General features: G+C 39.7%; 6 protein-coding genes and 2 pseudogenes across 9 annotated transcripts; 5 read left to right on the plus strand and 3 right to left on the minus strand.

The window, feature by feature from the left end:
- Positions 1-419: 419 nt before the first annotated feature.
- LOC144664506 (ankyrin repeat and MYND domain-containing protein 1-like) lies at positions 420-11,245 on the minus strand. 2 transcript variants are annotated; one of them, XM_078525670.1, is made up of 12 exons: positions 10,813-11,245; positions 8,924-9,070; positions 7,958-8,452; positions 6,737-7,491; positions 6,051-6,222; positions 5,339-5,518; positions 4,880-4,987; positions 4,319-4,450; positions 4,109-4,216; positions 3,336-3,510; positions 1,905-2,149; positions 420-1,818 (listed from the first exon to the last, which is right to left on the minus strand). In XM_078525670.1, the coding sequence occupies exons 1-12, from the start codon at positions 11,104-11,106 to the stop codon at positions 1,225-1,227; spliced, it is 3,405 nt and encodes a 1,134-aa protein (XP_078381796.1). In that variant the 5' UTR covers positions 11,107-11,245; the 3' UTR covers positions 420-1,224. The 2 variants fall into 2 exon arrangements, with proteins under 2 accessions (XP_078381796.1, XP_078381795.1); XM_078525669.1 differs by having other exon boundaries at positions 1,905-2,152.
- A 2,140-nt stretch (positions 11,246-13,385) lies between these two features.
- LOC144662694 (uncharacterized) lies at positions 13,386-14,885 on the minus strand. Its single transcript, XM_078523552.1, has one exon. It carries the CDS (start codon positions 14,844-14,846, stop codon positions 13,917-13,919), a length of 930 nt encoding a protein of 309 aa, XP_078379678.1. The 5' UTR covers positions 14,847-14,885; the 3' UTR covers positions 13,386-13,916.
- A 1,658-nt stretch (positions 14,886-16,543) lies between these two features.
- Positions 16,544-27,126, minus strand: LOC144662396 (uncharacterized). Of its 3 annotated transcripts, none has more exons than XM_078523190.1 (3): positions 26,757-27,126; positions 17,621-18,454; positions 16,544-17,270 (listed from the first exon to the last, which is right to left on the minus strand). In XM_078523190.1, the coding sequence occupies exons 1-3, from the start codon at positions 26,776-26,778 to the stop codon at positions 16,918-16,920; spliced, it is 1,209 nt and encodes a 402-aa protein (XP_078379316.1). In that variant the 5' UTR covers positions 26,779-27,126; the 3' UTR covers positions 16,544-16,917. The 3 variants fall into 3 exon arrangements, with proteins under 3 accessions (XP_078379316.1, XP_078379315.1, XP_078379317.1); XM_078523189.1 differs by lacking the exon at positions 26,757-27,126 and adding an exon at positions 22,521-23,330; XM_078523191.1 differs by lacking the exon at positions 26,757-27,126 and adding an exon at positions 18,545-18,586.
- A 5,083-nt stretch (positions 27,127-32,209) lies between these two features.
- On the plus strand, positions 32,210-35,979 carry LOC144662217 (trans-1,2-dihydrobenzene-1,2-diol dehydrogenase-like). The gene is made up of 4 exons (XM_078522980.1): positions 32,210-32,595; positions 33,199-33,523; positions 34,655-34,820; positions 35,692-35,979. The coding sequence occupies exons 1-4, from the start codon at positions 32,221-32,223 to the stop codon at positions 35,837-35,839; spliced, it is 1,014 nt and encodes a 337-aa protein (XP_078379106.1). The 5' UTR covers positions 32,210-32,220; the 3' UTR covers positions 35,840-35,979.
- A 2,066-nt stretch (positions 35,980-38,045) lies between these two features.
- Positions 38,046-39,258, plus strand: LOC144664099 (neuropeptide FF receptor 2-like; annotated as a pseudogene).
- A 1,419-nt stretch (positions 39,259-40,677) lies between these two features.
- LOC144663663 (RYamide receptor-like) lies at positions 40,678-43,264 on the plus strand. Its single transcript, XM_078524673.1, has 2 exons — positions 40,678-40,699; positions 41,828-43,264. The coding sequence occupies exons 1-2, from the start codon at positions 40,678-40,680 to the stop codon at positions 42,937-42,939; spliced, it is 1,134 nt and encodes a 377-aa protein (XP_078380799.1). The 3' UTR covers positions 42,940-43,264.
- Positions 43,265-46,030: 2,766 nt separating this feature from the next.
- Positions 46,031-46,986, plus strand: LOC144664100 (neuropeptide FF receptor 2-like; annotated as a pseudogene).
- A 2,962-nt stretch (positions 46,987-49,948) lies between these two features.
- Positions 49,949-53,522, plus strand: LOC144663162 (RYamide receptor-like). Its single transcript, XM_078524093.1, has 2 exons — positions 49,949-50,045; positions 51,944-53,522. The coding sequence occupies exons 1-2, from the start codon at positions 50,024-50,026 to the stop codon at positions 53,122-53,124; spliced, it is 1,203 nt and encodes a 400-aa protein (XP_078380219.1). The 5' UTR covers positions 49,949-50,023; the 3' UTR covers positions 53,125-53,522.
- The last annotated feature ends 7,780 nt before the right edge of the window (positions 53,523-61,302 follow it).

A 61,302-nucleotide genomic window follows, 5' to 3' on the forward strand; every position in this document is an offset into this window, starting at 1 on the left:
ATCCGACAGTCATCAGCTCAAATCTGATTGGCTGACAATCAAAAATGAGCATTCCGTATATAATGAGAAATTCGTCGGTCAGAGTACGCGTTCTTGGTGCTGACGAAACTGGTGATAAGATTGAACACGGAGAAAATAGAGGTGGAAGGCAAAACGCCAAGTTGTTCTGCAAGATGATTTTATAATTGTATTTTGTTTGCTGCTCTGTTCGTTTGTTGTTTTAGTTGTTTGTGTTTACTGTCTTAAATTCGGCAGGAACGCATATCCAATAACATAGGCACGCAACACGTGCATGAGTTTGTTGTCCGTAAAATCACACATTGCCTTCTTAAAAGTACGTTGTTGGAGAAATAAAAGAAGCTCAAATTATCCAACCAACTAATCTTGTTATCAGATGAATCAAATAGCGGAAACATATATGTCGAAAAATAACTTTATTCGTCATAAATAATCATTTATTACAATTAAATATACAAAGATAAGCATTTTAAATAAAAACAACCCCAAACGCACTCATATCATCACCCAGTCCATGAATACAAATAATCAAGAAAATGCGAGTGAAACCGCGAAGTAAATCAAGGACAAACAGAACTTAACAGATCGCCACATTTTTTGCGCAAACCAATGAACATCTCCTCTCGGCTTGTTTTGCTCAACGACCGTGCCCAGCCTATTTTTTTTTATGTAGGAATGGCAAGAGACGGAGATAGTATGGTCACGCGCGTTGCGTGATGTCACTGGGGTGACCGGTACTACATGGCTAGTCACCAAAGAAGTGTAAAATTTTTCTCCAACAAGAAAGGAAGATTTAAGAAACTACACATACCTGCGATCATTTACAAATCGCCATCACGCGAAGATGTACAAATGTTTGTTTTCGCAATGCTTGGCCCGCCAACACACATAAAAGCTGTAAACTGCTAGCCTGTGAACAACAGACGGATTTCTGCCTGTTGTTTAATTACACGCCGCCGAAAGGCAGGCGCTGCTTGGCGTTCATAAGCTGTAAAACTGCGCGTGGTCGTAGAAATTGTCTATTCTATGTTTCCTATTGGGAAAATCAAGGGACTCTTTAAATAGAAATATTAAATCCTGAGTCCGCAGGACGACAGGGTACAGTACTTGGCGCCTTCTTAGTGTTACTCAACAAATCAAAGCCAAAGGTCGGTTCTTTCTTTCTTCTATGTTCCACCGTCAAGTCCACATTTTAACATTCCCATGTTATTTCTTGACCTTTGTTGATGACGAGGAAGCGACCCGCTTAGATACTCGCGACGCCGAGGGAGTCTGCGGTTTACGCCCCTTCTCACCCCTCCCTCGAGAAGGCGTCTTTCTTTGAGAGCTTGTGGGGGTGGTAGAAGGGGGAGGGGCGTCAGGGTCCGTGGTCGGGGTGGGGCTGTCTGCTCGGCGACTAGAAGCTGTCTTCACCCCACCCCCTGTCAAACGGACACATTCCTCCCTGTGCCTCGCATTCCACGCTTTGAGTTTGCACGACTTGCTACAATAGAAAACCTCTTTACATCGCGTACAGGCCGACAAGCGAATTCCTATCGAGCGGCCGCACTCGTAACAGTATCTAAAGCGGTTCTTCATCACTTGTTTGCGCTGCTTCAAAGCTTGAGTCGCCAGTGCAGAAATACTCATGTGGTCAGCGGCCTTGGTCACAGCAATACGTAGGCCGCAATTGTCGTCTCGACCTGGGGACGAGGGTTTGATGTGGGGCTCAGGAGCACTGGAACCTAGTGAACATGGAGTGCTTTCTTTACTGGCATCAGGAGCTGGTGACAATTCTGAGATCACGCCATCTTTTCCTCGCTGAAAAAGAAGGAATTATTGATAAAATATTTACGATTCAGTATATGCGCAAGACGTTTTTTAATTTTTTTCTTTTTTGAGCGTACCTCGTCATCGACCCCGCCAGTTCCAGTTATAGCCTCGACTTCACGATCCGCTTGAGCCTCGATCTCACCCTCTTCTCCGTCGTCTCCGCCAAAAACCTCGTTTTCAAGTCGAAAGCTAACCCGGCTGCATCTCAAGATGTCATTTTTCCCGGCAGGGCAGAGGTCATGCTCCTTCAGCTTGCTCACTTTGTCAGGTGATTTAAGGATGCCCCAAGCTGAGTGATGAGTTCCTTCGGCATTCAGTGCTGCTGAAAAGACAAACACAAGCTCATTATTAACTCTTTCAAGCTGAAGTAGTATTAACATCTTATTTCTCCTTACTAGCAATAAAAGCATTACTAAACAAACAGCAAGAAGAATTTGTATGTCCACACTAGTGCTGAAATGGTGTTAGAAATACACTTGTTTGTCGTGTTATTAAAAAGCAATTCAAACACGTTGCGCTTAAAAAAACTGGCATGCGATGTTTCACTTCTTAAACCTCCGGACTAATCAACCCATGCGTACATTTCAAGACAGCCTAACTGCCTTCTGCCAGTTGGGGTTCTTACGTACATTGTATTTGTTTGATTTGTTTTTTGCATAGGACCCCACAAGCTTTCTTTACTTTAACCGTTTCACAAGAACTGTTTAAGGTAATTCCCTAGAAATAGAACTGCTTATAGATTTCCAACCAAACTTTGCCAGTTGGTTGTTTACCTTAAGGGAAGTTAAATTTTGAAATAAAAAGGGGGGTCACCATATTCGTTTAGGAGCAGGAAGACCTTGTATTTACCATATAATTCCTTATATTTCCTTTGCGAGTACTGCTGAAAGTGCACGTTTTCGGTGATAACGTATTATTCTGCCATAGAAATTGATCTGTATTCATTTTATAGAAAGAATTTGATCGCTACTTTCGAACTAAGAGAAAAAAATGATAGGTCACCGAACTCGTTTACGAGAAAACGATGATTTCTCTCTCTCGCGAGCCTGGCCGCATAGAAAAAAGCTGCCATTTTATGTGCGCGCGCTAATTACGCGTAAAATTCTGCGCAGTAAGGATGCGCAATGCAATACTAGGGAATCACCTGAACTTATGGGCTAGATATAGCAGAACTGACAAAACGAACAAACGAATAAAAAATAAAGAAAGAAACTAGATGAAATCCTCCTCACGATGAACAAAGTTCAAACCAAAACTGTACATTGTGAATTTGCCCAGCCATTAAAACCAACGCTGAAGTTTGTTTTTAGAATGCATGCCCTTGTTGTTTTGATTAGACATCTAAAATGGTCCTGACTTGTGGTGAAATAAATTTAACTGCAAATACATGATCATACATGGCAAATGTTTGTTACATACAGCCATCCCGCTCTGCTCAAAAGCGGAGTGAACTGTTCTATCGGTGTTTCACAAGACATTATTTTCTCAATATTAAAACAGGTTACCTTCAGCTTGCCTCTCCGCCTCCTCCAGTTGTTTCTCAATCAGTTCTTTTTCTTTTTTCAACACCTGTGTTCGTAACAGATCTCCCAGATGGTCCAACATTTCCCTGCGAGCATTGTAGCACTCGCGCTCTGTCACCGTGAGGGCATGGTAAGGAGTGTGAGCGATCTTGCGATCCTGAGGAGATCAAAAATAACAGAAAAATAAGCTTGATGTTGAGGCTGAAGAAAAAAAAAAACACATTCCGGGCATGTATTGTGTATTTCAACGTACACATAAGTATATACGGCGGTAAAAAGAATTAATTGTTTTGATCATTTTGCTTAAAAACGAGTTCTAAAGTTTTCCTCTACTGTGAAAATAGGGGAACTAAGATTGACACTGAAATAACATAGGGTTTTTAGTGTTAGGGCTCAGGGGCACCCAACGAGAAAATTTTACTATATGCAAATGATATGTGTCTGAACATCTTTTTTACGTTATAAGTATCCTTTTTGAGCGATTTAAAGCCTTATTTTTAAAAGCTAAGAAATGTGTATCTTTTTGGATACGCTAGCTGAACTTTCAAACTTCAGACAATTTGCAGCTGTTGCCTTCTCGAAAATCGTTGCGGGCCTTTTTTCGTTCCAAAACGACAATTTCTCTCTTCAAAAATAACAGGCATTACTTTCCCCATGTCTCGAATGTTTGAGCTAATTGGCCTTAAAAAAGTAACAATATAGTCAGAGCTGCATGCATTTTATGTACTACGTGAATGTACACATGAGATCTTTACCTGATAAAACACATTGTAAGCATAATCAACAACAGTTCCAGGAGGATACTTCAGGCTCACAGTTATCGGAGACAAAATGTTGGCGCCAGCTCTCATTAGCTTGTTTATCTGTAACAAGACAGGATGTGTAGTGAGGTTGAAAAAAATCCTTTAGAAGCCATGTAATCTTTAATGCTTTCTTAATATCTTCGCATATGAAAATAAACTTACAAGTTTTATTCTTCCAGCCGGAGTCCTTCTTCTTTCAGCCATGAATGACGTTGCAGCACAAAGTGCTGACCCCACCCCCCTGGAAAGACGAAGGCTGGAGTTAGCTCCATGTTCCAGAAGTGTGTCTACAGCCTGCCGGAGAAAAGAACAGAAAAATATTTTCATTTAACACTATGGGAAAGAACAATAGAAGCTAAGGCTATGAGCAAGAACATCGAATAATAAAGGTCCCCTATCAAAGGTAAAATAAATGATAACAGGTTGAAGAAAATGCCGCATTTTGACAGTTTTTTCCAACTGTTTTCAAGTTTGTCATTGTGCGATCTATCTCAATTTTTCCCATTCTAAACAATCGTGTACCCTTATGTTGTATTTTTACCTTTTAGAGCTTTTTTTACCTTAATAAACATTTATTTTCAGGTTTCCCTCAATTTGAAGGTAGCATTAAGCTCATTTGACTATTCCTAGCTGTCAATTCTGAATAAGTTTGTTTCAATTAAAACAAACAACACACAAACAGATAAGAACGTAATCATGTCAAGGAGGGGATTAATGTCTTACCAAATCATTTCCACTACAGATCGCCAAGGAAAGAGCTGAGTGTCCTTCACACAACAGATCAGGATTAGCTCCATACTCTAACAGGAGTCGCACAACAGCACATGACACCTACAAGTAATTTCATATTTATTAAAACTAGACTTGCAAAGGTACAATGTATGTAATGTTGATCAAAGGGACCTACCGGTATAACTTTGTTGGGAGGGATGTGGTTTGGGCAACTACCGTGAAAAAGAAATTCGTGCACAAGAAAAGTAGGAGATAAAAAAATTGTGCACAAGTGAGCGCGGGAAAAAAAAATCAAGCAGGCCCCACCTGGTAAACATGGATGGTGGAGGGTTATGTTCAACTTGGTAAAAAAAATCTTGCAAATACCAAAGCTGAAAAATTTCTTACTCCAAAGAAATTGTCCACCCCCTCAAAATTAAATGGCCTATCCCTAAAATTAAGCTGTAATACCTGGTCATTATCCTCTCTTGAGCACGCTATGTGTGATGGAGTTCTTCCATTCTCCTCAGCACCAAATGCATAGTCTCTGATGTTAGGGTCGGCACCTGACTTGAGAAGCAGCTCAGTAATCTCTACTCCTGTTTCATCAGGTAGTGCTACAGCAATGTGCAGAGGTGCAATACCTGATTGCTAATAAAGAAAAAAAACAAAGAAATGCATGTACTTAATTGACTCAATTCATAGTTCAGTTCAATAACCCTTATGCATGTTTACGTCAGACTGGCTAATTTTACCACCAAGCCTCGCTTTTGAAGTGCAAACTTGTAAATTTTATCATGAACGAATTCCCAAAGCAGCAAAAATGAAAAGAATATCCACGTGAAAACTGCATGAAGGTGGCAGAGGACTGAGAATAATTTGCTTAAACAAGGCTTGGTGGTGAATTTTGAGTTAATGATGTTATCATGCATAAGGTCTATTCAATTCAATTTTGCTGCCACAGCACAGTTCTTCACTGGAAAGAGGTTTTTTTTGCGTTCAATTTTTCTTATAGCGGTCTTGCATTGTTAAAAAGATATGAACTATAAAATTGCTACTTGTATGCTGGAGTATAAGCTGAAGGTAATAGCTGTTTAAAAAGAAGTGTAAACAAAAATAACATTTATATACATGTAGTGCAATATTATTCTTTTTCCTATTATACATAAGAATTATTTCTTACCTCCTTTGATAGCTTGGCAGAAGTGTCAGCTCCTTTCTGAAGTAAAATCTCTACAGCAGCTGTGTCTGCAGCTTTCACAGCAAAGAAAAGAACAGGCATTGGAAGAGACGATGCATTCGGGTCTGCACCGCGCCACAGTAAAAGGCGGACTGTGGCTTCCAGGTGGGGACGCCTGAAATAAAATGGAAAATACAATGACTGTAGAACTGGAATGGTACTACACGTACATTTATGAAAACATGTTATTGTACATGCAAGATTGTGGCTTGAATACCCTGGCCGATGTCATGCTGTGCCTGTGGACAAGACACTGTTACATTACCTGATACAGTCAACTCTCTCTTAACGGACACCTCTATAAGACGGACACCTCTTTAAGACGGACACCTGGTGTCAGTCCTGTCCCAGCTGTTTTTCAGTCATTTTACTGTAACTAAAATCCCTATAAGACAGACACCTCTTGAACCTGACAGTGTCTGTTTTAGATAGAGTTGACTGTAAACTTAACAGATGAAAGCTACAGCTACATGTACATGTACATGTGAACATGGACATAAAGAACATTGCCAGGCTGTAGATTTACTTGGATGGTGATCATCAATGATGAACTTTCTACAAAATCGTGTCTGTTCAAAGTTAAAAACAGCAAGTACATGTATAAGTTGTTGATATGCATCATTACTTACCTTTGCACAGCCAGTAAAACCTGTTTGTTCTGCTCCAAGCTGTTCTCACTTCGTAAATCATCACCTGATTCTGACGGCTGCCTTGTGCTGCTCACTGCACTCATGATACTAAACAGTGAAGGATCCATCACACTAAGCTTGTCAGATTTTCCAACACTCCTTTCACGCGCTGATGAAACATCGCTGATTGGTGTCAACATCCCAGAGTCCAGCTGATTATCATCACCGCGATCCATGTTTATTTTTGTTCTTTGGTCATTGATACTTCTCTTAAAACCATTTCTGTTTAAATCTAATTTAATTTTCATATTATTGTTTAAATTGTTTTCTAATTCAGCACTATTTTCATCCTTATCTCTGCATGTTCTGTCTGTGAATTCAATAATTCTGTATGATGTCCTTGGATCATTCATTTCATCTTGGTTTATTTCGTTTTGAATATTTTCCACACATTCATCTTCAGAATTTTCCTCAGTATCTCCAGAATCAAGAACATTTGTTTCCACCCTGGCATCTTCAACCACGACACTTTGACGATAATTGCGATGAATGTAAGTTCCTTTCTGTCGATCTTCTTGTATGCAATTGAATAAATTTTCATAAGGAATGTTTTCGGCAATGTTATCTTTCCAAGTGTGTTTGGTGTAGAAGAGGACATGACATGCAGCGAGAACTGACAGACCCTCGTCATTTAACTTGTTTACATTGGCACCATTGTCTAGCAGGCAGTTGATGACATCTCTGTGACAGTTGACCTAACGAGCAAAGTGTAAGCTTTTTAATAAGTATAAACAAAAAATCGACAACTGTGGTACAACAAAACTGATATGTCACAGTGGCCTGGTCTGGAGCTACATGGGTTTACACAGCAGCGGTTAATGCTTCGTGACAGACACTAGTATAGCCCTTTAGACAAAATGGTCTGTGGCCTTAGTACTTGTTTCATGCATAGTGAATGTCACATCTTGCAGCAAATTTTTAATGAACAATCTTTCATTTGTACCCTGATTAAAGTACATGTACAATAGTTACTGTAGTTCAGTTACTTGAAATGCGACATTGTGTTGTACCATAATGATTGTCTTTCCCTGTAATTCCCAGAATGAAATTAATTTAAGGCACAGGCAGCAAAAAATGTGATGGTACATGTACAGATGTACATGTACATACAGTAAAAACCCTTTAACAGGCATCAACACATTTAAATGACTGTATACTTACTGATGCAGCAAGAAGGGCAGTGTATCCAGTTTTATCAGCAACGTCCACATGGACTTTTCCACTTTCAATTAAACTTCTTACTTTAATACAGTCCCCTGCAGCCGAAGCTCTTAAAAGTTCCTCTGATGCCTGTTCGATGGGTCCTTTAGATCCCTTATTACCACGAACACCTTCTAAAATGTCTGCATATGAAAAAGAGTTAGGAATCTGAGACAAAAGTTTGCTTGATTCCTTGTCATCGACTCCTTCAAAGTCCTGTAATGAAGGAGTAGTGTTTCTTACGCTCTCCTTAGCAGAGTTCGCTCTTCTCACCCTGCCCGACAAGTTGTTACCAGCGTTCACATTGTAGTTAGAGTAGTGTTGGAACAGGAATGCACTTTCCATGACAGAGCACAGTTTAATGAGACGTTCACCAGACCACAGACCAACATCTTGTTCATTGTTAGAGTAAGTCATGATACCGGGGCCATCTCTCTCGTCCCTCCAATATATTCCCTAGAAAGTAAAATAGACCAATTATACAACGGTTACCGTAAATAAAGATACATTTACCGGCATGCAATGCACCTGTACTGTACTGTACTGTACACTTGACAAAATAATTATCTAGCATTAAGGGCAAGCAAAATGTGCAAACTGCTTTCCTAGGTGTGTATACTCCCTCTCTCCAGTTCATGTCATATACGTGTAACTGTCATTCTTTTTTAAGTAACACAGTTTTTGTTTGGATGCATTTAAATCCCCTACTAACAATGTCAAATAACTTTTATAAAATTAAATTTTGGCATTATTTATGAATCATAAACTTGAGATGTCAGGTAAATCATTTCACTAATGAAATCTGAGGGACATGGCCTGGGTGAGAAACCTGTACTTGCCGTTTCAGTTTCCATACATTTGTTTGCAAAACAGTGCTGTTGTCTACCGCAAAGTTTATTTAAATTGAACACAACTCCATGTACAAACCTCAAACTTGTTACCACTAGGGAAGATAAATGTTCCAAATCCTTCCTTCTTGTCATTTTCAAAGTGACCTTCAAATTTTGTACCATCTGGCCAGGTATATACTCCTTTGCCTTGTCTTTTATCTCTGTAGAAATCTCCACTGTAACTCTACAGAAAAAGAGAACAGACCTCTCAAGTCTCACGATTTTGCTGTGAGACTCACGACTTTTAGTTCAATCTCACGGTCTCACGACAAGACACAAAAATCTCACGATAAACAGAGTCACAAGCTATAAGGATACAATTTCTTGTATAATGTCATTTTTGGCTTACTAAGGCGATTGTCTTGCGCCAATTCTGTGTAAATCCGTAGCCAGCAAAGGTATTTCATTAGTTTGTTCGCTAGACACACAATCGAAACCCATATATAGAAGACACAAGCCGTGAAAAGAACGTTAATTTTTGTGTTGCTAAAACAGGAAAAAAACTCCTTCTCTTGATTAGCACCTGGTTTTAGTTATTTTTGTCCATCAGTTGATTAATCTCCCGGTTTTTACTCGAATCTCCCGGTTTTTTGACCTCGATCTCCAGATTTCCGGTTCTTTGAGGTTGAGAGGTCTGAGAGAAGTATAGAACTTTATCTAGAGCAAAATGATTTTATTTACATATAAGTCAACATAATGTTATTGTGCAGTTCCAGAAAATAGCCATTTCCTTCACATGGAAGATCATTGGAAATCCCTAAGAGGTCGAGGTGTCAAATTAAGCCACTTTTTAGGAAAGTACAGCTTATCTGGAATTTCTGATCGGGCAAAATTCAAACTGTATCAGAAACAACAAAAGCTGCGAATTAATTTATAATACATTAAAATAATTTATAAATTAATTTCGGCATGACAAGAGCACGCTGTTTGAAATCAAGTCCCTATACTGCTGTGCGGCATGGCAAGGCCTGCCGTGCTAAATAGTCATGCAGAACTTAATTCAGTCTGCCAAACTGAATAGTTCCAAACACCGTGCTACCGCCATGCTTAAGTCAAACTTGATTAGAACTCCAATTTAGTTTGGCACAGCAGTATCACAACGTTTGGAACAGGCCTAATTAAGCAGCATACGTGTTTTGTTGTCATAACTGACAAATCCCAAAAGCCAAATTGTACTGTTTTAGACTGTCAAAAAACGGTGAAGGCAAATCTATACAGTATCATTCTCTTTTTATCAGGATTCAACACATAACCTGTCATACATAGTTTAAATTTCAACTCAGAAATCAACGGGTTATTAACGCCATCATTAGAATCATAGAATGCAATCAATATGCAACGTGATAATTTAATTTTAATAATTTATATCCACATGCCGGCTTTTAAAGCTACAGTAGTGTTGTATGTTCCATATTTTTTACGTTCGCACCTCTGTTTAGCTTGCTTCGCAGTGTAAAATTTAAGTCGATGCATAACAAATAACTTGAACAAAAGGTAAACAGCGCCAGCTTCACTGTCGAAAGTGTACACAAACCGCGCAGGCATATGTCTTCTGACCGACGGTCTAGAAAATATTTTTTGCTGTGAAATTTTAGCATTTACTTCAACAAATAAGAATCAAATGTAAAATGACACATAAATCGCGTATTGCACAGAAAATAATGCCAAGGCTCGCCTAAAAAATGAACAACTGCAGAAAAGTCGACAAGTACACTTTAGTAAATTGACTCGAGAACATTACAATACCCAATTATATTTAAACGTTCTTACTTCCACAATGAAACTTCTGTCTTTAGTTTTTCCTTTAAGGAGCCAATTTAAAAATTGCCAAAATACTTAAGTTAATTTTAAACCAAGTCGATGCTAATTCTTAAAATCGTAGACGGTTTAACTTTGTTATTTGTAAAGCTTAGCGCAGCTAATTACCTCTCCATCTGCCCAAGTCAGCGTTCCAAAACCATGCCGCAGATCTCTCACTAAAGCACCGTCGTAAACAGACCCATCTGGCCAATACTGCTTGCCATAACCGTGCCTTGTATTGTCAACATACTCTCCATCATAACAAGCTCCATTAGGCCACTTAAAGATCCCACGGCCACTCTTTTTGCTGCCCTCTAGCTCGCCATGATAAACAGCCCCGCTCTTGTATTCGCGGCGATATTGGCTCGTGTTTAGACGAAGCACACGGCTCGATGTAGAAATTTTTGTACCTCTTTTCATACCTCATAACAAACATGCGATGAGTCTTTCAACTTCACAATGATAACATTTGCTGCTGTATAAACTGGATATTTTCACATCGATATCTCAATGTCGACTGCTCATCTGCTCAGCTAAAGTTGAATGAACAACTCGCAGATGTCACGTCTTTGTTTCCCGTGTTGCTAGGTCACCAAATATGGGCAACTATTGTCTGGGATGAAATTGAAAACAAAAGAAAGAAAAAAAGGGAAATAATAGGAGAAAATCTGCGAATTATTTGTTTTGTTTAAAAGCTGGGAAATGTATATATCAACTAAGTTCTTTCAGTTTATGGAAGTCAATAAAATAAATAAAATAACATCAACACCATAAAGTTACAATCAGCAACCTACTTCCAAAATCCCTTATATCACTTTCTTCAGCCTTTCCCAAAAAAGTCTAAGGAAAAAATCCTTTAATGGTTAGCCCCCTTACCACCCTAGTTACAGGGTTTTTTTTCTTTCTTTTTTTTTAATCAAACTTGAGCCTCAGAGCGGTTTTCCTCTGTTGCTCATTTTAACCACCACAATGGCTTTTTTAATAAAAATAAAAAACACACCGCGGGGACAAACATGACAACAACAACAACAACAAAACCTTTATTTAGACACAATGGGGTAAAAAGCTACATAGCTTGTGGGGTCGTGTGTAAATAAAACATTAATACTAGTAGATAAAAACATTAAAACTATATTGAGGTAAAAAACGCTAAACTAATTGCTAAAAATAGATAAATTGCTAAAATTGTTACAATGCAGTTAAAAAAACTTTGATTTAAAAACTTAAACCTCTTGGAAAAAGTTTAGGTATATGAAAGGGTAGGGAAATCTGCCATAATGATATTTGAAAAGGCTTTTACATTTAATTTAAATATTTCCAGCAGACGCGACTTTTGGCTGTATCGTCTTAATTTATTTAGTGCTTCATAAAAATGACAAGAAAACTTCCCATTTTAGGTAAATGTGATTTCGTGTAGGGTATATGAAAGAGGTGCCTTTTAGCAATAAAAGGTATACAAAAGGGGTACCTTTTCTATCAAAATGGTATATAAAAGGGTAAGGGGTTAGATCTCTGGGCAGAGCCTCCCCATACAAAACGTTTTCGAGTACCCCCCCCCCCCCACCCCCCCCCGGGACCATTTCACGATACATTAAATAAGAGAGCTACTGCCTGACATCACAGTCAGCCACTGCAAATTTAGAACTACAATTAACTTCTTCCTTCTCCTCCAACAACACCCCAGCCTGAGGAAACCGATGCTGCTTTTCAGACTCTTCGCCTCCTTATAACTCCATGTTCACTTCTTATCATATCAGAGTATGTAAATTCAGTAATTTTATATTTCATGATATTCCTTTTTCTGCCTTTGGCTATCACCATCAGACCAGTAATTAAGTTCATCATCAGCAAAGTTCAAGGTAGATTTGAGAAATTATGCATTTCCATGCTGTTCAAGTTGAAGTTATCCCTCTACAAACATTTATGTTGTGCCTAGATAATTTTATATAGGCAGTAGGGCAGGGGGAGCAGGGGGGATGTAGCTCCCCCCCCCCAAACAAGCATTTTAGGGGGGGTCTGCCCTCACATTTCAGTGCTGAAAGTATGGTTAGCACAGCATAAAATTGGTGTATCAAGATATTCAGTCTTGTGATCTTTTGATAAAATTAATCATTTCATCAGGATCGTGTTTGGCAAAATAATATGGTGTAGGACTTTCAACAAAACTACTCTTCCAATAATGCAACTAGGAGAGGTCCTTAAACAGTAAGGATTGTATTTGAGATTACCTGTGGCATCGGCAACTTCAGAGCATAAATTTTTGCCCTCTGATGACTAAAAAACTACCCAAAAAGCACCATGAAGCATGATCGTCTGAATTGCCTTAATTATCACAAATTGATAACAGACACCGTACGCTGTTAAGTCAAGATTGCAAAGAGGTCAACTATGCAAAAGACATTTTGGAAAATATAAGTAGGGGTATTTGCCCCCTCTGGGGGCGGGGAGGTGGCACTTGGCTTGGTGTGCGAGGACCCTCCTCCACGTTTCAAAACACTCCATAGCCTCTGATATATACTGCTAAATAGTAAAAACCAATCAGAAACACAGCACAGTCAATGATTTCTCTAGGATTACCGTAACATTCCGGTTATAAGGCCCCCCACGTATAAGCCCCCCCCCCCCCGGTTATAGGCCCATCTACCTGGAAACAAAAAAATACATCCGATTATAAGCCCCCCCCCCCCGGATATAAGCCCCCCTCTACCTGATGACAGTACTGAAGAGGGCTTATTGTTGCTTTATTATGCGTTTTTAACTTAAAAAGGTATTTCGATCAACACTTCCCTGGCTTGTTTTGAAACGCTTTTTTATTCCGCTTATAACCCCTCCGGGATATAAGCCCCTCCCTTTATAAGCCCACCCAAAACCCCTTACGAAGTTGTATAAGCCCAGGGCTTATAACCGGAATTTTACAGTATGTTATCACATGAAATTTTTCAGTTTGAATCTCAAATGCCGGGGTTGGAGGTTAGAGCACTTCCATATGAAAGGTACAGGGATGCTTGTCCTAAAATTGGAATTACCGGTAAACCTCTAGATGACACCATTCTTTTTTACTGCTAGATAAATTAATTTAATTACCCTCAGTAATAAATAAATTTAGGAAGTTGGTACTCAAACCTCCATTTTCTCCAGAAAGCAGAGGTTTGAGGGAGTGAAAGACTTTCTCCCATTTCTATTTCTGTGGGAGAAGGCCTCATGTCTTCATCATCATGTCTTGTTTTTTTTCATGTTGGCAGATAGTCAATGTCAATAACACTCAACACATTGTCCATTGCATTAGAACCATCCTTAATTTCCTGGCTTATATTCAAGTTGGCAAAATGACCTCTCAAGTGCTCAAGAGCCTTCTTATTTAAATCGTTATCTTGTTTTTCTTTTTCAAACTCTTCTGTCAATCTCACAACTTCTTTCTGTAATTTCGCAATCTCAAGCAGATGTCGCTGCTCCAAGAAATGCTCATGACTTTTAAGACTTTCCTCGTATTCCTTTTCCTTTTTATTCAACCTAAGCTGAAGGTGCTCATTATTGAGTTTTTCCTTATTTAGGTCTGCTTGTGTCTGACTGAGTGCCTTCTGTGTGTCATCTCTCTCAAGTTTTAGCTGTCTACAATCTTCTCTTGAAACTTTCAAGTTGGAATGATACCTTCTCACATCTTCTTTCAATGCTTTATAGTTCATTTTTAACCGCTCGTATTTCTTTCTCAAAATGCAAAAGCTGTTATTTACGAGTTCGTCCGCTTCGGCGACATCTTTGAACTTTTCTTTCCAAGTTTCAATCTCGTCTTGTGCAGATTGCAACATGGCGGCGAGTTTTAGGTTTTGCATTTTAGCCTTCTGTAGGAACTTTCGCAACATTTTCAGTTCACTTTGGCTCCATATGCACTCATCTTGATCCTTATCTTTAGGTTTACTCGGTTGTTTTCTCTCTTTGGCAACGGCTTGCCTTTTCTCGAGGCGTTCCAAACCTACTTGCAACTCTTCGTCAGTTGATTTTTTGGCCTTTTCCTCCCCAATATAAACCCTTCGATACACTTCGTCAAGATATTTTGCCTTTTCTTTACTTCCATCATCTTCTTTTGGACAATTAAGCAACTCATCTACACTACCAAACTGAAATTTAGGAGGAAAAATCTCTGCGACCCAGTGATCCGTCATCTTGAATGCAATAAGTGTCAGGCACTTTCCACACAAGTGGAGGAGGGCTTGGACCCGAGCGAAGGTAATGGCGGGAAATGGAAAATGCGTGTTTCGCTCTTCGTTGCGGGACGCGAATGAGAGGCGGCTGTATTCGCAGGCTAGAGTAAACAATGCGTAACAAATATGGCGGCCGACGAACCATCATCGCAGCATTTTTTCTTCTTAACATCCATGTTCTTAATAAAGAGGAGGAAGAAAGTATGGAGAATGTAATGGATTTTTCTGGTGTTCTGGAAGTGCTATTCATAAAGGAGAGGAGCCAACCTGACTTTTTCAAAGGTAGGGAGGGACGTATTTGAATCCGCAGCGCTCAACTCGCCGTCCGCCATTTTGGATTTTTATTCGCAAAGTTCTGTTCATGTAGTGTCCCTGGGAGGATCCATGGTTCTGTACATAATTTATGCCACTATGGAATGGACGCATTCTGTCTATTCCGGAATAGGAATGCAGAATAGAGAAAACATGCGCATTTCACATTCTTGCCATTCTCATTCTCAGAATTGTGAATAAAAAACACGCGCTTTTAGAGGCGTATTAATCTCGTACCCATATCTCAACCCCGGAGAGAACATCGGAAAGTCGGATTTGCCGCGTCAAATGTGTCAGAAACGACACACGACACCGTGGAAGTAGACATCTGGGACGAGATAAGAGCGTATATTAAAATTTAAAATTTAAAATCCGAACGAAAATCCGAGACCCGGTTTGTTTCAAATCCGAGACCTGAGCCCGAGACGCCACGATTCAAAAATCCGAGCGCGAGACTTTAACAGCGCTCTGTAGCTCGCTGTCTGCTCTATCGTACCCGTACTCAATCTATCACCCTTACTGCAATCTAAAGGGCGCTTAAATCAAAAAGAGACTCTCGCATGAAAAAGAAATGGCACCCAGTGCGCTAACAGAATGGTGTAGTATACCGCACAAATATAAATGGAAGACAAGTGGGACACCCAACTCCGCTAATGCATGCAGTCTCTCTCTCCTTTGCAGAAACTCCTCCACCGTGGCGCGTGGCGCACTTATGGGTCTGACGCGAATACACGCAGGAGCCTCTGTCGAGGACAGAGCGATTTAGTCATATCAGTGAGTATAAACCCAAGATATTTCCCAGTCCCAAACAAAAATAAATCACGTAGGCAGTAACCCAAGTTGTTTATTGATTAGAATTTTTAAAAAAGATAAATAAATTTACATTCTTTGCCGATATGCACACATCATCAAATTTGTCACTGGATATAAAGACGTTTGCACTCAGCTACAGCGGGAAATAAAGTTGACCCATTGCTATAAATTTCTTCTACACGTTTTAACAATATCAAATAAATTCAACCCTTAAATCGTAATTTTGTTTGTTTTATTTTGTGAATAGAGTCACCATGCTTTATTAGTAGACAAGAACACAAATCTTCACTAGGTATTGGGGGTGTTAAATTAAGCAGAATGTCTCCACGTTTAAGAGCTTTGTATTCATTGGCCCTTAACTGCTCTGGCGTGCCTCCTATTTTCGTGGTCTAGTAGAATCAGTCCATGCACTCTCACTATTTCCTGACCCAATGATTTCCGAAAACTATATAGGACCTGGTCTAAATTTTGTTTCTTCCATTCTGAAATTAAACTATAGTCGGCCAGTAAGAATTCAGGGAAAGGAGTTGTACTACAATAAGGATATAATAAGTGCTTTAAATCTTGCTAAAGAATTTGTGACACTGGTAAATTAAACAAAGGTAAGGTGGGTTTAAAATATGCGTGAGAAAGTCAGGGATTACTTGAAAGAGACTCAAAGTACTCTTTGCAAGTTTCCAACCGAACCTTAAAACGAATCCCTCTATTTACTAAATTAAATTATTTAATTAAAAACCTGATTATAACCCGACAACAAAATATAATATGAGACCTACCTAACACAACTAACGATTGACCATTTACTATCATTTGCGCTTTTACTAAACATGTCTTAGTGAATTTTTGCCACCAAAAACGCTTTCTAATTACAGGCATTTGTCGCACAAAATCCTGTTCATTTAATCGTCTAATCTTTCTTAGCAGTATGTTGAGTTTTGATGTGCCATCTAAGATGCGATGACGTAATAAACGCCTTGTCGCAGAACTGGCATTGGAAGGGCTTTTCTCCTGTATGCGTTCTCTCGTGCGCCTGTAGAGTCCCGTATTGGGTGAATCCTTTGGGGCAGTATCTGCATCTATAGGGCCTCTCTCCTGTGTGTTTGTACATGTGAGTCTGGAGATTTCGGTACTGTGTGAAGGACTTGGGACACACCTTACACTTGTACGGCTTGTCATCGCTATGAATTAGAAGATGGCGCTGCAGATGACCGTAGCGAATGAACGAGGCTGAGCAGATGTCACATTTGAATGGTTTCTCTCCTGTTTCAACAAAATAAAAATGTAATCTTAATATTGTGTATTGCATTTTAGAATAGAAAATAGAAGTTGTTTGAAGGTTTACAAGAGCGCTAACACTGACTGGTGTGTTTGCTTACAGCTATCTTTCCTTGATTTACGAAATTAAACTTGATCAAGGATTTTTTTTGAGCCTCTCCTGTATCCCTTTATAGGTAGTAGTGGCTAAGGTGATACATCGGGTTAGCCAACATTTAGAGTCAAACCACACTTTTTTTATTATTTAAGTGTTCATTTGCCTGGTTTTCTTCAATTTCGCTGTCAAACAAGCTTCTTTTTTCTGATAAATTCAAGAAATAACAAGGCTTGCTTACCTTTGTGGATATACATGTGAGTATGCATCTCGTCTCTCCTTGTGAAGGCGCGCCCGCATTCCTCGCACTTGTAAGGTTTTTCACCAGTATGCAGGCGCACGTGCATCTTGAGAGCACGTGATGTGGTGAAAGCAAATGAGCAGACCTCGCAGACGTATGGCCTCTCCCCTGTATGCATGCGAATATGGGTCTTCAAGCCACTGAGACGTGTGAAATCCTTGGCACACAAACGACACTTGTACTTTTCACCATCCTTGATGAAAAGATCTTTTACTTGTTCACGTGCCAGGAACGTGAACATCGCTGAGAAGGGCAAAGTCCCTGGTGCTCTGGTACTGCCACCCATGTGTGAAAGCACGTGCTTTTGAAAGTTGCCAAACCACGTGAACTCGCGGTCACACTCCTCGCACTTATATGGCTTGTTGTTGTTGTGGATGAGGAGATGGCGCTGAAGGTCACTGGGGCGAGTGAATGACATCACGCAGTAATTGCACTGGAATGGTTTCACCTTGTCCGACTTTTCAGACTCGTCAATGGAGGAAGTGGAATCGTGTGTGGGAGACTTGAACGGTTCTTCCAGGAATGAAGGATGTAGAGAATGTAGAGGCTTAGAGTCGCCCTCGGTGGGTGGGAATAACATAGGAGTCCGCGGATAGCGCGTCATCTGATGCTGAAATTCTTTCACAGCGTTATGAACTGATTCGACGCTTGTCTCGTACTCGGACATATCAAGGGGTTCCCATCCGTCCCATCTTGACTGTTCCATTGGTGATGGTTGGACTGGTTTTTCATCTTCATAGATGGGTATTTTCTCTTCTCTTTTCAATGTTTTGACTGAAAGAAACGAAATGAAAAACGCTCGGTCAGCCTTAGAAATCAAACAGCATTACAACAAAAGGAAATATTACATAGTAAAATCTTGACTTGTTATCCAATGAAAATGCGAGGGTCAATATAATTTTTCACATGACCTGTTCGCTGATAAGCCGTCATTAACATATTAGTACCACTCCAAGGTTAATTTGGCGGTACGCAAGCTACCACTCTTGTTTGGACGCTCAGAATATAATGTACAATCCGGCAAACAGTGCCAGAGGATCCGAATTTATCGAACTCCACAGATACAACGAGAAAAACTTGTAGAAGCGATCATTTAAAAAAAGCGTTAACTGGTGTTTCCCTTATTAAGCGAACCTTGATAAATCATAATGAATTTCCACTGATTAAGAACGAATTAATTGGTCCATCCAATCGTGAATTTTGCTTAAAATTCAGCCGCTTTTAATAACTACTAAACATGGACACACATAGCACCTCTTCCATATTCTAGCAAAACACTTTGTTCCTTTAAGTTAGAGCGAAGACGAAATACATTAATTTTGTGAAGACGGTGTTATAGCTTGACAAGTTAATATTTCAAAAGATGAACTTGGAAATAATAAAATAATCTAGTTGCCATTTCGCATCTCACTGGCTTTCAAAAAAAAGATCTTATTTTCACTTATAAGAACATGTTGCAAATGTTCTTCATTTCCTTTTTTTTTTGACAGTCATACACTCAGAAAATGCAAAACTATAACCATTTACGAAATTATTTGCAAAGACATTTAAACCAGCTCTTTTCGTTCACAAAAGTGATAGTTTGGCTGGGAAATTTTAAGTAGATTTTATTTTTAGCGAATTTTACATAGAAGTTATTTTTAGCGAATAAAGGCAGCCCGAATCGGCACAATCGTTATAAGTGCGTTCGGCGGCAGTATTCAGAGGCCTAAGCACGTTTCTTTTGTTGCGTTCCGAAAAAAAAAAACTTTATTATCACAGCAAGGGTTTCTGTTCTTTACCCAGGAGTATAAATGGGTTACCGGTGAGATGTGAGGGCGACCTGACAGAATGCTTGGGGGGTAACCCGTAATGGACTGACGCGTGAGAACACTACCTTTTTTCGGCGGGAGAAAATTATGGCGAAATGGACACTCGCCTTTTTATAAATATTCTTATTTTTAAAACAATAAAGAAGTTATCAATTTATGGCCAATCAAAGTCTTGACAGAACAGGCAAAGGTGCTTCGTGATTATAATGGAAATGCGTTGCTGCTTGAGAGTTATATTGGACACCTGAACGAAACGTCGCCGGGCCTTTGTTCCTGTTTCTAAAAGATATTGCCCCTCGCAGCGAATTTGTTTTTCAGTAAGATAATGTTTTTGGCGTCAATAAGATGATCATGACTTCGTTGTTCACTTTTCTATTACAGCTCGCACACGCCTTTCTCAAATTTAGCCAACAGTGGAAGCTCCTTGTTGTTAATTTACAGTGTAATTTTGTTCGTAGGCTCTGAGCACTCGTCGATTGTTACGGCCTTGAAATTCCAAGCCGAAAAATTATTCGTTAACTTAAAGAATTGGTTTAAGACTAGTTCTCGATATTTTGTGTTCCTGTTTTTGCAAGAATATACTGTAAACAAATACCTACTGATTAGCTCCAGTTTCGGATGATGTAATCAGTAAACTACCAATGCAAAAAATAAATAAATACGAATAGCAAGTTGAAAGATTCAAATAACAACCACACTTTTTCGAACGAAAATGTTTCGAGAGGCGAAATCATGTGACGACTTTCTAAAGCCTTGGAAATTTGATTTGGTGGTAGATTTTCAGATTTTCTTTAAAAAGAACTATTGTACAACCATTTTGTGTTGTTTTAAAATAACTCAGTGACAGTGGCTTTTATTTTATTATTGCCTTGAGATTCCTTTATAATTGTAGTGTTTTAGTTGTCAGGAACTGTCTTTAAATAGAACTGAACAGGATGAGTGAATTTTTTGCTTTCGTGCACGAAACCGTCAAAATAGCCTAATTTTCGGAAGAAGCTAAGTTTGCGGAGGAAAACTCAGTCAAAACAATTCAATCCATGCACAAAAAGGTATTATTGTTTGTGATTGTTGACTGAATGAATGAACTATAGCTAAAAGTGTCAATCGTGCATTTCTATAATAAAGGTTTTTCGTATAGAATGAGTACTGTTTTGTTTTAAAACGAGAAATTTTTGTACTTAATCAAACCGTTGCCACCTAACGACGAAAGTCTGAAACAAAAAAGTCCAAATTCGTTTAAAATTACACGAGTTTTCTTTCGATTGAATGATACCTAAAATGAAATCAATTGTCCTTAAGGGAAGCCAATTGTACTTTCAGGAAGAAATTAAATCGACTAATTCTTGTGAGACCGTCGCGGTTGCTTTGCCTACGATTTCAGGTGTCGCGTTGAAAGAATAGTCAAATACAGCCTTGACAAGTTTAGCTGGGCGTAATCTTCATAGAACAAATCTGCGCTTAAACCTATGACGAAAGCAAAATCCGAGAGTCCCAAAAGAAGTTTTTTCACTCTATCATTTGAAACGTACTTTACCAAATAAACATGGTGCTACTTTTTTTTCTTTAATTTTCTTGGGGTATATCCGTCATCAGACGTTCTTTAAATCCGTTCAAAATTTTATTATCAAATATAAGACAATCCCTCAAGCTGGGAAATAGTTAATTTTTCACACAAAGATTAAAAGGACTGTACGACACTGCGGTTTAATGAAAGGGATATTTCAAATTTAAGGCGTTTTAAAATCAAGTTAAGGGCGATACATTTATGTCCTTGAATAATTTGTCCTATGTCACTTTTACACTGCGACTTTATGCTTCACTGCCCTTCCATAAAGAAAGTCCTACCCCCGAAAATTTTTCATCACCTTATTTATTTAGCGGTTTAGCCTTAAGAAAAGCTTTCACTTGCCGTTGTCATTTCGTTAAATTTCCGATGAGTTGTTCGTTGCATCTTCTGCTGTCTAAAAGCACATGTTTTTAACGGGTGGGAAAACCATTTCGCTGGGTTAATTTAACTTTCCCTTTATCATCAGAAGATTTAACCTGCGATATGGCAAACAGCTAAATAGAAGTAACATGAATATTTAAAAAGGTTCCTTTCTTGGACTTCCACTTTTAAACACCTGTGTTAAAGAGAGAAGCAATTGTCGAAGCCGATTGACTGCAGGAGCTCTTGTATCTTACGCGGGACGGAAGTTGTGCTTTTCCAATCGTTGGCATTTCGCTCGAATCTCTCCTGTTACCGTTTTCATTTTGATGCACCCTAGAATCTCGTTTATTTACCGCAAATTTAGAACCAATAAAAACATGATATAGATTTATAAACTACTCTTTGTGTACATAGTAGATTTTAATTTCTGTTTCGCGGTTTCTCCTCGTTACGGATATCTCCTAATCTCACGGATTTATAATTTTTAATCATTAGAAATTTTATCGCAATTTCCTATTTTGTAAACTTCGACTCTCGCAGATTTGTCGCTCCGGCCAGTGTTTTGAATGTCGAGAGGATTCAGTGATTCGAAATCAATTTCTCTCCGGCGTAAAGTGCAAAGTGTTTAATTCTGTAAGAGCACTTAGCAAAGCAATTCTTTGAAGGGCCTTGATTGTTGGATTTTAAACTATAAACGATGACAATGTTATCCGTCTTGGAATAAGTTTTTTTTCTTTAAGTGAATTGATTATTTACTTTTCTAGATATAGTGGTTTGTTGATTTTGAATTGCGGGTTGAATGAGCTTTCTTCAGGGTACACTCAGCGGGGAATCTCATTCATTTGACCGATTTTACTACGCTAGGATATGTTAAAACTTGTAGTTAATTTTATCACCTGTGTGGTTTGCCTCTGTGATTCTAAACCATAGTGCAAACGCGTTTTAAATCTTTTAAACAGAGGAAATTCGCTTACGGAAAATTAGCCAGATTGGAGGCGGGCATATTTGACATCTACTTGTTACATCCACAAGCCACAATATTTTGTAAAAGTCGTGATTTTAGCTACTTTCAACAAAGATATCAAAAAAATCGTTTTACCTTCCGCTCCCCTGCTGTGTAGAGACGTAACTCCGGTTGATTTCTTGACCAAGAACGACTTTGGCATAATGAATCGTAACTAAACAACTGTCTTGAGTCTTAAGTAAATATTGGCGTTAGAGAACCTAACAGAGCATCAAGACCTAGATTGACACTGAAATGGTTTTCTCGGGGAGCAATGTAATGTGCAACGCACCTGCCATAAACTGACCAATCACAGGGCTTTACGTACTACAGCGCGCATGCTCGAACCGTGCGCCAAACAATAGAAGAAGCGCACTTGTAAAGAGCGATATTGTTTAACACAGCAATCCGTTAATTATTCCACATTGTTCGTCAGTTTTGTGGCCTAATTGGAGAGTTGTTCGTGTTTGTGGCAAGAAATAATTGTACGGTTTGTACTAGGAGAGTGAACTTCACAGAACAGCTGCTGTTCGACTTATTTATACGGATATGTTACTTTACGTTAATAAAAAGCTCTTTGCAGGAAGGAAGTTTATGCTCAAGAAAACGTACTTTATTTATTTTTTTTCCATTGTGGCACTTCAATACTTTACATTTGCTCAATCACAACATAGGCAAACCTTAAATGTAAACTTTTTTACTCCATTTGAAAATAAAGTAAAATTCACTATCTTCTTTACCCACAAACAATTCATTATGGATGAGTGCGACATTATCGAGGGATTACATTAAGGCTTCGCAATTAAGAGTAGTTCTAATGAATAATTCCGTTTGCTTCAAAGTGCTGCTCGCCGTAATTACCCAACTAAACGCTACCCACATCAGAAGGAAAATTGTAATTGCTATTCATGTTTTGAATCGCAAAAACGCCCAGTAAATAAGATTTTCACGCTTGCACTTAGAAAACTTCCTCTCTTGTGGGAGTATCATTGCATATTCACTTCGCGCGCAAAGAAATCTTCTTTAAACAACCGGTGGTTTGTTTTTAATAGTGAAATAAAATCGGTTATGTTGGGATAGCGTTTGACTGTGATTATTCAATCACCAAACAAACCACAAATTAAAATTTTCGCAAACACACTTTATCTATCTCCACCTGAAGTTAAAAAACAGCTACGGCATATATTATCAAGAACGATGTAATAAATTAGGGGCATCAAAAAAAGTACATGCGGACTCGCTGGTTAATAACAAGTTAAGTTTGCGCGCCGTATTGCGTCTGATTCAACTCTTTCCATGGGAAACCTGAGCCGTTTGTAATAAACGGCGTGATTAATTTAATTTCTGTTGCTAAGCCTCCAGGATTTAACAGTTAACACTAAAACCTTGAGAAAGATTTGAATTACTTTAAAAGGTGATATTTGGCGGTGAATTCACGACTGACATCTGAGAGGACTTAGCTAAAATTTCACCGAAACGCCCATAACAAATTTACGCGTTTAAGTTGCAACCCAGATCTTTGTTTTCCTTCTCTCGTGAAACGATTTTTTTCCTACTTTTTTTCTTTTCTTTTAACACTCATAAATCAAAGATAATTGTACTATGCATATGCTAAAAGCGATCTTTTGTCAAAGAACGCCGAATTGCGTTTGATTCTCGAGTGTAATATTTTCTTTATCTTTGTTTTAGATCTCCGTGTAGGGCCTTCAAAACATCTTGTAAAGAGAAAAGCTACTTTTACATTGGTTTGGAATAAGTACAATAATAACAGTGCGTATGAGAATGATTGAACAAGAAAAACAACTCCAAATTATATCTCTTTGTAGCTCCATGGAGATTTTATTCAAAGGTTCTTTTGTTTGGACCTGATTTATTCCTTCGTATTGTAACCTACATTTTGTGTAACGCTTTCTGTCAAGAATAGATTACCCTTTTTCACTAATTTGGAAATGAATTTCCTGGTTTGGTTGATATTTAACAAAAGAACAAAACAGACTCGCCATGGAAACTAAAGCCGCCTGAGAACACTTCTTTTCACATATATTTTAGCGGCAAAAAAAGTACAGAAATCGTGATTCCTGGAAAATACATTTATATTTACACACCAGGAAGCGCGACAACTCGCTAAGTTTACGCGCAGACAGACTGAACTCTCTTGAAAAAGAAACAAAAAGAATGCTTACAAATCTGTTTAAAACGTGTTTTAAAGAAAAGTTTTTGTGTTCTCAGTTTCTTTAGGCCTACAGCCAAACTGCGTTTTTTCATGAAATAAAAGAAAAACACACAATCATGAATGCAATCAAATTATTAATATTGGTCTTCACTCGGAGCTAGAATCGTGTAAGTTAATTAATGAACTGTTTTGACAGTGAAAAAAAAAACATTAGCATCGAAGGAAGGCCTAGGGATTGAACGAAGCCAAAATAAAACCGACCCTATTTTACGCGATCTATCGATGCTTCAATTTTTGCGCGAGAAACCGCAGCTTCACAATAATCAGCTGACTTACATGTATTGTCACTAAAGAAGAAGACAATTCCATAAACAGGTCCGAGTTGGTATTACTATTGTCCGAGACCCCAAAGTGACGCCAGTTAAATAAAAAAGGAAGAATTGCATTGTTACGCGTTGGGAATAAAATAAATGGAACGGCTCGGGCAAATGTAATCTAATCCTATAGATACTAAACGTTCAATAGTACGCTTCTGCGAAATCACTTTTTATTCATGTACTGTTTTTAACTGCTCGAACAAATACTGTGTTGACACCATGTGGTAGCTCTCTTTGTTTGCAATCTCTTTTAATGAAAAATGTCTACGGAACTAAAATGGTCGTTCTGGAAACTGAGTGGAACTATACATTCAAATTATAGAAGTACTTTAGCCCTGTCGACAAAGAATTTAAAAGTTGTACTATAAAATATATTTACAGACTCAAACAATTTTTTGTCTCCTTGTACGGTTTACAGTAGTTTGTTATTGCAGAAAAAAGACTAATGGTAAAACCCGAAAACTCCCACTTAGCAAATTAAACCAAGATTTAAAAGGTGTCTGGCAAATTATCACAGAAATTAAATAAAGGATAAAAATAAATCCGTTTTCATGATGACAAACTTCTTGGGTAATTAGGAGCAGAGTCGACTTGTTTTATCTCGAAGTAATTCAAAGAAATTTTCGGCCACAGGAAGGTATATATTCTTTAAAAAATGTTTCCATCCAAAATCAATAAAATTGTAAAATTTACGTAATTCTGGGTTTTGAATTCATTGGTGTTAAGATGGGCGAAACTGCAATTAGTACGACACGCATGCGCAATTAGTCGGCGCTTCATCAATCATTCAGACAAAAGTTTCAAAGGAAACGGAATGTCAATTAAGTGTCAACACCTGTGAAAGATACGGGTGTTCTTCAAAGTTCAGCCGAGTCCAACATTTTCACACCTTAAATTAAAGGGTTTGCAATTGTGTTTTAGCCATACAAGTAACATCTGCTAATTGCATTGCCCCTCGGCTGTGTTTTCACGTCTTACAAACACCTTTTTGTAATTCTATTGAAATCTCTTTCTCAGTGTTGGCTTCGTCCATTTATTTAGGGGGTCTCTTGCCGTCATAAAAGGGAGGTAAATGTTTCCCTACGCTCTTCATTACATAACATAAAACCGATTACCTAATTCGTTAGGCGGAACGATACTTAAATTAACTTATTGCTACATATAAGGTTTCCCAGTAGAATAAATGTCTGGAATTATTGTCTAACCGGACACGAACTTTTTTTGTTTCGAAGATTCAGTCATTAGGCGAACTGAGTTAGCCGTCATTCTTGAAGAAAAACTGAACCTAGTGAAACTTTACAAAGCTCTTTACAATCTTCTTCCCTTTTTCTTTCTGTTTGACAACATTATACTTCGTCAGGAAAAAGAGCCCATTCAGAAAAGACACTTGTAAGGCTTTAATTAATTTAATTGGATTCAAAGTTTGCGTTGTTCTCTTTCCTTTTAAATGAAACGTTTTTAGAACACTATAATATTAAATATTCGGTCGAGTGTTTACCTAAATGAAAACGTATCTATTGATAGTTCCGTAGGCCATTTTCCGTTAATGGTCTAAGTACAGAACTCGTCTCAATTAAAAATGTAATTATTAAATTAACCCACAAAAAAGTTTACATGAATGGCTATCTATAAAACCAAATATTTTGCTCATTTGGTTTTGTCTTCTTTGCTACGAGCGACACAGTACCTGTAGCTATAACTCTGATCTTGGAATTGCTCGACTTATTTAATTTTCGCACTTCAAATGAATTTGAATAAAGATAGATTTCCAACTCACGTTACCTTGAAAGAAATCAGACACCATCGGGCTTTTACAGAATCCAGATTCCAAACAACTTAAGGTGATCGAGAAAGAAGACTTGCGTTTCTTTTCTATGACTAACACACGTGTTTGGCACTCGCGCTCTCACATCAATCAGCTACGGGTGAAGTATTATCCGACCATTCATTCACAATACAGTGAATTTCAATCTTATTTTTTACTCCCGTACACAGATAACAGCGTTTATATTATAATGAAGAATACTAGATACAATTATCAACATTTATAACTATGAGTTCACGCCAGCTGTCCTAATAAGAACGGTTTAAGTTTCATTCTTTCCAATCAGAAATAAACGGTTATATTTCTATTTATTCTTGTGAAACCTGCAAGGACACGCGCGCCTGGTCACAACCGAAAGTCAAAAATAGCAAAATTTATTGTGGTACTACGATGTATATATTTAACTTCGAATAATAAAAAAGAGTAAAAATGACAAAGAGGAACTACAAAATCGTTAAAAAGGCTAGCTACACCTAAATTTCAATTCAGTGTTCTAAGAGTTATTGAACTGGTGCAAATTTCTGTTACCCGTTAAGAAAACAATCAGCTAACATGGAACCGAGAAACGGGTGTATTGAATGTACAATGTACAACGGATAGTCAATTGGGCAGACTACTGCAAATTTTCGTTAAAAGGCTCATCCAGCCGAGATATTTAAATGCAGTGGCAACTCCGGCTTTATTGTCCTCAGCCACCAGAAAGTTCACGCTAGTAGTAAGTTGTGTTAAAGGTTTTCTAATTATTGGAGCTCGCTCAAATTGCAAAAGTTGTTAGTACATCATTAAACAAGGCCAAGGTTTTTTGTTTATAGAACGGGCAAAAGACGTAAAAGTTTCAGAAAAATTGTATTAACTGCAATATGTTTATACCGACGATAAAAATTTAACGATCGTTGTCTTCGTTTTTTTTTTGTTTAATTTTAATTGAGCCAGTGAGATAAGTACGAAACTGACTTTATATAAGTAAAGCCCAGCGCTTGCATTATCAGTATCGACTAGGCTACTTCTCGTTTGAAAATTATTTTCCCATCAAAGGGGGCCTGATATTTCTCTCCATTTCTCTACCAACATTGCTTTTGGATGGCAACAACAAGAAATATGACTTTTAAACAGAAATTTCTCAATATTGTGAAGGAAGAAAGGAGATTTCTTGGCCTCGTGTTTATGTACTGTGCAGTCTTCGTTTAACCGAAAAAGTATAACCGATCCCCCTCTGTTGTACTTAGCAGCTAAATTGAATCCAAGCTTTATTTGATGAAATAATTTTGATATTTCTCCTAACAGGAAATATTTTACCCTGCTGTTTAGAACAATATTTGTTGCCATTTCCCATTTGTGCGACAATACGGTCAATACCCGTAATAGATTTAAACAAGCGTAGGTAAACATATAGTGCAAGCAGGCGAGCACAGAGGGATGTCTGAAATTCAGGCTACGGTAAACAAATTTTGAATTTTATTGACTAAGTTGTTAGACAATGTATCTTCCACTCTATGTGAGATACGACACCTTTGGTTTACTTTTTTGAACTAGTCTATTAAACGCTCTTTTCGGAAATCAGTGAATGCTCTACAAAAAGCCGACTATAAAATTTGGATAATTTTCTACGTCTATATATTCATAACACTACTCTTATTGACGGGTATACCTGCTTTTTGAACGAAGACCCAAAAATGCGAATATATCATTTCAGAGAGCATAAAGATATTAACAATTTTGCAGTGCGATGGCTGACACTGAAATAATAAAACATATCTTTTATCGTATTGTGGAAAATTTCATTTTCATGTATCATTTAGTTTATGCCACGATCAAACAAAAAATCGAACCGCCATCGCTCATACAAAACTAAAATTCTAATACGAAAATAGGTAAAGCTAGAAGTTGGTACCGCTAATTCGTCGTACTTTTTGAGCATATGAAGGAAGCTTCTCAGGAGCCTGCTTTGGTTTTATCGTTTCCACAGACTGTAGAACCAGCAGACTGTCCGCCTTTCAAATGGTAGTTTGGATAATTCTGCCGAGACAGAGGTATCGCCGCAGTATAATTTTTTCATAGGCGCCTCGTATGTGCGGGCAGTACGGCCTAGTCAGGCCTACGTTAATTGTTTCTAGTGTGGTTTTCAATTCTCTGTTTAGCGTTTAAGGGGATTAAGGACCTAAACTACTTTAGCTTGCTGGCAAATGTTAATTATAAAATGAATTAAAGTGGCCGTACATTTTAAAATCAGTCGAAAATCAGCGTAGTGAACCTTCTGAGACGTGTTTCACTTTTCACTCAAGAGTACAGCCTTAAAATAAAGATAAAATAAAAACTGTTCCTTTAGAATCATAACCCTAATGTGAACATAAAAACTCTCCCTGTAGGGTTAACATGCATTATAGTGCTTGTTGAGAGAATTTGAACTTTTCCCCTAGAACATACGAAGTAGCGTAAGTTATATACATGTATTGCTTGCACAAATATCAGAAATCTCTTTCCTGTAAGATAAAATAGAATGATAAATTTTGATGAATGGCTTCCACGTGACACAAGTAGGGTAAATTTTAGCATCAGGGAAAATCACTGAAGCAGTTTATTTAGGTCTGGAATTAGTTGCGCTAGCTTTCGTCACAGCAGATTAGTAACAGGCGAAACTTTTCCTAACCCTAAACGAGAATTTTTAATGCTTACGAACATATTCCGAGCAACCCTTGATAGGACTTATTAAAAAATAGTCTGCCAACTTCATTTCTTTGCTGAATTGAACTAAAACCAGTGTAACGTACAAAGGTGACCTGAGCAAGAAAAACCTAGACTAATAGCGCTCCCTCTTTAATCTTCTCTTGGAGTCTCTCCTCTTGCGTCCCCAGAACCCACCTCGTCCTCAGGAACGCGCGCGGGCACTGGGAACGAGATTTCTTTTCCTGGATCGAGCAAGAACGTTCTTTTCAACCGTAAGCTCGAACGTACGGTATTGTGGTAGTTATGGTGCTGTATTGTTACCGTTTCAAACGCATCTTATATATATAAAAAAAGAGTGTATACTGTTAGCGGTACCAAAATAATGAAAGGACCACTTGTACAAACAGCAGCGAAGTGAAGCCGGATCTTGGCGTAGATCAGGATCAGCAATATCCCGGCAATATAGAGTAAAACGATAAACCAAATGCAAGGCTGATCGGACAGCTAAAAGGCTAAATAAATTTTATTGCCCAATATTTCGGCTAGACAAACCAACTTTGTCCAGGGGCTGAAAAAGCTGAGTAAAACTATATTGTTAGGGGCTACTAATTTTAGCAATTTTTCATAGTGAGTATTTTTTGGCTATTGCGAACATTTTGAACGAACATTTCGCTACAATAGGAGAGAAACTAGCCAGCGGCCTTCCTCAAGCAGAGCGACAGCACCCCTTAGCAAACCTATCCCGTGTCACACCCACGGTAATGACAATTGATCTAACAACAGATATTCTCAAGAAGGCGCTTTTTAAGTTGAAACCAGACAAAGCAAGTGGCCCGGACCACGTTTCCTCCAAACTTCTAAAGTATGCTGGTAATGTCATCATACCGTCACTGATGTCTGTCTTCACTGCGAGTACTGCATCCAATACTGTCCCTGCTACTTGGAAATTAGCTAATGTGTCGTCATTATATAAAAATGGTGACGAGACAGACAAGCATAACTATCGTCCGATATCCCTTTTGTCCGTTCCTGGGAAGCTGATGGAGTCATGTGTGGGCTCCATCATCACCACGCATATAACAAATCACGACTTAAGTAGCAGGAATCAGTGGGCATACAGAAAGGGCTATTCGACAGAACTGCTGCTGGTGAAGATGACTGAAGACTGGAGAACAGCGCTGGACAGTAAACTGGTGGTGGGAATAGTGTTTGTGGACTTCCGCAAAGCCTTTGATTCTATATCCCACTCGCTGCTGCTACAAAAACTCCAAGGGCTTGGCATTTCAGGAGACCTTTGGTCTTGGATCAAGGACTACCTTTCAGAAAGAACTCAGGTCACAGTAATTAACGGCAGTCGATCCAGCCTACAGACAGTGAAATTTGGCGTACCACAAGGATCTGTTCTTGGTCCTCTACTTTTTGCATTGTTCTGCAATGATCTGCCAAATATAACCGATGGTAGTGAAGGAGAACTACATATGTATGCTGATGATACAACCATCTACGTCGCGGCCACATGTCCGGACAAGGTAGCCAACGTGCTAAATTACATCTTACGGAAATTATATCGCTGGTGTTGTCAAAATTTGCTGACGCCACACCCGGGAAAAACAGAATATATGCTGCTATACCGAGGATCGTTTACTGGCCCTTTACAAAGCATTAAGCTTGGGGAAAATAACATCAGGCAAGTCACCTCAGCAAGGTGTCTAGGTGTCCAAATAGACAGTGCGCTCAAATGGAACATTCATGTCAAAGAACTGTGTAAACGTTTCACCCAGAAACTGAACCTTTTGAGATCATTGTATTTTTTGCCAATTCCTGCGAGAGTTGACTTTTATTTTAAAGTAATTTTACCGTCTGTAATGTACGGTATTATAGTCTGGGGGTCGTGTGGCTCAACTCTTTTCAGTGACTTAGAAAAAATCCATGTGCGTGCCGCCAAGTTAATTTTCGACTTAGACTGGTTCACCCCTTCAGAGGACGTACTGCGTCAAGCGAAGTGGATACCATTGAGGCAAATGTATATCCGTAGGGTACTTTGTTTTGTCTTCAAATGTGTATCTGGAGGTGCTCCGGTCCAATTACAACACTTGTGGACGGAGCAGAAGACTAATTATAATCTTAGAAGGAAAAATTGCTTGTCAGTACCAAGACCAAAGACTGACTTTCTCAAAAAGTCGATTACTTATGAAGGGGCCACATTATGGAACTCTTTGAATAACGAGGCCCGCCTTAAAGAATCGTTGGCAAGTTAAGGATGCTTTGAAAGTATTAGGCATTTAGAGGCTGTGTATTTTTTGTTTGTTTGGAATGCTTAGTTTGTAGTCTTTATTTGTTATTTAAGAGTTTAGTTAGCTTCATAATAGTAATTTGTAAACACGACCACATCAGCTATGCTGCAAAACATTTATCGTGTATAAATAAAAGCTTTTATTATTATTATTATTATTATTTAAAAAAAAATTTCAGTAAAGCCCGTGGTCTGTTGTGCAATTGTCTTTCCTTGACGTTGATACATTGCGTGACCTTTCGTAGCGATATTTTTCATATATTTTGATTGCATTGCATAATTCCCTCGAAAAGGTACGTATATTCTATTTCTGACCAAATAAAAATCTTTGAAACGGGCGCAAAAGCCCCCCCCCCCGGTGGGGGGTGAAAGGGGGCTCCCCTCGTTTTGTGTCACGCAACACTCGTGAATCATGTTCGAACCTGTTTCAAGTGTTTTCAAGGGGATTTTTGTACCCACCCAACATGGCTGCAAGCGCAACACGATGGGGAATTTGTGGCGCAGGTCAAATCGCTCACGATTTCATGGTGGCCATGAAAACATTACCAGAAAACGATCACAAGGTTGTTGCAGTGTCTGCTCGTTCTTTAGAGAGGGCAGCCGAGTTTGCAAATAGACACAACATCGAAAAAGCGTACGGTTCGTACGAAGAACTTGCCAACGACAAGAACGTAGAAGTTGTTTATGTCAGTACCATCGCTCCCGTACATGCTTCGCTTTGTAAACTAGCCCTGAATCATGGCAAACATGTCCTTTGTGAAACACCAATGACGATGAACCTGAAGGACACCAAGGAACTGTTTGAACTTGCTAAGGCGAAAGGATTGTTCATTATGGAGGTGAGATATCTACTTCAGCTTTATTACTCTCGACTTTTTAAAATTTCGGTAATTTCTTGACATTCTCTGTCTTTGTTATTCTTTGAACGCACGATTTTGGAGTTAAAATATTAAAAAAATATTTGTATATCTTTGTATCACTGCTATTAATTTCGCTGAAATCTCAGCCTCGTCAGGCATGTTCCACCATCTTGGATTCTAGATGCCTCTAAAAATGGGGGTATGCTTGTAGAGTTGTAAATTTCGGATTTTTGGTCTCATTTTGGTTTGCACAAGGAGAAATATACAAATATAAATTATATTTTTTAGCATTTTGGTATCTTTTGGGGGTCCGAAGTTCTCATGACATGTGTAGGTTGGTCTCTTTTCAAAATGTCTTGATTGGGAGCCCCCCCACCCCCCCCTCCCTGATCGAAGATCAGTTGGATCATGGTGCATCAAAGAAACAGATGAAAAAAAAAAGATGGCGGCAAAGATGGCGGCTGCCAAGGCGAATCTCCGTAGTAGACCGTAGTAAACGGGAATTTTCCACCCTTCCCGTCATGAATACTTGCCTAGGGTAAATTCATCGGTTCCTATGATTAATGGCTTTTATTTCTTTAGGCATTATGGACAAGGTTCCTTCCACTGTATGCAGATGTCAAGAACCTGGTTGATTCAAATGCTCTGGGAGAGATTCGAGTTGCTATGGTCTCCTGTGGGATAAACTGCGACAGTGTAGAACGACTGCAAGACCCCAACCAGGGGGGAAGTGCACTACTGAACTTAGGAATCTACTGTTTGCATGTTATGGACATGATCTTTGGAGGTGAAGAACCTTTAAGTATATCCGCAGCTGGACAGAAGACGCCTGCTGGTGCGGACTCAACACTTACAGTGACAATGCTTTATAAAGGAAACAAAACAGCTTCTTCAATTATAAGCATAGGTGAGTAATAATGATGATAATGATGATGACAACGGTGGCAACAATGACAATTTTGACGACAATAATAGGCATGAGGGATCAGGATGGGGGATGGGAACAAAGATGATTAGAGATGGGGACAAATTATAACCATTAGAGTATGAGGGAGTGAACATAGGCGTACGAGGAGGGGGGCTGCAGCCCCCCCCCCCTCCCCCAGTGCCAAAATTTTTCGGGCAAACTGCTTAGAATTTGGGCAACAAGCCTAAAGAAAAAAATTGAAAAAAAAAGGGGAAAAGTCTAGTCTACATTATGTTCAAAACGAATTACATCAACAGAAAAAGTATCGTTTCGTCTCGCAAATTGCTATAATCATGTTCGATTTTTCTCCCAAATTCTGCGTGACTCCTCAGTTTTAAACAGTTGCAATCAATTTTTCCGTAGCTTGAGCGTTTTCGCACGGTGGATTTAGTGCAAGACCTTGAAGCTGTTATAAATGTGATGAAGCTGATGCTTTCGACTCAAACGTTTAGTTCTCAGGGATAACTTGAAACTTTCAACGAAATGTTTTAAAACCCATTCATCCTACCCCTAAGAACGACTGCGTGTGAGGCTACATTCATCCCTGCATGTTTTACACGCTTTTGTATTACTTTCAAATGGGGGAATAACAATGTAAAGTGGTTCCCCAAAATTAATATATTTTTTTCTGAAGTAGATTGAATAAATAAAAGATATCCGAAAAAGGATTCAGTGCATTGACATCTTCGGATAACGCCACGAAATTAATTTAAGATCTTAAGCAAGCAGGCGAAAATTGTACACAACTATTTCAATGCATGTTTTATTTTTCAATGACAACAACAACAATTTTATTACCAAAAAAGACATTACATGCCTCTTTATTTGGCTTTCAGCCCGTGCCATTTATTTTCGGGCAAAAAGGTCTCCGCCCCCCCAGGACCGAAGGTGCCCGTACGCCTATGGTAGTGAATGTGGCAGGGTAATTTGCAGAAGGTCATAGCTTCAACTAACTCAGATTGTTTTTCCAAGAACCTTCACAGGGCAAACTCAAACAGATTTTACTTTTAAAAGATCATCTAGCAAAGCTTTATTTTTAGCTGCTTTATGCCACTTTTCTATCACTTTTAGCTGCAAACCTTCCCAATGATGCCACAGTTGTAGGATCGCAAGGCTCTCTGACCATTCATGCACCGTTCCACGGTCCCACACGCTACACTACTCCAGCTGGAACAAAGGAATACCCTCTTCCACAACCTTCCATGCCTATGAATTTTGAGAACAGCACTGGAATGAGGTAAGGGTAAATCATCAAGTGGGCAATACAATACTGTGTTATCAGTAACATAGTCACGCAATGCATGCAAAGAACTACAGCTTCATAGATTTTTCTTCATGCATTGCATGACTATAATTCTGGGGCGAAGAATATCATTCATGTTGTTATACAATCAGTCTGAAATATTTTTTTCAAAATCCTTACCTGGTTTATAGCACATAATCTATTTCGTGTCAGCGGCAGGTCCAGAGTAACCAGAAATCATGCCCTCCCTCCCTACTACCCGGGGGGGGGGGGTGGACTCCCATATGAAAGGGATGGGGATGCTCGTCAGAAATTTTAAAAAGGACCCCTAAAAGAGACCAATCTGGGCATGGCTGAAGCTTTTTGGGGCCCCTAAAAGATACAAAAATACTAAAAATATGTGTGGAACCCTAAACCAGACCTTGATGGCTAAAATTATTGGCGTTTTTCGCGGAACACACTATGTGAGATAAAAAATCAGAAATTTACACCCCTAAGTGAGACGATGAGCATCCCCATCCCTTTCATATGGGAGTCCTCCCCCGGGGCCCTACTACTACTGATCGCAGGTTAGGTCCAGAGGTGCTCAAAGGGAGGTGTGGGGAGTGGCCAAGGAAACATTGTCTCCTTCTTGCTCTTTCTTTGAACACAGGGACAGTTAGTCAGGGTGGAACAAAACTCAGTGTGATGCAAGACTTAACGAATGGCAAAACCTTTGTCACAGCAATTTTGCCGCACTTTAGCTTCAATCCTCCAAGGTTAACTCCCCTCTGGGTCTGAAAGGATGCTTATAGCGGAACCAGAAGGCAGATGGACCTTTTACTCCACAATTTTTTAACTCTTTATTTTTTTTGTCATTTTATAGATACGAAATTCAAGCAGTCAGACAAAGTTTATTGTCAGGTGAACTGGAGAATTCTGCAATGCCGTGGAAGACCACAGAAAAAATATTTCGTTGGATGGACGAGATCCGTCATTGGTTGATTGGTGTAGTTTTTAAAGGGGACATGTAGGCAGATTTTCGGCTGAGGGGCAGAAATAAGCTTTTAGATAATAGCGTTTGTAAAAGCCCTCAATATAGAACTTATATTTAACCCCTTGCATAAATAGCACACTGCTTATTAGAATAGCACTCCTGTTTATAGCCTATGAATAATTACGGAAAATATAGACGGCAAACTGATCCTGACGGCTAAAGCGGTCAAAAATAAACAAAGTGGATAAAAAGAAAAAAACTAGAATATATTGAAAAAGCTTTGCTCTATATATTTTCCGTTTTGACTTAGTTACTGATCCAGGTCTTCAATAGATCCGGCACCACTCATCGGTTTGTCGCTGTGATATTGCAGTATTTTATTATATTTGTATGAATAATTAGGTATTAAAATAGAATAGAGCAATTTTCACTTGACTGCCAAAAGTAATAATTTATAAGCGTTTGTTCTGGTTTTGCATTACTACCTTAGGCGATTAAAAAAACTCACGCTACTTTCTTATCCAATCAGAAGTAAAACCAAAACCAATCGAGATGCGTTCACACACGTTTTTCCTCCGCTTGGTGTGTGAGAGAGACAAAAGGAAACAAGGCCTAGCGGAGGGGGGGGGGCATGGGGGGCAGTTGCCCCCACCAGGAAAACTAAAAACTAAGAACACTAAAGAAATAAAAAGGAAAAAGTAAAATAAAATAACCCAGTTGCCCGTGCCAGGAAAACTTGCCCCCGCAGTCAAAAAATCCTAGGTACGGCCCTAAACTAGATTGTATTCCGCGTCCTTTCGACACTGTTCGATTCAGCTGCTCAGCGCAACTTTATGAGAAGCTGTCAAGAAAGTTTGAGATACAAATTAAGTTTTTCACTCACTTTAGTGGCATGTCAGAAGAGAGTGACAACAAACACAACATTTGTAAAGTTTTATTTCTATTGGTGGCCATCTGGTATCTTTTTTTTCCCTCAGCGCCAAGCTTGTTTTAAATTCAAACAAATTGAAATATGTTGCGGTTTAATTAACGTACAAGAGTTTACTTCAGCATTAAATCAGAAAAGTAGGTAGACTATCATGCTTTAGCATAACCATACTGACCGTCTATTGGTAATCGCGCCATCTGATTGGCTATACAGGTGCCGTCTATTTGTTAAATAGAAACCTCGAGCTCACCGTCTAATTGTTAAATAGTCGCTCATTTCTCTCACGTGAGCGAGCGAACATCACCTGGCAGGTAATCTCATATAGATCTCGTACCCACTCCCGAGTGAGCAGATCTGGGTACGACATAATCTGACGCGCTCGTGCGAAATCATTTCGCGCGCGCACGTGCCCGCTGTATGGTGTTTTGCATAATGCTATTGGAAACATATCCTTCGGCAAGATGGGACACTTGCCGGAAGCAGACTTTACTATATTCGTAGACTAAGGATTAGAACGAATGAATTAATGCTAATGACGAAAATGCAATTCAACACTATTAATTAAAAAATGCATTTCAATTTTGGCATTTATTTACTCGAGAGATAATGTACTGTTCAGTTTCTTTTTAATGAAAGCTATTGGGCTATACTTTCATTTGGTATTGTTAATTATGTTTCACATTCATACATAATTAGCAGCTACAGAAAACTGATCATGGCCGATCTAAAAAGATTTTGTAACTAAGACGTCCTTTAAATTAGCTAATCTTCTCTTTTCCTGCGAAAACAGTCGATTGCAGAATTGAAAACAAAACTATTGGATACGCTGCCAAAATAATACGTCAACAAAAGCTAATAAAAGTCATCAGGGTTGACAGAAGAAATTAAACTGTGACTGTTAACCGCCAAAAAACACTTTATATTTTATCTTTTTCCGGTTTTCGTTTATCTTAATAGCAAGAGGGATCACTTTTAGTCTTATTTGAGCTCAGCCGTCGAAGAAATAACCATTACTTAGGCTTAAGATAAGGTAAGATAATGAGTCGCAGAAACAAGAATATAAGGGCGGCGCTTTCCATTAGTCCGAACTGCCTCGTCGGTCCTGTGGTTTTGAATGTGAAATGGGCCTTTTCCACGAGATTTCCCACAAATCCACCACAACAGTGTCTAATATTTAATGCATTGACTGATTTGACAGGACAAATCTGACTAACAACGGAATCCTTTTCTCTGGTCTGGCAGGCCAGTTCTGACAAATGGAAAGCGCCCTTAATGTATTCCATGTACAGATGAAACCGCTAAACAAATGAAAAAAAAGAAAGGTTAGTTCCTGCCCAGAAAATAGGGAACATATACTTCTTAACGTTTTCTTCTAAATGTTTTTGCGTGTTTTTTAAACCCTTTTTACCTCAGCATTTTCTACGCTTCTTAATATGAGGGACAACGCTACCGCGATAGTGCCTACTGCAATGTCTCCCTCCTTCCTCCCAAGCCACATTCATAACTCAACAGAAACGCTCCCTGCCCCTGGGGGATCCCCGGTCCCGCGCCACATTCAGATCGGAGTCACAATCCTTGCCGTGATTGTTATCATCCTGGCAATGATCGGTAATACGCTGGTGATTTACATCGTGTGCACAGTAAACCACATGCGCAGCTCAACAAACACTCTCATCGCCAACATGGCCGTGGCCGATCTTCTTATGACCATAGATATTCCGTACATACTCAAATGGGTCTACGCGTGGGATCATTGGTTTGGCACCATCATGGGCACCGTGTTATGCAAATGCTTTCACTCTGCTCAAGTGGGATCCGTAGCCGCCTCAGTGTTCAGTTTAGTGGCGATTTCTCTCGATCGAAGTTTTGCCATTCTATTTCCAATGAAGAAGATCATGACTGGAAACATTTTGCGTTTCGTGATCGTGATGACATGGCTAGGAGCGCTGGCGTTAACTGTTCCACCCATGGTAGCTATAGCGGTCGAGAATACACAACAAGTAGGAACGGAGATTATGATCTGCCGAGACAACTGGCCACCGATGTCACAAAACACCTATCATATATTTGTATTCACGACTGCCTACATCATTCCGTTGTCGATTATTGCTGTATTTTACTGCTTGGCGGGATTACGCCTTTGGAGAAGAAAACTTCCTGGACATCATAATCCGACTGCACACAAAACAGTCCAAGCTACAAGTAGACGCGCGACTGTTATGTTAATAACAGTGATTGTTATTTTCGCTCTCTCGTGGCTTCCATTTCAAGCATTGGATATGATAAAAGTTTATTAGCCAACCCTTCTGTCCCATATTCCTTTGGAAGTTCATTATGTTATCCCGTGGTTTGGTTATTGTAACAGCGCCATTAATCCAATTCTTTATGTGATATTCTCAGAGAACTATCGTCAAGAATTTTACTGGATTCTATGCAGGAGGCCAAGCCGAGTGGACCGCAACAGAGCGGAAATACATCGCGTCAGGGAAAGAGCCGATGATCGTAAAAAGTGGGAAACGGCTCTCTAGTCGGTGAATCCTGAGCTGCTGAGAAGGCAGAATGATAGGTGACTGACTGACTGACTGTCTGACCGACTGACCGACTGACTGACTGACTGACTGACTGTCTGACCGACTGACTGACTGACTGACTGACTGACTGACTGACTGGCGGATTGGCTGACTGACTGACTGACTGGCGGACTGGCTGGCTGGTTGATCGCATGCGTGACCGACCGACCCACCGACCGACCGACCGACCGACCGACCGGCTGGCCGACCGACTGACTGACTGACTAGCGGACTGGCGGACTGGCTGGCTGGCTGATCGCATGCGTGACCGACCGACCCACCGACCGACCGACCGACCGACCGACCGACCGACCGACCGGCTGGCCGACCGACTGACTGACTGACTAGCGGACTGGCTGACTGGCTGGCTGATCGCATGACTGACTGAGTGACTGACTGACTGACTTAATTTTCTGTTAATCTTTGTTGCAAGGAAAATCAATATTAAAGCACTCTGTGGAAATGCCACTGCAAATTTCCATTTATTTATTTATTTGTTCATCATCAGAGAGGTAAACTCTGATATGCCTATCTATATATTAAACAGAACAAATGTCGGGAAAAAAAAATCAAATGCCCCGAGCGGAATCCCGCTCGGGGCATTTGATTTTTTTCCCTGAAGCATCAGAATGTAAAATGGAGTATGATGACAGCGTAGAAATCTAAGTATAGTACTGTAGAAAAAAATAGGGTTTCGGGTTTCGGAAAATGACCCTCAAATGCCTGCTACGTAGGCTGAGAAACGTCGCACACTCCAACCCAATTGGGGCTCGCGGGTAGAGGTGAAATAGGTTTGATGACAATCACGAACGTTGAGATGGTTTCTGTATGGCTGCTCAGTATTTTACTTAAAATAATTTACATCGCTAGCTACATAGGTTTTCACGGTTGATGCTGGGATTCGACAGTGATAGCAGACTTAAATGATATTGGGTTCGACAGGTGTCTACCATAAGAAAGCTTTTTTTTTCTTTTCTTTTTTTATTTTAAATATTTTATTCTTAAAAACCTGTGCAATAAAAAGCTTGTCGAACTCGTACTTAGATGTTCATTGAGTGGAATTTGAGTTTTCAAATTAATTATACAGACCCATATTACTAGCTACCTCAAAAATCGCTTCCAAAATGAATGGGTATTTTTCCCAATTTCTTTGTTTAATTTCACAATAATCCGCGTGAGACTATTAGGACCTTTGGCTGGCTTCTGAACAAAATTATATAATACTACTCATCAGGCAGTCACCTGGGCATGATATTCTTTCTCGACTTGAGGTGGGCACCTGTATAAATTTTACAGTTCAAGGTCGGACAGGACCTTTTTATTTATCACCCGCGGAATTGCAAGTTGTTTCTACGTGTGCAGCAGACGTTCGCGAGTATGAATACAACCGTAAACAAAGGTATGTGACCAACACAGTTTTACTCATTCTCTTTTATTTTCTTTTCCATTGTAACACAGGTAAAAGGAGAAGTATGTTGAGTAATCAAATCAGTCTCCGTTATCCAAAGGGTTAAGTTGAATATTACTGAAGAAGTGTTTTAGCTTCTATTTTTTCGCCCTCGCGGAAATTGGTACGGATTTGTGTGCTTTCGTATTTCTCATTTCGGGCAAGCAAGCTTCTTGACGTTGTTCCTTAACACAAACAGACAGGCTAAATGGGTAGCTAATTTTACTTCTTCAGTACTCTCTATTGAACTGATTGCTTAAAACCACTTCCTTTTTCACCTTACAACATAATTGTATCATCTTTAAGTTATCCCCCAGCAGGGTGGAAAGAATGACGTAGGTCAAGACAAAATTGTCGAGTATGTAACTGAACAAATTTCACTAGGCTTGTGCGAAACGACGGGTTTTGGTCGTTTTTATTGAACTGAAAGTTACTGGCAATTGAGCTTTATTCAGGGATTTTTTTATAAGTATTTTTTGCGCGCTTAAAAAGCGATCGACTGTCACAACAAGCGCAGTACTTCTCAAAAGCTAAGGTTCCTAATTAGAGATGTCAACCAGTTGACGAAATTTCTCAAAAAGTTGCTCGAAAGCTGCTGCGGCAAAAAATCCAAAACGTTGCTTTTTATTACGAAAATGTCTCCAAATATATGCTAATTTACCTTTTAAAGTAAATTTCCTTAGCATTTTCATGCAATTTCGCTGCAACAGAAGTATTAAAATAACATTTTAAGGCCAAATTTAATGAATTACACTGAGAAAAATCTGGATCAGATATCGATGACGTCATGTTTGCTGACGAGTTTTGTAATGTTTTAAAGCTAAATAAGACGAAATTTGGAACATATTCGGATTTCCCTCGAAAATCTTTGGCAAACGCCTTTAATCTCCGGAAAAATTTAAAAATTTTCGGAAACATTCGTATTGCCTTCGAACAACACTCGGACAAGTTGCTGGAAACATGAAAAGTTGCCAAGCATCTTTGGGATAAGTTCTGGCACCTAGAGTTGCTCTATAGAGAAAGAACTATTTTCCGACTCTTTTACGCTTTAAGGATAACGATAACTCTGTTTTTCATCAGGATTTTCCAATGCTCCTAACATGACAGTTAATGCTACAGCATTGCCTCCTGGGGGAGTTCCAGTTCCGCACCACATTCAGATCGGAGTCACAGTCCTTGTCGTGATTGTTATCATCCTGGCAATGATCGGTAATACGCTGGTGATTTACATCGTGTGCACAGTAAACCACATGCGCAGCTCAACAAACACTCTCATCGCCAACATGGCTGTGGCCGATCTTCTTATGACCATTGATATTCCGTATATACTCAAATGGATCTACGTGTGGGATCATTGGTTTGGCACGTTCATGGGCACCGTGTTATGCAAGTGCTTTCACTCTGGTCAAGTGGGATCCCTAGCCGCCTCAGTGTTCAGTTTAGTGGCGATTTCTCTCGATCGAAGTTTTGCCATTCTATTTCCAATGAAGACAATCATGACTCGAAACGTCGTGCGTTTCACGATCGTCATGATATGGCTAGGTGCGCTGGCGTTAACTGTTCCACTCATGGTAGCGACCAAGAATACAGAGGTGGAAGGAATTGACTATTTCAGTTGCAATGAGAACTGGCTCTCAATGTCACAGATAGCATACAGTAAATTTTTATTCACTACTACCTACATCATTCCAGTGTCAATTATCGCTATAGTTTACTGCTTGGCGGGATTGCGTCTTTGGAGAAGAAAACTTCCTGGCCGTCGCAACACAAACAGAAAGGCACAAGCCTCGAGCAGACGAGCGTCATTTATGTTGATAACAGTGGTTGTCATTTTCGCTCTCTCGTGGCTTCCATTTCAAGCCTTGGAGATGATACGAGTTTTGAATCCTCAGCTGTTGTACGAGCACGCAATTCCCATGGAAGTTCTTTTTGTCATCCCGTGGTTTGGTTATTGTAACAGCGCCATTAATCCAATTCTTTATGTGATATTCTCAGAGAAGTATCGTCAAGAGTTTTATCGAATTCTCTGCAGGGGGCCAAGCCGAAAGGATCGTTACAGAAACTCGATTCTTAGGAGCCTTCGTGAGACTCGGACGGCGAGCCTCTCGCATGGGATTTCAGTGGCTTCAGATATACCACTGCGCATACTCAGTATAGAAACAATCCAGGAGGTACAAGACACTCGCTTGTAATTTTTATTCACTTGTAATTTTTGATAATCTTGCTTCTAGTTGGTATTCCATGTAAATGAATCCCATGAAAAACCTTTTAGAGGTATTGTTTTGCATTTTATACCATGCTAAAGAAAATACAGCCAAAAGAATACAGGAAAGCCGTTGTATATTCGACGGTATTTAAACCAAACTTTCCATCGTGCGCTTCCTATTCTCGACGAAATTTAGTAACAGGCGTTCAAGAAAAAAATTGGTAAATTTATTTATACTCATTTCTTATTTTTACATAACTAATTTAAAATACCTATAATGCATGTTGGATTACGAATTCACTTTGTAGAAAAAAAAAATTGTATAGTTATTATAGACTAGCCGCATCGACTAGCCCTTTATCCTTAATGAGGCTAAGCGAAGTTGAATTGAAATAAAAGTTGATGTTGAAGATTGTTAAGCCTTCCTTGTGCGGTACGCTTGCTGAAACCCTTACCCTATTATAGAACAGAAAGAAGGGTTTCAAATTCCCTACGTTAAAAAAATCGACCTTAGGTTAGATCGGGATTTAGCTGTCTTATAAAGCATTTTTACACGCGAAGATATTTACACGATCGTGTAGAAGGAAATAAACATCAGTCATCCTCTATTTTCGACTGAACACTACAGCAAGATACACGAGAAGGTCCCTCAAGACCTTCTGAGGCGCCCGCCGTCGCGGTCCTAAAGAAATGCCAAAATTATGTTTGACTGCTAAGTGCACAAGATGCTGTTTATAAGATAGCTAAAACCCAATCTAAACTTGCAAAAGGACTCCATCCGTACGAGAGTATCCGTGTAATTTTATTTTCGCACTCTCTATTATGTTAATATGGCGCTAACACTGCTTTAAGTGTATTGTTTTTAAATATTTTTGTAATTTACATTTTATACTAAAATCACTTTGACAAAAGCGTCATGAGGACACCGAAACGTCAGCTTTTATCGTTAATTCTTGCTTGACTTTATCAAAATAACCTGTCATATGACTGTTTGCAATAAAACCTTGTCAAACTAAAATTTAACTGCTCTTCCGTTAAGTGGAAGTAGAGTTTTGAAATCAATCATACAGACAAACAAGCTACTTCAAAAATCGATTCTAAAATGGATAGGCGGGACTTTTTCAACTTCTTTGTTAATTAAGGGGTTGTATTTAGCATTTCATTTCGCAAAAATACACAGGAGACTATTAGGACCTTTGATTGGCTTTTGAACAAATTTAAAATATTATTCATCGGGTAGCCATCTGGTCCTGATTCTCTTTTTTGATCTGAAGTGGGCATCTGTATAAGTCACGTTCACAGTTCACAGTTGGACAGGAACGTTTTATTTATCAGCGGCGGAATTGCAAGTTGTTTTTTTGTGCAGCGGGCAAGTATGAATACAACCGTTAACCAAGGTATGTGACCAACACAGTTTATCTCATTCTCTTCCATTCGTAACACAGGTGAAAGGATGTTGTTTTTTTGAAGTCTGTTGTGAAATGAAATTCTCCGTTATTCAAAGAGGTTACAGTTGAACATAAAGGAGTGTTTCAGCTTCCATTTTATCGCCCTCGCGGCAGCTGTTGCGGATTGCGTGCTTTTGCAGTTTTTATTTCGGGAGAGTAAGCCTCTTGTCTTTGTTCCTGAACCCAAACAGACAAGCTAAAAATGGTAGCGGTTTCGAGTACTCTCTTTGAATTATAGTGATTGCCTAAAACAACTTCCTTTTTCATCTAACAACATAATTGTGTCATCTCTGAATCATCCCCCAGCAGGGAAGAAAGAATTAAGTCTAAACAAAATTGGTGAATACGCAACTGAATTAATATTACTAGTACAAAGTTTGTGCGAAATGACGGTTTTCGATCCCTTGTATAAAACTGAAAAATACTGGCAATTGAGTTTTAGTCAGTGATGTTTTCATAACGCTTCTATTCGCGCTCAAAAAGCGAGCGACTGTCACAGCAAGGGCAGTACGCCTGATAAACCTGGAGATCCTGATTCATTCAGTTTAACCAACCTCTATCTCAATAACGCGGAATTCGCTGTCGTGGTTTACATTCTCCATAAACCCACAAAAAGCTTACTTCTTGTTGTTTTGAAGTGGATGGCTAACCAATGTGTCAGATTTCTAACGCTCGTGCAAAGTTATTGTGATGCTAACAAAACATTTCGTTTAACGACGTTCTCGTACCTAAATCAACAAAAATATATTTAATAGACGTTTAAAAACGTTTTATTTCAACTAGTTTTTTCATGACTTTTAGTTTTTAGAGACATTTTAACTTATCTTTGTAATAAAATTGCTTTTTATATTTAGAATTTTAAATATTGTTATTGCTTTTTCTCACTGTCGCTTTTTAATGTTTTCAACTGTAAAGGCGCAACTACTGGATTTGGCACTCTATAAATACTTTTCTATAACAAAATTCTCGATTTTGATTGGTTCTGCTCGCGCCTATTTGTCGCGTTATTGGCGCGCGATCACGTGGCTGTCCAATTACAACTTTTTATAATTGGATACCAGTATTAAATTGGACACCTGTGCCATTGGTGCGTCAATCACGTGCAATAAATTGTGTTCTTTCTTGCTGTTTTCCCGCAGCTCATAAAACCCATTTAAACATACCCTCGACAAAAGAGATTCTCACAGACTTCCTAGAAAGTAATCGTGCTCGTAATTTCAAGAAGGCCTTGCACTGCTCGTTCGGTCGATTTTGAAAACAGTCGCCCTATTACTCCCTGAATTGTACTCCACCTAGTCCAATTTCTATAACTTATCATCTTCATCATTGCAAACGTGAATTTAAAACGTTCCTTAGCTACAAAAAAAATACTGATATATATTAAAAACCCTTTTTATTGTTCCGGAACAGCCCCAATAGTTTCAGCTTTCTTTCCTCGTATCTAAAACAAACTAGTGGAGGATAACGGTTACTCTGTTTATCGTCAGGATTTTTCGTGCCTTCTAACATGACGGGTAATTCCACAGAAGCGCCCCCTGGGGGATTCTCGGTCCCGCGCAACATTCAGATAAAAAAAACTTTTTTAAGAAAAATATTGGGGGTCGTTTTTTTGGGTGGAGTCACAATCCTTGCCGTGATTGTTATCATCCTGGCAATGATCGGTAATACGCTGGTGATTTACATCGTGTGCACAGTAAACCACATGCGCAGCTCAACAAACACTCTCATCGCCAACATGGCCGTGGCCGATCTTCTTATGACCATAGATATTCCGTACATACTCAAATGGGTCTACGTGTGGGATCATTGGTTTGGCACAATCATGGGCACCGTGTTATGCAAATGCTTTCACTCTGCTCAAGTGGGATCCTTAGCCGCCTCAGTGTTCAGTTTAGTGGCGATTTCTCTTGATCGAAGCTTTACCATTCTATTTTCAATGAAGACAATCATAACTCGAAACGTTGAGAGTTTCGCGATCGTCATAACATGGCTAGGCGTGCTGGCGTTAACTGTTCCACTCATGGTAGCGGTCAAGAATAAAGAGGTAGAAGGAATGGACTATTTTAGTTGCAACGAGAACTGGTTCTCGATGTCGGTTAAAACCTACCATACATTTTTATTCACGGCAGCCTACATCATTCCAATGTCAATTATCGCTATAGTTTACTGCTTGGCGGGATTGCGTCTTTGTAGCAGAAAACTTCCTGGGCATCACAATCCGACTGCACACAAAACAGTCCAAGTTACGAGTAGACGCGCGACTGTTATGTTAATAACAGTGGCTGTCATTTTCGCTCTCTCATGGCTTCCATTTCAAGCATTGGAGATGATAAAAGTTTATAAGCCAACCCTTCTGTCCGAAATTCCAATGGAAATTCATTTTGTCACCCCGTGGTTTGGTTACTGTAACAGCGCCATTAATCCAATTCTTTATGTAATATTCGCAAAGAACTATCGTCGCGAGTTTCATCGGATTCTCTGCAGGGGGTCAAGCCGAGCGAAACGCAATAGGGTGGCTCCTGTTGGTGAATACGCTACGCGTCATCCAAGACATCGCGTCAGGAAAGAAGCAGATAATCATTTAGAATGGGAAACGGCTTTCTAGCCAGATTGTGGACAGAGTCCTGAGCTGTTGAGTAAAATTTTTAAGTATTATGTTATGTAGGATGTTGACGCCGAAATTCAATTCAAGTAGCAGAAGTAGTAATAGTTAGTACAAGAATTATAAAGGACTCGGCGTCAAATTCAGGGTTAGTGAGGATGAAGTCAGTATCAGCTTTTTGTTTCTAAAACACTGTCGCTGCAGACGATTTTTAGTCAAGTTAGAAAACATAGTAACCGGGTATTTACTTACACATTTGGACAGTATTGTGAAAAAGATTCGACTCTACAGTTCAAAATGGGGTAAACCCAGGAAATTAAGGTGGAAAAGCAAACGGGACAATAACTTTCCGGAAAATCCGTTTGGAAATTGTGAACTACATTTTAAGGAAGCGTGCCGTCGGAAAATTCTGTAGAATTTGTTCATTTCTTTCGTTTCCAGTCTCCCATCAAGGAAAAGCAATCAATAACGGAAAAAAATATAAATGATAAGCGCTATCTCGTTCGGTCAGTTTGCTTATTTTATATAAAATTAAAATGACAGTAACGAGCATTTTCTATGTGTCGTTGCTGTGTTTTACTTAAGATAATTTTTACATCGCTAGGCATTCAATCTGTTCAATAGCCGGCCAGACTCATCGTCTCCATTGCTTTCTCGTGAAACGTCAAACCAGCATGATTCCCCGCAGGCTAGACTTTTAGGGTCATGCTAGAATTCCGTCTACGTTAATAACAAACGCAATTGGATTGACAGTTGTCTGTCAAACAAGTGGGTTTTTTTCTTACTTTTAATAACTGCCATCTAGTTGTGGGCAATTAAAAGCCTACTGTCAAACTCAAATCAAGATGCTCTCGCGTTGAGTGGAGTTGCAGTTTTGAATCAATTTTACGAACTCCTATTAATTTTGAAATAGACGTTTTTTATCAACAGTATAAAATACGTAAGACTACTAACTTGCCTTTGATTGGCTCGAAACAAATTTAAAATACAATTTACCATCTGGCCCTGATTTTCTTTTTCGACTTGAAGTGGGCGTCTGTATAAATTTTACAGTTCATGTTTGGACAGGAACGTTTTAACTATCGGCCGCGGAATTGCAAGTGGTTTCTTTGTACAGCGGACGAGTATGAATACAACCGTAAACCAAGGTATGTCACCAACACAACTTTTCTCATTCTCTTGCATTCGTCAGTAACACAGGTAAAAGGGAAAGTCTAAGGCCAAGTAAAAAAATACAAATGTTTCTCGCCCCCGCCCGCTTCATTTTTGAGGGCCGCGTCTCTTTATCCCTGATTATTTGTCATTGAAAAAGTTGGAACGAACCATGCAACAGGCGTTACTTTCACTTTATACGAAGTTCAAGTTGTCTACATCACGTGTGCGTGATGAGTGGCTGTATTTGAGCCCGGGGGGTACCCAAACAAGTTTTGTACGGGGAGGCTCCGCCCCGAGCTCTTACCCCTTACCCTTTTATATACCATTTTGCCAGAAATTGTACCCCTTTCGTATACCTTTTAATGAAAAAAGATACCCCTTTCATATACCTGAAAGTCATGGTATAGACTTAAAACATGACGTTTTCTTGTCATTTTCAAGTAGCGCTTCATAAATTGAAATAATACAGCCATAAATTGTATCTGTTCGAAATATGTTAATTAAAGGCCCTTTCAAAAACCTAAATGACAGATTTCCATACCCTTTCGTATACCTAAACTTGTGAAATCCCTACCCTTTTATATACCTGAAGCCTGAAAAAGGTACCCCTTTCGGGCGGAGCCCCCCCGTATAGGCCATTATAGGGAGTACCCCCCCCCCCCGGGTATTTGAGCATATTACACAGTGGCTTTTGGTTAGTGTACACAGTTTGGGGCTTATTGCGTTTGTGCAGTACAGGCAAAAGAAGTTATGAAATGTAGAACCAACTCTAACACAGAATCAAAGACACCGGAGGGGCAAACTGGTAAATAAATAAATGGCACGCAATGCATGCAGAAGCGATGACGTTTTACAGGGGGTCTTAAATAAATTTCAGGACATTTGCCAAAAACGTATTGTATATAAAAGTAGCTGACAACTTGTGCGTGAAATGACTATTATACAACTGCCTCTATTTGGTTTTCTTTTTTTGACATTAGGAGCAATGTTAGTGATTGCATAAATTAGCATAATGACTCAAATGCTGTTTCACGCGACAGACACGCGAGAATTTGAAAAATAACTGTAATTTACATAAAAATAAAAACTTGGTCAACCACATTTTTCCCACTATTTCTTCTTCCAGTAACAATTTTGAGTACACTAAAATGTTTCGCATTTCTTTTTGTTACTAAGAGCGGGTTGAAAAAGTGACTGGCGACCAAAATGATGACAAAACACCGTGTGTGGTATTTGACACTACGCAATCCACGTGCCTGTCGCGTGAAGCCAGACGATAACCCAATCAGCATTCGAGTTTTTAATCAATTGAATTACTCTTTCGTTTTTACAAATGGAATATTGACGCAAAGAATAATATCAAATTTCCATTAATGAATTCATTAATTCACCCTTGAGAGGAACGCTTGAGCTGTTTTACTGTAAAGGCGTTTGAATGACAGATTGTAAAAAGATTAAGTTGATAGATATATACAGTATGAGAGCATTTTGGTATTTTCATATTTTTTTGATTCTCCCAAACCTTGTCAAATTCGTATTCTGATGAAGTGGGATTGGAATTGCTCAAAACTTTAACCAACTCTATCACTTATGAAATAGCACAGGATTTTTCAACTCCCTTGTTGATAGATTGTATTTTCCTTGTGAAACGCGTGGTGGTGGTGACTGAAATGTGATTGGCTCGGAACAAAATGTAAATGCAATTCAACACTTGACCATCTGGCTCTCTCTTCTGGAGCAGGCTCTGTTTAAATTAAAAACTTCATGAGTTATCCATGCTCCTATCTTCCTCTTGGACCGGAACTTTTTATCGAGAACGGAATCGAGTAAGTGTTTTTCTTTGTGTGTGTGTAAAGCGAAGAAGTATGAACGGAACGATAAACCAAGGTATGTAAAATACAAATTAAAATAAACTTTCCATTCTATACCTTTTATTTTGTAACCAAGGTGAAGGCACTAGAATCCTGTGAAATGAAATTCTGTTGTATGCAAAGGAGTTTGAGTTGAAGGAAATCGTTTTAGCTACAATTAACACTGCTTCCGAAGTTTTAACTTCGGATTTTATTTAGTATAAAGTCATTGTTTGGTAGTGAAATACTGGAACCAGCAATGGCAAGTTGGGTTCGTAAGTGTGGGTGAGCTTGAAATGTAAGGCATGTCCTCGTTCCTGTACCCGCGTTGTTTTCGGTGCAACTTAGAGAGATTGTGTAGTTTTTTGTCTACTCAGCGAAAAATATGTGCGAGATAGCTTCGTTTTAGCTAGTGCATTCTGACTGCTACGGTTAGACACCGACCATCGGGAGTTTAACGTTTGTGCATGTCATGCGCGCAGTATACGTTAAAGGGGTTATGGAAACGTGGAACCCAATTTAGCACAGAATCAAAGGCGCGAGAATAGCATGATGCATTTAAGATGGATCGAAGACACTACAAATCAAGTAGATTAGTTGACGAGTCATGAAAAATTGTCAAAAAATAGTGAAGGGACAGCTGATTGTTATTGCTAATTTTATTCAAAGCGGTAGAAAGCCAACGGAGTTATGCCTTTCTAACCTATTTTAAAGAAAGCCTTCACTGAATGTCACGAAAATGGCTTAAGATGCTAGTTTTCAGGTTTTTGCAAGCTTTCAAGAACAACTTCTCCTCCGTTTCACCTGACTACATATGAATCTAATTAATATGCGACTTGTCGCATTCAACAACTCAGTGACATTCATTATGAAAATAATAATAATCTTTCATGAGGAAGTCTACCTCACAAAGTGGGTCACTGAAAGGTCCTCAGTTACGATAATAAAAATTGCATATAATTAGAGGAAAATTAACATGTGCTCAATATTTTAAAACTACCAGTTAAACACTATACTAAACTGAAAAAATTATCAATCAGATAACAATAAATTAGGGAAGGAGAAAAAGTATAAGCATATTATGCTAACTGAGAACTACAAAACTTTGTTCCATTCATTAGGACTGCGTTGTAGTAGAAATTATGAAATTTGAACGCTTTTATCTAACTTCAAGTTGTGGTCCTGTATTAAGTTTCTTTATATTAATAACTCATCCAAAAAGCAGCGGCCCCTATAATGTGTCTTTCGTGATACAAATTTTGTAAAATATCAGCTGGTAGGGAAGTATTTGCGTTTTAAATTATAAATCTTTCATGGTGAGCATTATCATTTTATTGTTCATTTTGCAAGCCCGACTTAGAGCCACAGAAACTGAGAAGTTGCACGGTTGGACATGCCTCTCTACACATATATATACACAGATATTTCAGTGTTTTTCAACACGAGCGTACAAAATCGGACCATACCTTAAATTGTTTTTATAACGGGCCGGATTCGATCTCATTATGGTCAATATTAATTAGCGCACGGGCAGACATCAAAAGCAGCAATTATTAGGCAATTTGTATTCAAGTTAAGTGATCTTTTATTTGTCTTGAGAAAAAAGTCACACCGCTTAACAATTTAGTCTCCAGTGTTTTTTCACCTGCTTTCGGCAATAACTGGAAGATTCTGGAACGATATGAGATGGAAAACACTGCACACAAACTTAGTGAAACAGGTGAATTATAACGACTGCCGCAAATCCATTGTAAAATAAGAATTTCTTAGTATAAGGAAGAAATGGCATTAAAACAACACTATGTTAACCCTTTAATGTTTTTTCTTTGCTGAAACATTCAACAAAACATAATAACAGCATGTTTTGTCTGAAAACGCTTTTATCATTCCGCCCTACTTAGCGTTAAAATTAACAATTATTTTGTTTATTGTCAGGATTTTCCATGGCTACTAACATGACGAACGATTCCAAAGAAACGTTCCCCGGGGGATCGGGATCCCCGGTCCCGCACCATATTCAGATCGGAGTCACAATCCTTGCCGTGATTGTTATCATCCTGGCAATGATCGGTAATACGCTGGTGATTTACATCGTGTGCACAGTAAACCACATGCGCAGCTCAACAAACACTCTCATCGCCAACATGGCCGTGGCTGATCTTCTTATGACCATAGATATTCCGTACATACTCAAATGGGTCTACGTGTGGGATCATTGGTTTGGCACGTTCATGGGCACCGTGTTATGCAAGTGCTTTCACTCTGCTCAAGTGGGATCCCTAGCCGCCTCAGTGTTCAGTTTAGTGGCGATTTCTCTCGATCGAAGTTTTGCCATTCTATTTCCAATGAAGACGATCATGACTCGAAACGTTGTGCGTTTCACGATCGTCATGACATGGCTAGGCGCGCTGGCGTTGACTGTTCCACTCATGGTAGCGACAAAGAATATGGAAGGAATGAACTATTTCAGTTGCGACGAGAACTGGCCCTCGAGCTCGCTGTCACGAACAACCTACGTCACATTTTTATTCACGACTTCCTACATCATTCCATTGTCAATTATTGCTATAGTTTACTGCTTGGCGGGATTGCGTCTTTGGAGAAGAAAACTCCCTGGGCGTTGCAATTCAATTGCGCACGGAAAAGCACAAGCCTCGAGTAGACGAGCGTCATTGATGTTGATAACAGTGGTTGTCATTTTCGCTCTCTCGTGGTTTCCATTTCAAGCCTTGGAGATGATACGAGTTTTCAATCCGCAGCTTTTGTATGAGCACACGATTCCCATGGAAGTTTACTTTGTCATCCCGTGGTTTGGTTATTGTAACAGCGCCATTAATCCAATTCTTTATGTGATATTCTCAGAGAAGTATCGTCAGGAGTTTTACCGAATTCTCTGCAGGGGGCCAAGCCGAAAGGAACGTTACAGAAACTCGATAATCAGGAGCCTGGGAGCGACTCAGATGACACGCCTCTCACAAGGGACCTCCATTGCTGCAGATATACCACTGCGCATGCTCAGAAGAGAAACAAACCAGGAGGAACAAGAGACTCTTAAGAGTCTTCATCTTTCCCCTGTAAGGTGTTACGTAAAAGATGGCTTTTTGATTGCAAGTTAGATAGCATGAAGAGGCAAAGGGCCGTTCCGTTAAGCATACCACACAAACTCATTTACTTGCCAGCAAGTGAATTCAACTTAAATACGAAACAAGCTAATTCCTATGATAAGTTAAAAAATGAATTACACTAAACACGGCAACCAACCGAAGAAAACGGAAGAACAAGCAATGAGCAAAGACGGCTTACCAAATACTGGAAGAACGAGGTTCAGGGAACCAAAAAATTACACACACGCACTAAACGATGGTCCACGATACACTGACGTGAATGAATATGGAAAACTTAACATGAAATATACAAGTCAGCATTTACATACGAAACTATAAATAAGGTGGGAAAACGTTAACATATTCGAAACAAAGGAGACAGAGGAACAAGAAGTATAAGGCCATCCCCTTTTTTTTTCATTTATCGTCGTATTTGTTTTCTGATTTGGGGTCGGTCGGTCGGAATTAAAAAAAAAAACAACCAAAAAAAGTGGATAAGGAGTCTGGAACTAGGAGGCCCGGTACCTCAGCATAATATCCGTGAAGCCTGGAAGCAATACTGAAGACATGGTTACAAAGTCAACATGGCGGCAATGGAGAAAGGAAAAATCGACGTCGTGGTTAAACTCAAACGAGAAAAGCGTAAAAAGGATGAACCATTGTTTAAAATAATGTGTCATTGCCTTCATTACCTTCTGAATAACATTTTTTTGAAAACGCGAAAAACTGGATCCGTCGGACGATGCTGAACAGAGAAAAAAAGGGGATGGCCTAACCAAAAAAGAAACTATGATAGCTGGCAACATAGCATGTGAATATTTTAAGACCATTCAATGGTCAAAGACAATGCTAAGAACATAACGTTTTTGAAATAAAGGAAGCTTACAAGCGGGGAGACTTATTTAACCCCCGGGATTTAACCATTAGTTCACTTTAGAAAAGGAAACTAATAACGATCGACTTGCACTGTGTTTTGAAAAAGAGGAGTTAGCAAAGTAGATTAACACAATATAAGCTTTTAAGGTCCTGTTTTTGATCAAAACTTAGCCACTTTACGAGTCTTCTGAATCCGTAGACCTTTTTAAGAGGCGTATTAAATCAGTCGATTTTTCTCAACTGATAGTCAATACTTGTATATTAAAGACTGTTTTCTCTGTAACATTTAGTTACCGTCTGGTTGATTTTACGGTTTACCTCTTCTATTTTTCCATATTTTATCAGTTACTTATATAATATGTTCGTTGTAACGTAGTTGGGTGTCCCCAGTTAACGTATGCTAGATGTTTTGACACAGTAATAAAGTTCTTTCCTTATTGTTTAAATGATTAAATTCACAGTTAAGTGGTTCAGCACCTCCTGATATTTTTGATCGAGTGTTTAGTTATAAAATTGTAAGATTAAAAGGGTTTCTGGAAGCCTGAATTCAGTTTTGGCATGTAATATTGATACACTGCCGAGAAAACTCTAACGGTATTCCTTTTAGCGCAGTGGGTGTGTAACGCCCGTTCTGCAAGGAGCTCTTCTTTAAAAAAATCTCAGTCTTAAAATAAATGGTTACCCGCTATTAATCAAGTGACTCACTACACTAACTGGGCTCAGCCTGTCAGCCAGCCCAAACAACTCTAACCCATTCCACACCATCTCAAAAAAAAGCTCCATTCATTCTGGTCACCAACGTAACGTTTAACTTAACCGAATCCACACCCTCTATCAGATCAACCTACGACATAGACCAAAAGAATTGTAAGTTCATTTATGTATATGCAGTTTCAGGCCGGTTGATCTAGAGTCTGTAGATCTGCTACAACACGGCCTCTCGTTTAGCTTGTTCCAAGCGTTCAGTTAGTTAAGGAGCAGTGCGAAAACAGAATTCAGTTAGTACTTGACGTAACGGCGATTGGAAAAAATGGCGAAGGGTTTGGGGCGTGGAGGCGACAAACCCTCGTCATTTTTCTTTCATTTTTTAAACGCCTTTCTTTTCTTTTCACTTTCTGTTTATCGCACTGCTCCCTAACTTACCGATCGCAGGGAACGGACGACTCCGCATTTTGTATGACTCAATAAATAGTCAGTAGTATAGAGGGAGTCACACAAATAACACCTCAGAATTAACCGCTTTTATCGCAGCTGGAGTTCGTTTTTTGCCAAGTGTTAATGAGTCACGGTAAATTCCCCGACTTTGTTTACCCACGCGGAAAAAAACAAAATTTGCATACCATGTTCAGGCAAGCCCTTGACATGTTCAAACAAGCCCGTGACTGTCACGCCACGCGACGCTTTTTTGACAGGTGGCGATGAGTCATGATATTACAACGTCTAAGAATATTATTCGGGGAAACCCCCGACACCCACGCACAAATTTGCATGTCAATTGAACATTTGTGCTTTTTAGTTACATGGCTTTCAGCAAGACCTTGTTGACCGCGAACAAAGCAAGTCAATTTGACGAGTTTGTTGAGCAACAAATTGAGCGAATGCCTCAAATATCGGGCCCACTTCGTGAAGTTGTCCGTAATATACTGGATGAACCGATCCCGCTTGAAGTGCAAAAGCGTTTGCTAAAACCATTGCTTTCACAAAAGTATCACCCAAAACCCCCTCAGCGACTTCGTCGCAAGAAAAAGAAGGAGCAAAAAAGGAAGAACATTCTAAATGAATTTGATCCTTTTGTACCACACGAAAATCGGGTGGTAACAAATTATCAGAATGAGATTTTAAACCTTCTTGATGTCGCGGAATACGAGGGGGAGGAAAATAGTGGCCGGCGTTTTATTCGTTGGCGCTTTATCAGAGGTTTGGAAAAAGACCTTACACCAAACTTTATGGAAAAAATTCGAGAAAATGTAAACACAGCGTTTTATATCAGGCATACTTACTCGTATCGGTTGCGCAACATTGATGATGATACGGTCATTGTTTACTACATTAACAAAGGCTCACCTTGGATTAATAAGCTTTCTGCAGCGAGAAAATGGTTGACCGAACAGGAGACAAAACGCCTGGCACCTGACAATATCAAAAGACCTTCTACAAAGTGGAAGTTTGAAAGCTTTTTTAATGTTGATGTAAAGGTTGTGCTTGACCGACAACCGCTGTTAGGCACAGGCCCCTTACCAGACTGGCTGCGCAACCTTGCACATGGCCGGTCGATGGTGGCGCTAGATACCTATCGAGATAATTTGTGTTTATGGCGTTGCATTGCTGTGCATCAAGGAGCGCTCCCACATCGAAGCACAGCAGCAGCTCGAGGTCTCGCAAAGGGGTTTTTTAAACTCGCAACTGAGCCGACCGACTGTCTAAAAACATCTCTTGATGAATTAGATAAAGTTGAAAGGCATCTGAATCAGGGTGCCGCTTTTTCTGATTGGCTCGGCATTCGAGTTTATGAGCCTGTGCGTGAAGAAAATGAGGAAGTCGTATGGCACCTAAGAAGAAACTCTCCAGCTATGCTGACGAACATTCTGACAATCGGAATTTACGAAGGGCACGCGTTTGTTATTAAAGATATTGAAAGGTTAGCCAAGACGTATGCATGCGCCCATTGCAACGCGAGATTTACAAAAGTTTGTAACCTTAAACGCCATTATCAAACTTGCAGCCAAGGAAAAACAATAATTGATTGCCCGGGCAAAAAGGTTGAAGAACCGCAGACAAGCTTTGAGAAGGCTTTCTATCCAAGCAATCAAGCTTCCAAAGAATCGCTTCGGTGGCTTGAACGAGAAGCCAAGCGGCGGAAAATTCACATACACCACGCGATGTGCGGGCATGGTGGCGAGCGTTGGGTTGAGCGCGCACCTGTCGACGGGTACGACCCTATTTCAAAAACTGTATTTCAATACCACGGCTGCCACTGGCACGGGTGTCGAAAATGTTACCCGCAAGATCGTAACAAAATCATTGACCGCAACGACCAAACACGCGAAGACAGGTTTAAAGCCACAATGAAACGTACAAGATTGCTACGAAGGGCCGGCTACCGCGTGATCGAGGCTTGGGCGTGCGAAGTAAGGGAAATCGTTGTTGATCCACCGCGGGCGCAAACAAAAAGCTACCCGCACGCGATCTTGTACGATTTCGAGGCGTATGGCGACAATAATCAGCGAAAGGAACCGACGCCAACACTCACGATCGAAAACGCGCACGTGCCAATCTCGGTAAGCATCGGTGACACTCTTGAAAGAGAGCCCACCCACATCTGTGAAAGAGACCCCACGGAGCTGGTCCGCAAGTTTATGGAAGAGCTAGAGAGACGCGGAAAAAACATCCGGGCTCAAGTAAGAGCGGAATTTATGCCAGAAGACGTAGGCCTGCTTCCAAAAGCGCAGCGACAAAAAATTGAGGAATGGTGCAACCAGGTACCTGTAGTTGGGTTCAACTCTGGCAGTTACGATCTGAATCTGATCAAAAATAACTTCGCAGACCACCTTGCTGACACAACGGGCAAAGTCAGAGTGGCAAAAAACTGTAACAAAATCATGTTCTTGCTCACTCAGGGCTTCCGTTTCCTTGACATTATCAACTACCTTGGGCCAGGAACAAGCTATGAAAAGTGGGTTAAGGCATACGGATGTGAGGCTACGAAATCGTGGTTTCCTTATGAGTGGTTTGACTCCCCCGAGAAGCTTGACTATCCAGGGTTGCCTGATTATCTTGCTTGGTATTCAAAATTAAAAAACTCCTTTGTTCTTAAACTTTCAGAATGGCAAGCCTGCAAGAAGATATTTCGAGAAAAGGGTATGCGCACCTTCGCAGATTGGCTTTGCTATTACAACAACCTCGACGTGGCTCCTGGCCTGGAAGCCTTGGAAAAGATGAAAGCTTTTTACACTGAAAAGGGGGTAGACATCCTAAAAGACGCCGTCAGCATTCCTGGTGTGAGTTTGCATTACCTGCTTCGGGGGGCGGTCGAGAGGGGCGCAGAAATGTACAGCCCGTGCAAACAAGCGTATGAGATGCTGAAAGAGGCTGTTGTTGGAGGGCCAAGCATAGTATTTACAAGGTACCACGAAGCTGGCGTCACAAAGATAAGAGACCACCAGTTCGAAAACGCAAATTTTTGCAAAAACATCGTTGGCTACGACGCAAATGCCCTCTATCTGTCAACAATGTTGGAAGACATGCCCTGCGGAAAAGAAGAAGTCCGGCAATGTTCAGGATTTGAAGCAGCAGAAGCCTATTTACTTATGCAAAATCTGAAAGGAGAAAATCCTTCTTATATACGCAGATGGTTTGGATTTGCGGAAGTTGATATTGAGATTCCAAAAAAATTGTGGAAAAAGTTTGAAGAGATGCCGCCATTCTTTTACAACAAAGTGGTTCCAGGCGAAGCTGTTCCACGACACATGTATGAATACTTGAAAAAAACAAAAAGAAATCGTGGAGATGGTAAAAAGCTCGTTGGAGCCCTTTCTGCCAAAAAAATTCTTTTGTATGCTCCACTGCTGCGCTGGTATGTGGAACACGGGGCAGAGATAACGGCGGTTCACCGAACGATTGACTACCAACCGAAAAAGATCTTCCCCTGGTTTGTAGAACAAGTGACAGAGGCGCGGAGAACAGGTGATGTTGATAACAGCAAGGCCTTGCTGGCTGACGTGTTTAAGCTGTTAGGAAACAGTGCTTACGGGAAGCTGATAGAGGCACTAGAACGGCAAACGAATGTGATATACACCAAAGATGAGAAAGTAGTTGATAGAGCTCTACGAAGCGCGTATTTTAGTGACTTAGATGAAATCGGGCAAGCGTACGAGTTGGAAAGCCGCAAGCCCCGGATAACAATCAGCAGGCCCTTTCAAGTTGGGATCGCGGTTTACCAGTTGGCAAAGCTGCGCATGCTCAAGTTTTACTATGACTTTTTAGATAAGTATTTTGATAGAATGGACTTTGAGCTCATTCAGATGGACACGGACAGCTGTTACATGGCCATTTCTGCTTCGAAGCTTGAGGACATCGTAAAACCTGAGCTAAAACAAGAATTCGAGGCCCAAAAAAAACAATGGCTGGTTTGGGACAAGTGGAGCGGCCGCACCCCCGGTCTCTTTAAGCTTGAGTGTACGGGCAGCCGGATGATTGCGCTTTGCTCAAAGTGTTATTTTATCGAGGAACCAGAAGGTGAAAAAAAGAAGTTTAGCACCAAGGGGGTATCCAAGACGCAAAACGAAATAAGATGGCAAGGATTTAAGGCCGCTCTGAATGGTCATAAGGACATGGCAACAAACAGAGGCTTCCGTATGAAGGAAGGAAAAATGGTAACTTACGAGCAGGAAAAACTGGGTTTGAGCGCCTATTACGACAAACGTTGGGTGCTTGAAGATGGAATACATACCGAACCGATTGAATATCACGTTTAGCTGGCATTGACTGGCGGAAGGGCGGTATCAGGAGGTACTACGAGCAGCTCCTCGCGCACAAAGCCACGCTTGGGGCCGTCTTGCAAGTAATACAAAACAGGTTCGTTCGGGTTCATTACAGCTCTTTCAAGCGAAAAGACTTTTAAAGACCAGATTGGATCGGTGGCACGTTTTCCGCCACCTTCTAACTCACCCGGCTGGTACAAATATCTAACATTCACGGAGGAGGGGAGCTTTTTTTCGCTCTTACCAACAGGCCTCAAATAAGGAGTCGACGGCTTGGCAGCAACGGCTTTTAATTTAATAGCTTCTGAGGGTTTTTTGCCCGTCAGCCGTGTAACTTCGTTGTTCAGAGCGGCAATAACTTCGGGTAGCCTCTTAACCCACGCTGTCGACCGCTGGCCAGATGGCAGGGTCAACTCGACACTGTACTGATAACCAAACAGGCGCTCTGCCAGTGTGCGGTTGAAACGTTCAACAATGGCCTGATCTCTGTGAATGTTAACACGCCCGCGTCGAATAGCTGTTTTTCGATTTTCCATTTCTTTGGTAACAGCGCCCATGAATTCGCGCCCGGGGTCAACTTGCAGCATCTGTGGCCATTTCAGTGCACTACGCCTGTAAATTGCCTGAAAACCTTTTGCAACCTCAGTTGAATCTTTGGAGGTCAAAGGCTCGGCCTCTTTGTAACGGCTGGCAACGTCAACAACAGTCAACGCGTATTTGTAAACTTTTCGCCCTCGCGGCAATCTGTCATGAGGAAGAAAAAGGAGGTCCGCCTGGTGGACCGCGTTAGGAGTAGAAACATCAAACTTTGGACGCGGAACGTATCGTGGTGCGGGAAGGTAGATTTGCCAAAACGCTTGTTTTCCGAGCCACCTTTTTACAGTATCTTCGGAAACCTTTGCGGCTTTGGCTAATTTTTTTATTGCAGAAATTCCTTTCCAGTATCCTTGCGGGCTGTAGTAACGTGACTCCAATTTATTATTTTCCATTTGAACTTAAAAGACTTAATATAACATGGAAGAAAAAAAATATTTTGGCGTTGACCCTTGTTTCCTTGCAGGCTTTAGTAATAATATGGCTCCGATTTATTATAACTTTGTTGAATCTTTAAGACTCAAGTGGCTAAAAGACAAAAAAAAACTTGGCGATGACCCTTATGGTCTGGGCGTTAAATTAACAAAAAAAGATATTGAAAATTTTTTTGATTTGTTGAAAAAAAGGTCTTTTGAACCAATTGTTTTTCCCGAACACAACGATTTTGCAGAACTGGAAGAGATAGAAAAACAAACGATTGTGCCGGTGGCGAACTTGTCATATTTGAAAACAGTTTTGAAAAAAAACGGCATTTTTTGGGAAGATTTTGAGCCGGCAAGGCTGCAATTTTTGGCAAACGCGGTGAAAGAATACAAAAATCATAACAAAAACGTCAACTACGGCTGTTTTTTGTATTTTTATTTCCAAAAGCTACCCGATTCTTGGCCAAAAAAAGAAGAAATAATCGAAAAGCTTGCGGAAAATTTGACGAAAAGTAAAAAAACGAAAAAAGCTGCCGAAAAACGTTTTCAAGATTGGTGGGGGCGCACACCGTCAGTGTGATTTGAGTAACGCAGTTTCGTTTTTTCAGAAGAGAAGGCACCGTACTTTTTGACGATTTCTTGGTATTCGCTGTCAGAAATTTTTCCATCTTCAAGGGCAGCAGAAGTAAGAGAGTTGATCGCTAACAGAGTTTCTTCAGCAAGTGAAAGTATTTTTTTGTGTTTTTTTGCTTTTCGCAAGAAAAACTTGACAGTGACGCTTAAAGAAGTTGTCGCGAGAGAAAAAACTGTTGCTGTCG

Source organism: Oculina patagonica, chromosome 8, assembly GCF_052425735.1.
Source record: "Oculina patagonica isolate OP01 chromosome 8, crgOcupat, whole genome shotgun sequence".
Classification (NCBI taxonomy): domain Eukaryota; kingdom Metazoa; phylum Cnidaria; class Anthozoa; order Scleractinia; family Oculinidae; genus Oculina; species Oculina patagonica.

What these genes read in the sequence shown, in the direction of transcription:
- LOC144664506 (XM_078525669.1), bottom strand. Translation starts at nt 11,106, where the DNA reads ATGAAAAGAGGTACAAAAATTTCTACATCGAGCCGTGTGCTTCGTCTA. An exon ending in CTAGTGGTAACAAGTTTGAG is followed by an intron (nt 8,453 to 8,923) that starts GTTTGTACATGG and finishes TTTACTTTCTAG; the next exon opens with GGAATATATTGGAGGGACGA. An exon ending in CGGCTGGAAGAATAAAACTT is followed by an intron (nt 4,217 to 4,318) that starts GTAAGTTTATTT and finishes GTCTTGTTACAG; the next exon opens with ATAAACAAGCTAATGAGAGC.
- LOC144662694 (XM_078523552.1), bottom strand. Translation starts at nt 14,846, where the DNA reads ATGACGGATCACTGGGTCGCAGAGATTTTTCCTCCTAAATTTCAGTTT.
- LOC144662396 (XM_078523189.1), bottom strand. Translation starts at nt 22,587, where the DNA reads ATGCCAAAGTCGTTCTTGGTCAAGAAATCAACCGGAGTTACGTCTCTA. An exon ending in ACACAGCAGGGGAGCGGAAG is followed by an intron (nt 18,455 to 22,520) that starts GTAAAACGATTT and finishes CGTTTCTTTCAG; the next exon opens with TCAAAACATTGAAAAGAGAA. An exon ending in TCACATGTATATCCACAAAG is followed by an intron (nt 17,271 to 17,620) that starts GTAAGCAAGCCT and finishes TTGTTGAAACAG; the next exon opens with GAGAGAAACCATTCAAATGT.
- LOC144662217 (XM_078522980.1), top strand. Translation starts at nt 32,221, where the DNA reads ATGGCTGCAAGCGCAACACGATGGGGAATTTGTGGCGCAGGTCAAATC. An exon ending in AAGGATTGTTCATTATGGAG is followed by an intron (nt 32,596 to 33,198) that starts GTGAGATATCTA and finishes TTATTTCTTTAG; the next exon opens with GCATTATGGACAAGGTTCCT. An exon ending in TTCTTCAATTATAAGCATAG is followed by an intron (nt 33,524 to 34,654) that starts GTGAGTAATAAT and finishes TATCACTTTTAG; the next exon opens with CTGCAAACCTTCCCAATGAT.
- LOC144663663 (XM_078524673.1), top strand. Translation starts at nt 40,678, where the DNA reads ATGAATACAACCGTAAACAAAG. An exon ending in GAATACAACCGTAAACAAAG is followed by an intron (nt 40,700 to 41,827) that starts GTATGTGACCAA and finishes GTTTTTCATCAG; the next exon opens with GATTTTCCAATGCTCCTAAC.
- LOC144663162 (XM_078524093.1), top strand. Translation starts at nt 50,024, where the DNA reads ATGAACGGAACGATAAACCAAG. An exon ending in GAACGGAACGATAAACCAAG is followed by an intron (nt 50,046 to 51,943) that starts GTATGTAAAATA and finishes GTTTATTGTCAG; the next exon opens with GATTTTCCATGGCTACTAAC.